At 44.5% G+C, this 72089-nt stretch overlaps 2 long non-coding RNA genes across 8 annotated transcripts; both read left to right on the top strand.

Moving 5' to 3' along the window:
• Nucleotides 1-20619: 20619 nt before the first annotated feature.
• LOC102548329 (uncharacterized) lies at nt 20620-35926 on the top strand. Of its 7 annotated transcripts, XR_010061072.1 has the most exons (4): nt 20714-20908; nt 23441-24817; nt 30931-32496; nt 35630-35926. It is a non-coding gene; the product is annotated as an uncharacterized LOC102548329 (long non-coding RNA). The 7 variants fall into 7 exon arrangements; XR_010061069.1 differs by lacking the exon at nt 35630-35926 and having other exon boundaries at nt 20624-20908; nt 23534-24817; nt 30931-32723; XR_010061067.1 differs by lacking the exon at nt 35630-35926 and having other exon boundaries at nt 20631-20908; nt 30931-32723.
• Nucleotides 35927-52611: 16685 nt separating this feature from the next.
• On the top strand, nt 52612-56399 carry LOC134483895 (uncharacterized). The gene is made up of 3 exons (XR_010061074.1): nt 52612-52894; nt 54591-54760; nt 56064-56399. It is a non-coding gene; the product is annotated as an uncharacterized LOC134483895 (long non-coding RNA).
• The last annotated feature ends 15690 nt before the right edge of the window (nt 56400-72089 follow it).

Below are 72089 nucleotides of genomic sequence, written 5' to 3' on the forward strand. Positions count from 1 at the left end.
GAGACATAGAGAAAGATAGATAGAGACAGACAGAGACGGAGAAGGGAGGAGGGAGGAAGAAAGAATACCAAAATGTCTGGGTTACATAGGGAAGAGCCTCAGGGGGAAAGTTCAGAGTTTGGATCAGGGCATGGCAGGAGGGCCTGAGGGATGCTGGGAGAACCTAAAAGCCAGGTCTACCTTGATCTGTAAAATATGCACCTCAGTCCCTTGTCCAGGGGTCGGAATCAAATAGTGGGGAGGTGAAGAAGCAGAATTCAGGGAGACCTAAGGGTGTCTGCCATTGTCTGAATCCCCAGAACACACAGAGACAACAGTAAACCCCAATTTGATCCTCGATCTTGGGCATAGGTCTGGACCATTCAGGAGAGCCGTGGGAATCACTGTAATCTGTTCTTTATTTTCTTAACCTGAAACTACTTAAAAATAAAAATCGTCGGGGCTGGGGATTTAGCTCAGTGGTAGAGCGCTTACCTAGGAAGCGCAAGGCCCTGGGTTCGGTCCCCAGCTCCGAAAAAAGGAACCAAAAAAAAAAATCGTCTAAAGAACAGAAAGAGGTTCCAACCCCAGGCAAGAGAGACAGACACAGGGGAACTTTCCACCTATGGGTGTTTTAAGATGAAGGGATGCTGTGGCAGCCGCCTTGTAATCTTGAGACAAAACTCAAGGTAAGTGGAGGGGCCTCACTGAGAGGCCTCACTAAGGGGCTGAGCTGCTTAGCCCTTGGACTCTCCACCTTCAGTCAGCCTTGCCCGAGAAATAACAAAACTGGAAATTGTTTCAAAAATTCAGCTCCTTACAGCTGAATGCATTCTGGCTGATTCTGAAAGCTCCCCAGAGATGAGGAGAGCTAAAAAGATGGGGTTTAGACTGTGAGAGAGGAGATGCTAAAAATAAACAATGGGAGAGGGGACCAGACTGGCCTTGTAGCTGATGGGGGAGAGCGTGCCAGGCTGTGGTGGAAAAAAAAGTCAACTGGAGTAATTGTGCCCGTATCTGAGCTCAGTGCTTTTACTCTTTGGGGCTGTGGATTGGTGAATATTTATTTGGACTGTGTGTATGCGTGTGTGTGGTGTCTGTAAGCATATATGTGTGTGTGTGTGTGTGTGTATGCGTGTGTGTATTGAGAGCAAACCCAGAGCCTCACATGTATCAGACCAAAGTTCCAACCCCATCATCCCCCCCTGGGGGAACGAATGCTCTGCTAGGTAGAATAGCTTCTTACCCCCAAGGGACTTTCTGAAGATGCTCCAGCATGGATAGGAGAGAGAAAGACTGCATGAACTGCACAGGAACTCCCTAGAGATGGCCCTCGAGGCACATCAGTAACAGCAAAGAACACTGAGAAGCGTTGAGCTTCACTCTCCGGAAGAGCACTTACCAGAGTTTCAGTGGCTCTGTGGGTTCCCAGGCAAGTGAGTTTTCTCAGCCTTGGCTCTGCTCTAAGATAAAGACCGCCACCCTGGGGACACTGTCACAGTGACCTTGGCTATTTATCAGCACTCCTGGCTCTGCACTGCGAAATGTGAGAATCAAACGACCAAGTTTCAAACATGCCCTTGAGCTCTTACAACCAAAACCCTCTAAGCGATGGCCTGCCCAAAAACCGATGGCCTAGAGCAGTGGTCCTCAACCTTCCTAGTGCTAGAACCCTTTAAGACAGTTCCTCATGTTGTGCTGACCCCCTTAACCATTAACCTATTTTGGTTGCTACTTCGTAACTGTAATATTACTACTGTTATGAATTGTAATGTAAGTATCTGATATGTAGAATATCCCTGATGGTTGATCCCTGCGGGGGCCCCAACCCACAGGTTGAGAACTGCTGGCCTAGCATTTCTTGGAAGAGCATGTGTTCTATGTACTGCAATTACATCTGTGGATCATTCATATTTCTGCCTTTTCACTAAAAAAAAGTTTCAACGGCAGTGTTCTAGACATCATCTGTGTCTTTAGTTCATTCCTTTCTGCTTAATATATTTTTTAAAAAAGTTGTTGTTGTTATTGGTCTCTCTGTGTGTCTATATGTACATGGGGGCCTACAGAGGACCGAAGAGAAAGCTGGATCCCCTGGGGTTGGAATGAGCTACCCGGAGTAGGTGCTGTGAATCATTGGATCCTCTGCAGGGCAATGAGTGTGCAAGCCGTTTCACCAACCCCATGTTCATTCATTTCTCACAGTAAATTCCGGCACACGGAGCTGTCTAAGAAACAGTGGCGTGATTCACAGGGATTGCTTTTGTTTTATTGTAATAGAGTCTGAAAGAAAGATTTTTAAAAAATATTGATCATCTCAAGTAGGACATGTTAGAGTCTTTATTGTTAAGTGTATAATGTGACAGGTTAAAGTCTAGTTTTGTTCATGGTGACTGTTCACTAAACGCTTTTAAGGAACTGGCTATGGCTGTGGCTTGGTGATAAAGCATGAGAGACCCTGGGTCCGATCCATAGCATCTTAGCTAACAAACTTGCTAGTTACTTAAATGACTGTTGCTTGTGAGTTTCTGTCCCGAGCTTTTCTACTAAATAGCTAGGCACGCTGGCACGTGACATTTCACAGCGATTTCTGGGTTCTGAGATATAGCTCAGTGGTAGAATATTTGCATAGCATGCCTGAGACCCCAGCTTCAGTCTCCAGCAACAAAAATACAAAAAATCAACTCCTGTGTGGGTGAGGCCTGGAGGAGGAGCTTACAGTATGGCACTATCTTTTTCTCACCAGTGTTTTTCTAGGTGTGAGCTTGGAAACTATTGCTTCAGCATGTCAGAAACAGCCGGAAGCCTATACTTGGCCCCCAACTGGTGCTACCCTGTGCATCTAAAGACTTCCAAATGATGTTCTGAGCACCGACCTTTGAGAAATCCAGCAGCAGGCCTTACCCGTGAACTGTGGTACTTAGCAGTTTAGATGCTGGTCAGACACTGTATATAAGGGCCCCACGGCATGTGGCCAATGCACACACCATTCAGGAGAAGCTGGCACCATCTAGATACCTATAATCTAATTCCATTTAGTGTCTCAGTCAGTTCGAGAGGCCCCTTCTGTGCTCACACCTTATACTAAGGCCGTCTTCTTGCTTGCTAACCTCCAGCCTGGAAGCCAAAATCGGAGTGTTTAAATGAAGAAGGATGCTCACACATTTGACCTCATTTGCAAGCTTGCTCATTACATACACAGTGCCCTGTCATAGCTGGGCTTGATGTCTACTGTAAGTCATGAGACCTCTGTGAGAAAGAAGAACGGCAAGGTCCCCGGGGCTAATCTGTATGGGCGACTGTGTGCGAGGAACAGAAGGTGGGAGACATCTGGCAAGGCTAAGAGAGCTTTATAAGAGACAACCTCGGGGCGGCCTTGTTATTTCTGGGGTCAGACATGACTTTCCAAGGGAGCAGCTGCAGTCAGCAGGAGCCCTGATGCTTAAACTCATACCTGGTTCCTCACATGCCCTATGGGTCAGAGATAAGTTTCTATGCTAACTGCCGCCCATGTTTGTAACCCCTGGAGCTTACAGAATTCTGTATTTGCGCACATGTATGCAGCTCCACAGTTAGGCCATGACATCTCTAAAAGATGGGGCTCAGGGACTGCAGAGCCCAGTCCCAATGGATGCATATACATATATAAAACAACCCTGCACCTAAGGCTCGGGGAATGCCGGGAAGAGGGGGAGCCAAAGGATCGGGGAGCTTGCTACAAGATCACGTCTCTTATTAATGTCAGAAGCTATACCCAACAAACCCACAAAGTCTTACCAGTATGACTGTCCATAGGAGAGCTGGACAGGGTGACATCAATGGACATGGCAAAGTGAAAGGGGAAAAGCCCATGAGGCCTCAACCTTACACAAAGAACTATAGGCGACTGAGGAAAGCTGGGAGCAAGAGAGGACACCAATTGGCTGTCCAGGACCAAACGGCCAGCTCTGAAAACATGCACATAAGTGACACATAGACTAAGTAGGCTACATCTAGGAATATATATGGGCTGTATCTAGGAACACACACACACACACACACACACACACACACACACACACACATATACATGTGAGCAAGCTATATGTAGGAATATATATAGGTGTATATATAATGTGAGCAAGGTATATCTAGGAATACACACACATATGTGAGCAGGCTATATGTAGGAATATATATAGGTGTATATATAATATAATGTGAGCAAGCTATATCTTAGAATATATATTCTAAGCAGGCTATATCTCTATATTATCTATATCTATCTATAGCCTGCTCAATATGTTTAATATCACTTATATGCATGTTTGTATGTATGTATATGCAATAATAAATAAAGTTGAAAGAGTCCATGAATTTGAAGGAAAGTGTGAAAGATATATAGGAATGTTTGAAGGGGAGAAATGTAATTATAATCTTAAAAATAAAAAATAAAATAAAATTAAAGACTCAATAATTTTTTTATCATGTGCGTGTATGTATGTATGTATGTATGTGTACATGCACATATACATGAATGCAGGTGCACAAGGAGGTCAGAAAGAGATAGATCCCATGGAGTATACATAGGAGACTGTGAATCGCTTGGCACAGACGCTGGCACTCAAATCTGAGACCTGAGGAAGAGTGCCAGGGTCTATTAACCACTGAGTCACCTCTCCAGACCCTTGGAGTGATTTATAAGTGGAGATCATTGCACTTTAAATGCTTATCTACCAGTGTGCCTCCTCATTGGGGTGCTTAGCAAGAACTGGACAGCCCTGCCCATTGACCCACACTCCCAGGGAGACAACCTCAAACCACGAACTGGTACAATCAGCAAAAATTCTTCACCGAGCACAACTGCTGGCCATGCTTTGTCATGGAATTATTGAGACTGAGTGGATAGGCCAAGGGTTGGTTTTCGCATTAAAAGGTCTACATGCTGGGGAGTCCCCGTTGTCTGGACTGTTGCCACAGTAACCTATACTTTAGAGATGGTGGTAGAGTCTATGAGTATCCCTTCAGGCAGCTCTGCAAGATGAGGGAGCCAAGTCAGCCTGAGGCTCTGAGCTGCTTCTCTTCCCAGGAAGCGAATGCGTGGCATAGGAAGACCTCGTTCTTTGTTCATCTTCCAGGCCTGAGGATGGGAAGTGGGAGGGATTCAAGCCTTTAAATGGGCTAGTGTTGGAATAGAATCTCTGCAGTACTGAGCCCAGGCTACCCCAGGATCCTCTGAGACTGTACATGATACCTCCTCTTCGTGGTCCAGCAGGTATTGAGGTCAGGTGTCATGGCGGTATGGCCACTGCCATGAGACCTTCCCTATTCAGCCTTTTGGTTGTATCATCTCTCTAATGCCCAACAGTTCAGACCACTTCCCATTAGAAGTTTACTGAGGACATTCTAGATTTTTGCAATACTTTCCGTACAGAATTTCTGAAGTATTTACTTCCTGAACATTGAAAAGGAGCCCACAGAATGTAGGAAGCACAGACTGGAGAGTTAGAGGTACGTCCTTGATTTAAAGGCAACTGTTCGTGCTGGTGTGTGTGGCCACAAGCAGATTACCAAAACACACTGCCTTTAGTTTCTTATAAACTGGAATGGTGTGGTGGTTTGAATATGCTTGACTCAGGGTGTGATGATATTAGGGGGTGTGGCCTTGTTGGAGTAGGTGTGGCCTTGTTGGAGGAAGTGTGTCACTGTGGCGGGTGGGCTTTGGGAGGCCTTCCTCCTAGCTGCCTAGAAGCCAGTCTTCTTCAGCCTTCAGATGAAGATGTAGAACTCTCAGCTCCCCCTGTACCATGCCTGCCTGGATGCTGCCATGTTCCAGCCTTGATGATAATGGACTGAACCTCTGACCCTGTAAGCCAGCCCCAATTAAATGTTGTCTTTGTCAGAGTTGCCTTGGTCATGGTGTCTGTTCAGAGCAATGCAAACCCTAACTAAGATAGATGGCAAGAATAGTTACTCCACGACTCCCTTTTAAGAACAAGTTAACACAAAATTAATAGTATATGAATCACAGAGCATATGAATGCCCTGCTCATAGTCCAGACAACTGTAGTTAAAAATACTATTTTGACTATTATCATTGTGGATGGAAGACATTTAAAAGAAAGCACCAAGACATACGTCTATCATTTGGTAGCTGCATGGTTACTTCACCTATTGGACACACAATTCCTTTACCTGTCAAGTCATTCCTCGACGGTTATGAGGACTAAAGGAGATAATTAGACAAGTTTTTCCAACAAGACACCCAGTTTTGCTTATCTGATAGTGCTGACACTTGCCCATCCACAGCACATTGATACAGATTTGGCTTTGAATCTAGCAATCCTCACCAGACACCTGTGCATGAGATCTAACAGTGACATCCACGTCTGTACTTGGGGCTGCCATTGCTCATGGTGAGTGCTTAGCATATGCTAGTCTTCAAATTTGGTTTCTATAGATACCTGAAGACTGGCACATCCTCTTCTCCTCCCCTCTCCTTCCCCTCCCCTCCCTTTTCTCTTTTCCTCCCTCTTCTCCCTGCCCTGCCCTTCCCTGTACCAACAGGGTCTTGCTTTGACCTCCTGAGTGCTAGCATTCTAGGCATGTGTCACTGTGCCTGGGTACTGGGAACTCTTTGGAATTTGGGTGACAAGGATTACCACATCAGACTTTCTGAACCTCACAGCTCCTGTGCAGACAAGCATAGCTTTGCTTTGTAAGAAGACATGTTTTCCTGAGAGCCACAGAAACTTTGCCTCTAGGGCAAAGGATTTAGTTGGCTCCTCAAGCTCCCTTTTACCTACCTAGCTTGGCATCTGTTAATGGGAAGAGCTGCCTGGGACGTGCACATGGGTTTGCTACTGCTTGCCTGGTTCAAAGTTGTCCCTTGTGTCTTTTGTCCTTTCCTTCCTCTGCTTGGCCTCATACAATGGGTTTTTTGGGGGGGGAAGTTTTGAGACAGGGCTTCTCTCTGTAGCCCTCGCTGTCTTGGAACTCGATCTGTAGTCCAGGCTGGCCTTGAACTCAGAGACCCACCTGCCTCTGCCTCCCAATGTGCCACTGCCAGCCAGCTATAACATTTTTTAAAAAACAGATCCTTTCCCTGGTTTGACTCCCATATACTCACAAGCAAGCTTCTACCTAGCATCATATGGTCCTTTTGTCTTGTAGTAGCATTTCAGAAGTATTCTTAGACTTGATGTCTCTGTCCCTGACTAGCCAAGCAATGACCTCTCCTGACCTACAAATGGAGCTCCCGATTCCAGGGGAAAGCCATGATGGTCTGGGAGTACCTAGAAACATAAGGGGGCCCCTCCAGTCCTGGGGAAAGGTGCCAATGGAAGAGTATGCTCATCTTTTTTTTTTTTTTTTTTTTTCCGGAGCTGGGGACCAAACCCAGGGCCTTGCGTTTGCTAGGCAAGGGCTCTACCACTGAGCTAAATCCCCAACCCCTGAGTATGCTCATCTTAAACGTCATTTATTCTTCTCACCGTTCTCTGTTTTCCCAAGATGCCCAATAAAGTGATAAAGCATCCCAGGCCGTTTGCTCTAAGCCACATCCCCGGGTTTGAAACATGGACTAGTAGGAAGTGGTGGCGACAATTATCTTTGTATTGTCCAAGTTAGGTTGGCCGCCAATACATGATCCTCCTGTCTCAGCCTCCCAAGCACGGAGGATCACAGGGATGCTGGCGGTTTGCCTAAATGGTCAGCTTCCATTCTGTGACCCCTAAAGGTTCTCATCTCCTCTGGTATGAGTGGCAAGCTCAGTAAAGAACACGGCCATATTGTACTGATAATGTTTCTCACTGCTCTGATAGACAGTTGAGAGGGTGACCTATTGATTTTGACCCATGATTTGAGCCGACGTGGTGCATTATAGGAAGGAAGGCTTAATAGAGTCAAAACCTGCAGAAGCTGTGTCTCTCTGTGGTAGTAGGACTATGAAGTTGCTTGTTCACATCTCAGTAGGTCATGAAGGAGAGAACTTGGGTCAAAAGTAGCCATTAGCTCTCAAGCCCCACATCCAAGACTATTTCTACCAGCTAGGTTCCCTGTCCAAAAGGTCCTACAATCTCTCCAAATAGCACCATCAACTGGTGATGAACTGTTCCAACAGATGAACCTGTCCGTGGGAGACATTTTGCATTCATATTTACCATAGGTGTGAATGGCATTTTCGCCTTCATGTCTGAACATTAACTAGTCACAGGCAATATGTCCGGTCTGTAGAAAACCCTGGGCTAACGCTTGCCCTGTGTTGGGAAAGAGGGGTTTACTGTGTGTGGTGGTTTGAACAGGTGTGGTCCCATAGATTCATGCATTTGAATGTTTGGACCATTGGCACTTTTAGGAGGTGTGGCCTTGTTGGAGTGGGTGTGGCTTTGTTGGAGTGGGTGTGGCCTTGTTGGAGTGGGTGTGGCCTTGTTGGAGTGGGTGTGGCCTTGTTGGAGGAAGTGAGTCACTGTGGGAGTACGCTTTGAGGTATCCTATGCTCAAGCTCTGACCAGTGTGACACACAGTTTCCTGCTGCCTTCTGATCAAGATGCAGAACTCTCAGCTCCTTCTCCAGCACCATGTCTGCCTGGATGCCGCCATGCTTCCCACCATGATGATAATGGGCTGAACCTCAGGACCTGTAAGCCAGCCTTAAGTAAATGTTTGCCTTTGTAAGAGTTGTGTTGGTCATGGTATCTCTTCACAGCAATAAACCCTAAGACACTGTGCATTCAATCTATCAAAGAGGCACATTGAAGGGATGGAATCCTGCTGTGGTGGGCTGAGGTGGGAGGGAAAGAATGGACTCTGGGAATCTAAACACACTGTGATCACTGTGGCTCAGGGGGTAGAAAGCTGAGTGGATGAAGGGAGCAGGAAAACCCTCATCTCCTGGCCCAGCAACCCCTTCTGACTTTGTCACTAAAGACTCCATCCCTGCTCCCCTCATGCATCTTGGATGCTGGTAGTTTCTGTTTTGTACAGCTCAATTAAAAAAATAATCTGTTCTTTAGAAAACACAGAGAATGGACTAGGGTCTGGTTTTCAGAATCCAGGAAGAGAGCAGGGAGGGGTCTTCTAGGTCAAAGAGAGCGTTCCCAAATGTAAACCTTGCCGTATTTGCGTGGGACTCAGAGCTCTCCACTAAGCTGTTCTGACTGGTAGGAAGTGATATCATCTTGGGTTCCATGGTTGCAGGGAAGACCTTGGCAGAGCACAGAGGTTGGACTTGTAAGTGGACTTCCTCCCAAACCTTACCTCTTCCTTATGAAAGTACTGTTTTCTGGAAATATCTAGTGCACACTCTGTTTCCTGGAAATATTTATTGCACATTCTGTTTCTTGGAAATATCTATGGCACACTCTGTTTCCTGGAAATAACTATTGCATACTTTATTTCCTGGAAATAACTATTGCACACTCTACTTTCTGAAAATATCTATTGCACACGCTGTTTTCTAGAAATATCTATTGCACACTCTGTTTCCTGGAAATATCTATTGCCCACCCTGTTTCCTGGAAATATCTATTGTACACTCTGTTTCCTGGAAATAACTACTGCCCACGCTGTTTCATGGAAATATCTATTGTACACTTAGTTTCCTGGAAATAACTATTGCACACCCTGTTTCCTGGAAATATCTACTGTATACTCTGTTTCCTGGAAATATCTACTGTACACTCTGTTTCCTGGAAATATCTATTGCACATCATTTCCTGGAAATATACTGCTTTCAGAATACCTATTAACAAAGTCACTTTTAATCAGATTTCCAGCTTCAGGGTGTACCACACAGAGCTGGGGTGTGGGGACAATTTCATTTAATGCCATTTAACACCAGCTTCTGGCCAGGGCTTCACTGGCTGTTTGCAATTATGTTCGACCATTACATGGGCCTGTACTCACATAACCTTACCGCAATTTGTAAATGGGATGGACTTCTGAGTCCAACATCAGAATCTCAGACCACAGCCAATTAGAGAGGATGTTACATCATGCCTCACAGGCCACGCTCCATGAAACTTCCAAACAAGCCCACAGTGTGATTTATTTGATGTTGTTCTGGTACACGGTCTGCTCAAATGTATTTATAAAACAAGAGACAATTTATTCCAGCACAACAAGTAATAAAGCATATTATTATAGAAAGCAGACACCCTGGGGAAAAAATTCAAAAGGTTTGTTTTCTTTGAATCAAAGCCATCCTTCCCGTGTATGCACTTCAAGCACCATGTGTGACTGGTGCTGGGCTTTCTTTTAAGTGATATATGGGTGATCCAGTACACTCAGAAAGCCTCTTGAAGAATAACCGTCCAAAAGGAAGTTATACCTCGGCACTGGTGACCTGGAATCACTTGGATTGATATATGAAAGATGCTGTCATGGACCATGGTAAGATTACACAATGGGAAAAGAGTAACAATGAATCCTTTGGATCAACACATGCAAGATGCTGTCATGAACGGTGGTAAGATTACACAGTGGGAAAACAGTAAGGAAACAGAGGGTTAGTATGCGAAAAAGGTAACAAGGGCAGTATCCCAAGAGAGTTCCAAAGGGTGTTTCAATAAGGAGATGGCTCAGCGGTTAAGGGCACTGACTGCTCTTCCAGAGGTCCTGAGTTCAAATCCCAGCAACCACATGGTGGCTCACAACCATCTATAATGGGATCCAATGCCCTCTTCTGGTGTGTCTGAAGACAGCGACAGTGTACTCATATACATGAAATAAACACAAATTTGAAAAAAAAAAATGGATCTTGGTCCTCAGCACCAGCACACGGTTACAGATCGTCTCGTCAGAACCTGTTCTGCTTTGATTTTGCCCTTCAGAGTTAATCAACAGTCTGTCCCTTCTCCCAACTATTTATTTGGAGAGATGAGAAGGCAGCTGGACATCGCAAAGAGAGGTTGACCTCTGAAGGAAGAGGTAAAGTGGGGCCGCCATCAGTCACCACAAAGATGTGCTGACTGGAATGATGTAAGATATTCCTGCCCAGCCACTGAGAACAAGAACTTGTCCTCTGCCATCTCATCAGCCATTTCCCAGACATCCCCACGGGTCTGAGAAAACCAACCTGGCCTCCTGTGTCCTCTCCTTCCTTTATCTACACCATAAACTTCCCTTCCTTCTTACCCTCAAGGTCTGGCATGTAAGTGAACTTCAATGTGATTCAGCTCTGGATCCATATTTCTGAGGTCCCTGTGGTGGGATGAGTCTGTCTGATTTGATGTCCGATTCCTCGGTCACTGAATCTCTCCCAAAAGTCTGTGCTGGTCAGAGTGGGCAATGTTGTCACTGAGCGAGAAGGCCTTTCATCAGGAGGAAGTTATCACATCAGGTAAAGCAGCGTGGCTGTCTAGAGGCACCCAACACCCAATGTCTCACATAATTAAACCTGTGTTTAGATTAGAGTGTTAAAGAACAGAGTGGGAGAGAGCTATGGGACACGGTGAGGTACAAAGGAGAGAGAGAGGCAGGGACAGAGACAGAGACAGAGAGCAACTAGGGCTTCCTAATTTGGATTACCAGGGCACAAAAAGGAATTTCCCCCTCAACAGAATGACAGACAGGAAGCCACCACAGGAGCCCTCCCTAGTGTAGACATCTGCAGCTTTGGCAGATGAAAAGTCTTGTCCCAGCAAACCCAAGCCCAATTCACAGAGCTTTCTGGAACTTGATCACTATGACTCCCCTGAAAAGGGGCCTTCCCTCATCTCTCACATAGCAATGTGCAGCTTTATGGGGCCATCTGTCAGACAGGCTGCAGTCTGTCCTGGTAGCCAGTAGCCATGCTGTCTCTCCGAGGTCTTTGAGTCTGTGTTGCTATGTCACCAGAGCCATGCACAGGGGTGTGCCCTACCTAGCATGCCAGTTATTTTCCTGTTGCTGTGATAAAATACCCCAACTAAGGCAACTTAAAGAAGAAAGGGGTTATTTTGGCTTCTGGTTCCAGAGGGATAGAGTCTATTATGGCGGGAAAGGCATGGCAACAGTCAAAGAAAGCAAGGGAAAAAGGAGCTGACCTCTGCCCTCCAGGGTTGGAGGTGAGCAGGTAAGAAACACTGCAGCAAGCTCCTCTGAACATTGTTGTGAGCCCCTTCAATACCCTCCACCATTGGTTTCAAGAAAGCATCTCTTCTAAACAATCGTTCTGATTGGCTGGCATTGTCTGTGGCAGCCTTAGTCTCTCAGGCAGTCTTCAATTAGGTCCTCCTGCAGGAGACCTTGTGGCTGCGCCCTCCCCCTGCCCCCGCATTTACATAGAGGTGGCTGCTGCTATTCCTCCTACACCAACCGATCACATTATACCCACACAGAAGAAGCAGAAGAGAAAAATAACAGGAAGGAAGGCAAGGCTATAACTCTCAAAGCCCCCCGCCCCCCAGTGTCGCACTTCCTCCAGCAAGGCACCACCTCCGGAAACTTCTGTTACCACTCCAAACAGCACCACTAATTGAGGACCAGTGTTCAGAGACATGAGGCTATAAGGGCCATCTCTCAATCAAATTACCCCAACTATTGGATAGCTGCTTTCGTTTGCTGCGCTTAAGAAGCATTTGCCATCCACATTCCAGTGCCAGCCCCTGGCCCCTGCCTCTATAGGACTCTGTGGTAACCAAGTATTTACTACAGCTATGAAGACACAAACCACATGAGACGGGATGGGAAAAGCTATTCCCTGTAAATGGAAACAAGAAGCAAGTGGGAAGGTTGATATCAGATAAAACAAAATCTCAATTAAAGATGGTGAAAGCAATGCCATCGTCATATAATACTGAAGGGATTGTTTCTGCAAAACGTTCTAATAATTATAAATATGTTTGTGCCCAACATTGGAGCTCCCAGCTATATAAAGCATTCATTGTTAGCTGCAAACGGAGTTAAACCTCAAACATAGCACTAGTCTGTTATGGGCTGGTCTGGTGCTGCTGTGTACTCGGATGCTAAACTCTGTACCCCAAGATCTAGCTGCCCCAAGATGAGTGGATTCTCATGGACACCAGCCTCTGTTGGGTAAATCTTGGTCCCCCAACTTAAAACCACTGGTTAAATAACTGGCAATGGCCAGTTACTGGGGAGAACAGAGGTAGTCAAACATGGCTTGGGTGGCCAAACTGGTGGTTGGTCATAAGGAAAGGACCAAGAGGTGGAGGAAAGGAGAGAGGAGGAGGGAGAAGATGGAGGGAATGGAAGGTATTTATTAGATGTGATGGATCAGTGGGATGTGTCTGAGTGAAATGGCCCCCAGGACAGACTGTTGGTGCAGAGATAACCCAGAAACACAAAAACAGCAAATATTTGGACAGTACAAGTAGCCAGTCCGGCATTAGAAAGTTAGATTAGGGGCCATCCCTCAGTCATTGCGCAAAAGCTAAATGGATGAATCATAGTCTGAGTCTCATGCACTTGGAAGCTGGACCGGGATAGCAATAATTAATTCATCTACAAGTCTAACGGATTTAAAAGGCAGCTTACCCGATGGCACATACTGCACAGTTTTACCGTCACATGAAACGTTCCGCAGACCAAATTTTAGACCTTAGTAAAAAATTTTAAAAATCAGGTCAATCCTCAGTGAACTGTAATAAATAAAAATATACCCGTTATCTTCGCTGATGATGAAAGGATAAAACTAGGAATCGACAACAAGAGGAAACTTTACAGTTAGGAACTAAGCGGGCTCCCAAGAGACTGTAGTCAGCCAAGAAGTCAAGGAAGAACAGGAAATAGACACATCAAATGACTGACATACGAGACTGACCCACTCTGCACTGAGAATAAAGGTTAAGGTCTATCTACTGTAAAAGGTGGGAAGATTTCAAATGAACCAACAGTAGACCTCAAAGGTACACTTGAGGTGTTACTATGAATTTCTTGGGATGGACAACTTGACCGAGAAAATGGGCTTCTCTAAGCCGAAGTTTGGAGACTCAAGGGTATGCATAGGGCCAGTGGGGCTCAGTGAGGACCCTGTGGCAGATGGTGGCAGGGATAGAGAGGACTGGGTGAAAGAAACAGAAGGAAGCATGCTGGGAAAGGCAGGCCCATTCTGTCTGGAGTTAGCTCTTCTAGAAACCAACCCGGGTGTTCCACGAGAGCAACACCAGCCCCCACTAAGAGCCGTCCCTTTAACCTCCACCTCTGAACGTCCTCCCCACCCTCACCCTCTCACAATGCCTCCAACACAGCCCTTTAGAGAGACAAATCCCATCAAGACTGGGGCACCTTCATACTGTATTTTGTCGTCGCTGAATGTTACGACTTCGTCTTCTGGCTGTTGCAAGACAGCTTGACTATTGGTCAAAAGGAAGGCAAAGACACAGATTAGAGGAAATTGATTATGTAATGATGGTTAGAGCAGGGGAAAGAGTGGAAAGTTATTCCACAAGAGCAAACAAGTTAGTTTATTAGTTCAGAACTCTTTCTGCACAAGAACCAAAATAGATAAACACTGAAATTAAGGCTGGGAAAAGGATATGCATACTAGTAAGCAGTCACAAAGGGTCATAAAAGGCCACGTGAGAAAGCACCAACCGGTGCACTGAATAGCCAACAAGGAATGGCTAAATTCTCAGACATACATCCGCCAAGGTTAGAGCCACAGAAAACCTGGACTGATCAGTGCTAAAATCAAAGTGACCGAGTGCTTACGTGTGGCAGCTCTGGACCAGGGAGTTCATGTTGTACTCCAACAGGCACACTAAGGCTGTTTCCCTGCCGCTTTTGAGAATGGGAGACATCTTTTAAACATTTCACAGATGGTGAAAAGTAAGAGGTACTCCCCAACTCTTTTTCCTTCCCTAATTGGTTCATTTGGTCTCACCCTGCTCAGGTTAGCCTCAAGCTTTGTGGAGGGTGACCTTAAAATCCTCATCCTCCTGCCTCCACCTTCTGAATGCTGGGATTACAGATGTGTACCACCACCACCACCCCACTCCAGACTCATTTTAGTTGATTATTACTCTGACTCTAACACCAGTCAAGAACGCACACAAAATACAGTTGTAGACCAATCACCGCTGACGAGTAAAATCGCACCTCCCCACGTAAGATACTTAAAAACAGAATTCAACAGTGTATAAAAGGATTGCTCACTCCAGCCAAATGGGATTCAACCCAGGAATGCAAATACGGTTCAACACAGCAATAGCTCAGTAAACCAGATATGTTACACTATGACAAAAGAGGGAGAGGACTGGCCCATGGAGACAGGAAACTATTTGCCAAAATTCAACATCCCCCTGCAATAAATGTTTCCAAAGGCTATGGTAGAGAAGATACATATCTCAACATGATACAGTGTAGTCATGATAAACCCAAATAGACATTATACTGAATTTTGAAAGTCTTTCACCTGAAATCTGAAAGACATTTCAAAGCCTGACCGAGGGAAAACAGAACGGACAGATACGAGCTGGAGAGGTGGAAGTTCTTAAAGTTTCCACGAGTTCAGTGTCTTAACTTTCATGCTGGGAAGTAGCCCCACCCAGAGACACAGGGACACACCGTTCAAACTTACAACAGCCATCACCGAACAAGCAAACCCCACAGCACCACTAAAGCCACAAGCTACTTAAAACAATAAATTCATGAATGTTTAGATTTGGAAGTAGGGAAAAGTGAATTACAAATTTCAGGTTCTTCTGTATAATTTTAAAAACTAACACCTATGGGTTACTTTTAAATCCAATTTAAAATTTAAAAAAAGGTTGTTTGTGTAATACAGGTGACACATGCCATTAGTTAATGTCACAAGCTCATAACTACATTTGCTCTAAAAGTAAGCTGCAACTACATAGCTGAAGATCTCCCAACTCATTCTCAACTAGCTACCCTCAGCCCTTCATTCTGAGGCAACTCTCTAGCCTACGGATTGGTGTCTTAGTTCTGACAAATATTTTGTAGTAAGATAGTAACTGGGGCGAAACTGTAGGTCACATGTGTTTGTGTGTGTGTATGTGTGTGTGTGTGTATACATATATATATATTTTATATGTAATATATAATATAGATGGTTGTTTCTGAAATTTTTCTACAACGTATAGTTTTTAAAAGTTAGAAATTTAAACACCACCCTTGCAGGTTGATATCTTTATGCGGGAAGACAGGTACAGGATAGAACGAGGCCTGTCATTGGACGAGAAGGAAGGATGGGTGGGAGAAAAGTTTTAGAAGGAGGAGAAGGAGCTGGGAGAACATGGCGGCAGATGTTACGATTCTTCTCTGCACATAAATATAGGTTGTTATGACTGTTTTTAATGGGATGGGTGTGTACAGGATTTTGTGCTGTCCAGATGGGCAAATTATATCTTATCAATTGGATCAGAGGATATTGTATGATGTGTTCTTTCATGTGGCGACTTAATTGAGTCCACACTAAGAGAGCCTCGAGATAGGCAGACTCTGTGTGAAACTGGTATTGACAGTGACCCACCTTGGGAACTAGATGGGTAGAGAGATTGCTGCCGGGCTCAGAGAGTAGCCGTTGGCAGTGTGAGATGGGATGGAGCTTAGCGGGTGAGATGCTTTGCTGACTGAGATGAAACTATCCCCCAGATGCCATGTGGCCCCTACAGTGCCAACACTAGCATGGGATAAAAGAAATCACTTTTTTTCTTTTTTACTGCAACACACCACAAACAGCATTAGCACAGATGTGCGATGTAATTTTATAGGATAAAGCTGACGGCGTGAGAAACGTTTTCTTAAGTGATTTGGTTGCATCTACACTTAAGAGCGTCTGTTTTAACCACATTGAAATGTCTGCTCTTTGAACACGTGACTGAAGTCGGGCCTTTGCCTTAAACCATGTAAACAATGCCTTTGTCTGTTCCCCCACAGAGAGCAGTGGAGCATATCAGGATTGGAGAGGAAGCAGAGGACTATGGGACTTTGGCTGTCTTTAGCCTTCACTTCATGGGTCCTTCATGTCAGGGCGGCAGAGATCTCAGGATTCGATCACCACTGTCTGGCAAGTGGAAAACCGAAGTAGATTCCTGGGGCCACTGCTCCGGATTACACAGTCAGCGTCTCATTCCCGTGCCATCTAGTAGGCATCTGATAGGTATTATTATAAAAATGAATACATGGATATTAGAGTCCTGTGGCCCATGCCAGAGATTAGAAAAGATGTTTTTCTTCAAATGTTTTTGTTTTTGTTTTTCACTTTATGCATATGGGTGTGTTGCCTGTATGTATGTCTGTTCACTATGTGCAGTACCTGTGGAGACCATAAGAGGGCACCAGATCCCCTGGGACAGAGACAGATGGTTGTGAGCCACCCTATGGGTATTGGTAATTGATCCTAGAGCCTCTGGAAGAGCAGCCTGTGATCTTAACTGCTCAGTCCTCTCTCCAGCCTTCCATTTTTCATGCCCCCAGTAAAGAAACACACACACACACACACACACACACACACACACACACACACACACACACACACACACATCGCATTGTATAGCAAAGCCCTATGCACACACTGATCATTAGGTGCTGTACTATTACAGAAGGAAGCCTTGCTCCTGAGAGAAGTTTGCTCTTCAACTTTCAAGGGTTCATTGAACTTGGGGTATGGAGCTCTCTGCAGTGTGTCTTAGTTAGGGTTTTACTGCTGTGAACAGACACCATGATCAAGGCAACTCTTATAAGAACAACATTAAATTGGGGCGGGCAGGCATTCAGTCCATTACCACCAAGGTGGGAGCATGGCAGCATCCAGGCAGGCATGGGGCAGGAGGAGCTGAAAGTTCTACATCTTCATCTGAAGGCTGCTAGAAGACTGGCTTCCAGGCAGCTAGGATGAGGACCTTAAAGACCACGCCCACCCACTCCAAGGCCACACCCACTCCAAGGCCACACCTCCTAATAGTGCCACTCCCTGTGCCAAGCATACATAAACAACTACACAGCATAGTTTTCTATGTCAGTGACAGGAAGTTCCCTGAAGCTCAGCAGCTGCTCGCATTGCCCTGGAAATGTCACAGGACATTTTAAATCATCATCTTGGTGGCCAGCCCCACCTTGGCAGATGATATAGCTTTTGTTTCCTGGGCAAGCAAGGAGATGGGAACTTTATCAGAGAACAGAGGAAGTAGTCGGGAACAAATAGTGGCCCTCAGTGCAGGAAGAACCCCTTGGCGTTGGCCGTGTTAGTCCTGGCTTTTGGAAATCCCTGGAATGGATCAGGGGGAAGGAAATGCTCCAAAAGACTTTGTTGAGTGCCTCTCCAAGGAAAATACTTCAGAAAGTTAAGTAAGAGAGAGACTAGCTAAGATTTTTCCATTCCCTGGGCCTTTCTGCTAGTCTGAGCCAAGAGAAACAGGACAGAGACAATGCAGGGCCCTCACAGATAGAAGTACCCGTGGGCCACCATGCCTCAAATTCCAGAGGGCAAAGAAAAATGTGTGAGTGGACGGGATGGGAAATATAACTCAGGGATAAAAGAAGTTGCTGAGGGTGTGTGTTCCTGGTCTGCGGATTGTGCGTCTGCCTTCCAAATCTTGACCACAATGGAAAAACCTGTCATTATCTGGAAAAAACAAATCCCAATAAATACTTTTTATGGGCCAGAAGAAATTTAAATGAAAAATGAAAAGTCGAGAGCCAGCCGGCCTGATGGCAAAGATGGTGGAACCTGGATGGCATAGTTCATAGGGGGCCATTAGGTTCCAGACCAGTCCTATTCGAACCAGGCAGGGCAATCTGACAGGTAGGAGACTTGGATTTCAACGGCTTGACTCAGAAGATCTTGTCTGGCCTTCATTTTGATGGGAATTCGTTATATTTAGGGATCCAGTAAGAGAGCAGTTCTCAACCTTCCTAATACCAAGACCCTTTAATACAGTTGGGACCCCCAACCATAAGATAACTTTTGCTACTTCATGACTGTAATTTTGCTGTTATAAGTGGTAATATAAATCTTTTCAGTGGGGTTGAGCCCCTCGAGTTGAGAACCACTGCAGTCAAAGACCATACGAATCAAAGCCACTCTGAGCCTATGGGTCTATCTTAACCATCAATTAACTTCCAAGCACCCAGGATGCTCCAGGCACCCTGTGAGGTGCCAAGGAGAGCCGAGCAGGCAGGGAAAAGCATCGTCGTCTCCAGAAAGTGACGTCCTGACCTCCCGTGTGGCAGCTGGGTCTTTGTGAATGACCCGGGCTGTGTTTTCATTTCAGCCTGTAGAAAACACAGCTGCACTTCTGAAGTGGTATATGGGGGCTCTGGCGCTAATCGCCAGGGATGGGAAGGAGACTGGTGTGTCCCTCTTGTCTTCACAAAGAATTCGGACATATTGGAGTTGGAAAAATGGTCAGAGCGAAACCTGTTCAACAGAGTCAGTATGACCAGGGCAGCAGGAAGCTGCAGTTTTATTTCATACATCCCTTTTGGACAGAGCCACCATACCCCAAGCGGTGGGAGGTTGTGAAGTTTTACTGCGTCTTGGTTTCTGAGACTATAACATTGAATTAATACAAAACCTGCCTTACAGCGTCATTATGTAAGTACAGTTACGTCTGTATTACCGTGTGTGGTGTGATGTGTGTGTGTGTGTAGCCCAGACATCCTGTTGTTGTAAAAATATAAAAACTAAAACAGTCTTTTATCCCCCACTGGGTCCGGCACTGCAGCGCCCCAGAAGCACACATCCCAATTTCACAGTGGCCCAGTGTGTCTAGCCACACTTTCTTACACTTAAATCGCTACATGAAAGAACACACAACACAATAACCTTTGATCCAATCGATAAGATATAATTGCCCACCTAAACATACAAAGCCCTGTACACATCCACCCCTTAAGAACATTCATAACAACCTGTAAAGGTACAGCGTGAAATCTTAACTTCAGCCTCCATGTTGTCCCTCGGCTACTCTCCTGTCTCCTCCTCTCTCCTCCTCTTCCCTTAAACTTTTCTCCCACCCCATCCTTCCTTCGCGTCCAATGACAGGTCTCGTTCTATCCTGTACTGGCACTCACCAGTATTTTACAAATTCAGTGGGAAGAAGGTTCTGAGGAAGTCACCTGAGTCCTGAGTATGTGACTGGGCAGCAGTCCTTAGGACAGCGGAATTGCATCAAAATACAGGTAACTCTAGGGCAAACCACAACATTTTCCTTAATCACATTTCACTGCATTGTTTGAGACAAGCTCTCTCACTGTACTCAGACCTCACCTATCCAGCCAGATTGGGCAGCAAACCCTGTCTCCATCTTTACAGACATTGGTTGCCACATCTTTCTTCTGACATGGGTGCTGGGGACACTTACACCGCAAGTGATTTTCCCAGGTACAGTCTCAATGCCTAACATGATTGAATTCTCCCCTTGATATTCTAAACAATCAAATGCCAACTGCTGACATACCCTTTTGTCAGAAAATGGCCACACCTGAGGGCTGGGAGGGTGAGCATCTCATTCCTCCTCAGTGAGCAAATCTGTATGCATAGGCTGCACTGGAGTCTCGGATGTGCCTCGTGGCCAAAGCACCAGGCACGGCAGGCACAGTGGCGGTGCCTCCAGGATGCTACCACAGGCAAACCCGCAACAGCTTTGTGGGAGAGCAATTTCAACCTTAGAACAAAACCCCAGCAGTAGAAACTCAAGCAAGTTCAACAGAGTAGTCGTATACAATGTAACATATCAACATACACCCCAGGCATGGAAGAATCCAACTTTTCCCCTAATGAAAACCCACATTTCCTATAAAAGCTTAGGCCATGGAACGTAAGAACTTACCTGGCAGAAGGGATTGTGGGTAACAGTTTGTTTTTACTTTTGAACCCTTGTCACCTAACTGCCTCCCTCCCTCCTGACCTTCCGGCTCCAGCAGGAGTTGTTCACATGTCTCTCCTGCAGGGGGCGCTTGGGCAGGGTTTTACCCTTGTGGCTCATGGATCTAGATTAGGATACATCTCTGAAGTGTAGCGATGCCGAACTCTCCGGACGTGGTGAGAAATAACCAAGGGCAGATGCCTCATTCTCCCTTTACCCTTTCTTTTTCATTTTAGGTTTTAGGGCATAGGGACTTCTTTTAAGTCACGTTTTGGTCTAAGTCCTTGGAGTATTAAGAAATACCGTTAAAATATTTAGTCCAGTTGAATGTGGACTGTGAACGGTCTTTAAATTTTCCCATTAAGCTTGAAAACGATTCTGTCCTGAGGTACCCAATGTGTGAGTTCAGCAAACCAGATGCCAGCCGGGTTCATAACGGGCTGGAGAGACATCCTAGTAAACAAAGGTTCTGGAAGCAGAGACCTTTTTGTTAGGTCAACGGTGGACAGTAAAAATTCCTCTTCAGCTATGAACTCACACAGGCCAAGCAGGTACAAGTTCTCTTTCGTATAGCTAGACCTTCTGGAGCATGCGCTCTGGAGGAGCTATATAGAGAGTTTTGAGGCCAGCCTGGGCTACAGAAACAACTTTTCTTGAGTAGCCAACAGAAGCAGGACTAAAAAAAAAAAAAAAAAAAAAAAAAAAAAAAAAAAAAAAAAAAAAAGTCAGGCCTGTTTACAGTGTCCGCTGGGCTCTATTTGGAGTCCTCAAATACCTAGACTGTTCAGACACTAATTTGCATCCTGGATTCAAACTTTGCATTAAATATTCGCATCCGATTGGAGAAGACAAACCCATACATCAAAAACCTCTCAGCTGTCATCCGAGAAGGGAAGGAGTTCCACTCCAGTGTGTGCTGGGTTAGGGTTGCTGAGATCTTGGCCGTTACTATGGAAATGGCGGGTCTCAAAAAAAATAAAACTGTAATTTCCATCGGTGCCGCCAATGTGACCCCGCAGCATCATGAATGGAGCGGACAATGCCCTGTGATGCAGTGGGAGACACAGGGGCAGCCAGTTCTTCTGCTCTTATTGCTTGGACAGTTTTTGTGGGAGAAGCTGCAGAGCAGCGGCTTAGATAAAAACCCAAGCATAGGTTTTTTTTTTTTTTTTTTTTTTTTTAAATATAGGTTGAAAGCAATCTGTTTTTAAAAAGACTTTACTCATTTATTTTATGTATGTAAGTACACTGTGCTGTCTTCAGACACCAGAAGAGGGCATCGGATCCCCTTACACCCATGGTCATGACCCACCATGTGGGTGTTGGGGAATTGAACTCAGGACTTCCGGAAAAGCAGCCAGTTTTCTTAACCACTGAGCCATCTCTCCAGCCCATGAGCATTGATTTAAGGCCGACCTTTGCTTTACAATTATAATATCAAGGGCTGATCCATTTCCATGGGAAGGTTAAGAAAGTTAAAGAGACATGGTTAGCCGGCCTGATCTGGTAGCACACTACTTAATTTTTATCCCTTAATGAAGAATTATCATTTGTCAGAGGAACTGACAGGAAATCACACACAGTGATCTGCACGTTAGAGGCCCGAGACCCGCCCCTCTGTGCCTGCTAGTGAGCAAGGTCACCAAGGCAAGCATCCAAGGCAAACATCGAGTCAGATCCACCCCAGCCTGTCTGCTGGTGAGCGCCCAGTGCTGTCACAGAGGCATCAGCCTAAGGTGACCCAGGGGAGGTCACATGAAAGCTGGTGACCCTGTTTCCCATGGAAGCTGGTGACTTTTTTTTTTCCAGTGGAAGTTGATAGCTTTGTTCCAGGGCCACATGGCTCTCAACTTTGCTCTCATCCCAGTCACTTCCCCAATTGTTGTAAACCTCTGCCCTGTGTTGTCCCCCAACCCCGCCCTCCTCCCACTTAGCCACTCACTAAATCCCAGGCGAGATTGATAACGCATGTTGCCCTGCATCTAGAGGTTTTACAGAGGACCCAATATTAGGGTCCATGGATTCTTTTCACAGAGATTCATGGATCCATTTATTATGAGAGCACAGGGTAAGAGCCTCTAAAATCTAAGCCAGAGAAGAAAGCATAGAAGGAAGGCTGCCTGGAGGAGGTCAGCGTTGAGCTGAGTCTGGTTGAACTGATAGAAGTGGTCCAGATGAAGTGGGGGAGGCATTTTCAAATGCGAGGGAAGGGCTGGCAATGAGGCAGAGACACATAAGGGAGTGAAGATTGGGGAAAGGAGCAAGGGGATGATGGTGATGATGGTGATGATAGTGATGATGGTGGTGGTGGTGGTGGTGATGATGATGATGATGACAATAGATAAGAAAGAGGAAGAGTTCCTAAACTATGAGACAGCGTTGATGAGGCTCTCAACATGGTTCTGGGACAGGAGACCTTGTCTTGCTCTCAGATCTCTCAGTCCCAGAAAATGGAACAGATGGGGTACCCATACCTTCCTCTCCTATTCCCACACACAATGCTTCTTTTTTTTTTTTTTTTTTTTTTTTTTTGGTTCTTTTTTTTTTTTTCCGGAGCTGGGGACTGAACCCAGGACCTTGCGCTTCCTAGGTAAGCGCTCTACCACTGAGCTAAATCCCCAGCCCCACACACAATGCTTCTTGAAGGGTCAGATGAGCATCTGAGGTTCTGGGTCACTTTAAGGTGAGGCCTAGTCGTCTCTTTGAAGGAGGAGTGAGCCTAACTGGAAGTCGGTCACTGGAGGCAGACCTTGAGGAATACAGCCCACCAGACAACCTCTCTGCTTCCTGTTCCATCACAGTGCGAAGACGTAAGGAGTCTCAGTTTAGGCTCTGGCCCCTACGCATCTTCCCATGACCATCCTTTGCCTAAGGATGGACTGTGCAACCCCAAACTGGGAGCCCAAAGAAATCATCCTTAAAGCTGCTTCTGTCAGGTATGCTGTCACAGAGATGAGAAATGTAACCAATATGTTGGGGACTGAGGTCACACAAACATGTAGACCAAAGGGTCCTCATATCTGGATTTTAGTCCAAGGACATGGCAATCACCTCCCAAGATGACAATAATTGATAAGAGCTTAGAAGCAGTTGAAACTACACTTTAAAAACACCTACACTCCAGATTACTATAGTCCTAAACCCTCCTTATTGTTGGGTTTGAACACTGTGTTCTCTCATGCTCCTCCTAAGGCCCAGGGAATATTTGAGTCGGGACCCTGACCTAGATCAATCCCACATCAATCCTGCGACGGGATAGGTCTTACGTGGACACACCTCTGCATGCCTCCTGACACTCGAAAACAGTTGCTCGATTATTATCTCGAATACAATATGAGGAAAATAACGTTTATTTCTTTGTGTGTAATTCTGCTTGTGAGGAAGGATAAACTGCGGGGTCATTTCAGGCGACAGTGTTAATGTGTCCTCTGTAGCTTTGTTGGTAAGAAGTAATTAGTTCTATATAAAGAGGAGTCCGATGGTTTATCACTCACCTGTAAAAATTAACAATTAGTAACTGGCTCAGACATAGGACCCTGCTCAAGTCGCTAACAGAAAGCCACATGCAGGGTGCGAGGCATCCTACAGGGGGCACTATGCTGGCTGGCTCTGACAATTGATTTCTCCTAAGATTCACAGTAATTCACTGGGTGGTTCTGGTTGTGGGACTCACATAATCCAGCCTAGCAGGAAAGGAACTCTGATTCTTCAAGAGTTACAGAAGAGTCATACTACGCACCAGAAAGCCCAATAAGAAACACACTGACTCGAGTCTGGGGGAACTCCAGTGGACCCAGCCAGAGGATAGTAGGAAACTGACTTACACTTTAATGGCAGAACAGAGGGCTTAGCAGTCAGCTGACCTTGCTATAGGCTCCTCAGGATGCACACAAGGTACAGGGGACCTTGCAAAGGAAGGAGACTAGATCCTGATGGCACCAATGGTAGGGATGTCTAGAACATGTTCGCTACAACCAGTGTTATTGATTGTTCTTTCTAGCCACCAAGGTTCTAGAACCCTGGCTTATGTAGACAGTTGAGTCAGTCCAGCGTGGGCCCTGACGCTGCCTTTTCCTGATTCAAAGGTAAAGCTTTTGGGATGCCTGTTCCTTCATTATTACTGGGGGGTTTTGAAAATCTTGCCTGGCCTCAAAACTGATTGCTATTAAAATAATTCTTCACTTTTGGCCATGGGAGTTTATTCTTGTTATAAGATGATAGAAGATCTAACCCAGAGCTGACTCCTGGTGTCTCCAGGAAGAGTCACTCAATTACCAATTTGTTTATTGTGGTCATTCTCAAACAGAGACCATGACAGAGAAGACAGTCATAGAACAGGGAGGAATCTTGATGCCCCCGCCCCCACCCAAGGACCACACATGCTCAAAGATCATCTTTACCACTGATCTGAATTTCCTAGTTCCCCAACCTCCTTCGGAAATTCTCTTTTTGAGAGCTATTTCATTCAGTTACACAGGCTAATTCGGAATTGATTATATAGTGCAAGCTGACTTTGAAAGCTCCATCCTCCTGCCTCAGACTCTTGAGTGGCTGGAGTTACAGGTATGTGCCGCCCTGACTACTGGACATTTTCTATCCCCACTCTGTGGGAGAAGCACAGAGCAGTTTAGAGGGAAAATAGTTGTCTCAGATCCCCACTGTTGTTGGAGTAGGTGTATCACTGTGAGTGAGGGCTTTAAGACCCTCATCCTAGCTGCCTGGAAGCCTGTATTCTGCCAGCAGCCTTCAGATGAAGATGTAGAACTCTCAGCTCTGTCTGGATGCTGCCATGCTCCCACCTTGATGATAATGGACTGAATCTCTGAACTTGTAAGGCAACCCCAATTAAATGTTGTCCTTATAAGAGTTGCCTTGGTCATGGTGTCTGTTCACAGCAGTAAAACCCTAAGACTCTATCTACCTACCTATCTATCTATCTATCTATCTATCTATCTATCTATCTATCTATCTATCTACCTACCCACCTACCTACCTTCATTTCTTTCTAAACAAAACCAGGCTAGTAGAACACACATACCTTCCAGGCATCTAAAGCCCCTGTTATCAGAAGAGGCACAAACGAGAAAGCACAGCTGACCCCAGCATTTTTCCCCTGTGTCCTCTTTATTCCAGCTCCATTCTGACCAAGTCGGAAGCTGCCACAATTTGAATGCCCCTGCCTTGCCCATGATGAAGTAGAGCAGAGAATCCTTTTTGACATCTCTGTGGCCGAGGTTCTGGCCTATAGTTCCTGGCATCATGTTCTCTGTGGGATGCTGTGGGACACTTTTCAGTCTTGTCATTGTGATGTGTTCATAAAAAGATAAAGGGGGAGGTGTTCTATGGAAATGTAGTGAGGTATGTGAAAGGTACCTCTACAGGCCCATGCTGAGACATCCCTTCTCCTAAGAGACCAGCCACAAGACGGTATAGTATAATCTAGAGTTTATTCAGGGCATGAGGAAGGGGGTTAAGATGGTAATAGGGGCAGAAAAAGGCAGAGAGAGAGAGAGTAGAGAAGTAGAGAAATAGAGGCAGGCCAAGAGTGGGGGTTGTGGGATGGGGAGAGAAGGGGCAAAGTGGGAAGAGGATAAGAGCAAGAGAACAAGAGTGCAAAAGAATGAGGAGGGGGCAAGCAGCCCCTTTTATTGTGTCAGGCATTCCTGGCTGTTGCCAGGTAACTATGGGGCGGAGCATTCTTGGCTGTTGCCAGGTAACTGTGGGGCGGAGCTTAGACAAAAGACATTGCATCATAATCCAGAAGCGATGCTGTTACAAATGTAACCACCAGAAGTGCTTTTGAGGAGTGAAGGGAATCTGGTAAAAACATCAAGGCTCTGGTTACAGGGGTGGGTCCCGGGAGTCTGATTAGCCTGTAGGGCAGATGCTGACATCTTTGGGTGCACCTAAGGTTAGTGGTTAGTCTGAGTGGCAGCTGCAGGATGGGGGAGGGGGTGAGGGAGAGGAGGACAGCTACCTCTTTTGAAGAGATCTATGTTTTCAGCTTCTGGGGTTCAGATGCCCCCCCCCCGCCCCAAGCTTCCTGATGCTTTGGAGAAAGGAGTATCTAGCATATGCAGTCAATGTATATTCTATATCCATTTGCAAGATCAGAGGGAGGGAGGGGACCATGTAACAAGGAAAGGGTCTCATCATCCACAGAGGCAACACAGGAGTGATATAAGCACTGGGCGGGGGGGGGGGTTGGGAGGAATGAGCAGGCACAGCATTAGTCACATATAAGAACCCACCTAAGCTCTACAGTGAGACAATGGAGAGAGGCGTGCATATCCCCCAGCAAAAACAATGTATGGGAGCAGAGGTGGGATGAAGTGTGGCTTCTTGGTCTTCTTGGTGTTTATTATGGTTTTACCTCATAGTTTAAACTTTATGGGAAGTTTTTTGGGGGGAAGCTGTCGAAACAAGGTGTCTCGGTGTAACCCTAGCTGTCCCGGAACTTACTCTGTAGACCAGGCTGCCTGGAACTCAGAGATCTGCCTGCCTCTGCCCTCAGAGTGCTGGGATTAAAGGCATGCACCATCCCCTGCCTGTAAGCTTTGGGTTCTATTCAGTCAAAGTTTGCATGGTGCTTCATGTCCCAACCTTCATAAGGTTCTGATCTCTTCTCTAAGGGGTTCGGCTGATAATCGTAGGTGAGTGGAGCCTCATTTGAGAGTTCTTAGCTTGTCCAACGTTTGGTAGCCACGTCTGTGGATCCAGATCAGGCAGCAACTGCACCTATAGACTCTTTCTCTCAGTTCACTGCGACTGCAGCTCTGTCTTTCAAGCGTTTCTCTTAGCCTTCTCAGGTGCCAGTTAGGACTGAGAGGTCTGATCCGTCCTTTTGAGGGGGTAATAATTATTCATTTAAGAAGTATTCAGCCCCCATGCAAAATTCAATTCTATTAAATTTGAGTAACTACTACAACATTCACAACACAGAAAAGGTGTTTTCTTACTCAGATGCCTGAGGAACATCATTGGGTGTGCTGGGGAAGCATGCTTTACATAAACCTAGACTTGGGATTTCTTCCTAGGAGCTCCATTCTTACCACTCATGTCCTTAGAAAGGGTGTCATGCAGGGCTGAGCCTCCTGGTGCTCAGAGGGGTAGACAGGGAGAATCCTAGTAGAAATTAAGGGAGGTTTATTATTACTGTGCTGGGGGTGCCTCTCCCACCTGCTGGCTCCCTTTTTGTTGCTGTTTGGGGTTAAGTTGGGCTTGTGATGTGGCTGGTGTTTGTCTGCATTAAGCATCCATCCCCTCCCCACCCCCCAACCCCGCCTCACATCTGGCCATTGTCCCCCTCCCAAGTGACATTTCTATAGAAGACAGAGGGGAGGGAGAGATGGGAAGGGATGTGCCCCAGGGGACTCTGATTACTGTAATTTGAGGAACAAGTACAGGGGATAAGATTCCTGTTTTCTACTAAATTAACATTTAGGTTTGTAGTAATTAGTTGGGAACTCTTGTAACTTCCACTGTGAAAGAATGAAGTCCTTGTGTGGTAACGGAGGCTTTACAGGAGATTCTAACAGCTCTGTTTAGGGTTCAAAACAGAAAGGAGTACATTTGGCTGTTCTTTTTTGTTGTTGTTGTTGTTTGTTTGTTTGTTTTTTCTTGGTTTCTTTTTTCTGCTTTGTCTTGTTTTTTTTCTTCTGTTTTGTTTTGTTTTGTTTTTTAAACTATTGTCGCACTGAGCCATAACTCCAGCTCCCGCTTTGCCTCTTTCTCCCTGATGGTTCTTCTGACTTCTCCAAGACCTCCCCCTAGAAGACACCAACCTTGGGTATTTGACCCTCACGTGATTGAGAGCTCCTTGCTAGTGTTTGTGAGCCCTTGGAGGCCCATTTCCTATATTGTATCAAAGATGGTTCTCTCAGAAAGCACTTGGGAAACAGTGCAAGGCCTGAATCAGACCGGAAACGGTCAAAGTGGAATGCTCATTGAGACGCTGCATCTGCAAAGGTGGCATTTTTCAATTTTACCCCCAAAACTAAAAATGTTAGGATAAATGATAGTGCCTAAGAAAAGGTAATTTGGGAAGTTTACCCAGTGTGGGGGAAAAAAAGCAGATCTGGGGAGGGCCTGAGGGCCAGGTTTAGAGGCACAGGATAGAGAAAGGTTGTGAGAAGTTTTGAGTGCTAAATGATGTCAGCAGAGACAATGGAATGAAGAGTTTGATTATTCTTGGTGGCTAAGTCATTTTTCTTTTTTTTTTTTTTTTTTTGGTTCTTTTTTTAGGGGCTGGGGACCGAACCCAGGGCCTTGCGCTTCCTAGGTAAGCGCTCTACCACTGAGCTAAATCCCCAGCCCCGTCATTTTTCTTTGAATACAAAGTAGTAACAAGAGAGCCACGGTAGATCCTCTCAAATACGATCCGAGCTCTGCAAACACCTGTGGTCTGGTTTATTCTGTATCCATCTAATCTGCAATTGATGCTCTCAAGATGTGTCATCATTTCATACGCCTGCCTTTGAGTAAGAGAAAAACACCTCAGATTAATGTTTTAACAAATCGTCGATATAAGACAGATGGGTTTCTGAGCTGTCAAAAGGCAGAACCCCGTGTTTCAGTTCAGACCACAGAAAGTGCTGGAATAAAATGATACGGCGCTGAGAGCGGTTCTCGCTAGCCGACGGGGCCCTGAGCTGCTTTTGTCGTCTCTATACTCTGTCGTCTCTGTACTTTCACATGTTTTATTTCCTCGAGGTCATGAATTGCTTTCCTAATTAAAATGAAAACATGATTCCGATGGTTTGTGTGGAAATTCACCAGGAACCATAGTCTGTGGTTCTGAGAACAGCTTCTTTTGTTGGCCAGAATCCTGTGACTGCCTTGGCTCCCAGAAAACTGAAGCCCAGCAAGAAAGTCTTTGAAGTCACTACAGGCTGTGTTCTTCAGGTTTCTGAGGATCCAGTGAGTGCCCTTGCCCAGAAAATGAACTTAACTTTATTAGGTGTGCGTTTCTTTTATGTACAAAAGCAGGCTTGCCCAATCATGAAAGATGACGTGGCCACGACTTCCAAACAGTATGCACTTCACCTTAAAGTATGACTGAAATTTTAGGTCATTGGTGCTTCTCAGACCTCTGTATCACTTACATTTTCTTTGATTCCTTCGATCATTTATTGGAATCAAAGTCTGAAGATTCTGTAGAGCCTGAGGCTTGACTCTAGCCACAGGCTGGATTTCCAGTTTAAACCAAGCTCTATCACTCAATTTAGATGAATTTTCATAAGAAGTGTTAGCTAAGGCTAGACCAGCTTAGGGAGGGTGAGGACCTCCAAAGATGTCTCCTCTAAAGAAACACCTTTTAATGATTTTTAAGGCTACAATATTTCAGAAGCACTATTAAAGCTTTGTGGAATATCAACCAAATATGGTCAAATAGTCAGATGTAGTCAAATCTCATTGGTGTGTGTGAGCTCCCTTTCTGACTGAAATGTTTCTAGGGCTGGACCCTCAAAATCCAACTCTGATCATCAGCTGGATTTGTATGGGGCCTTGAGGGCTGGTGCACAAAGCCCTGGGCCAGAATAAAGAGGGAGCTAGGTTCTCAAGCCAAGCCAAATGGTTGAAATCAGAGTCCAGAGGTAATTTTGATTACAGCAGTATTTGCTTCTCCATATGTTCCCCAGATGTTCCTTGTAGAGTTGTTTCTAGAAAGACATGACTTAAATAAGGCATTTAAAAAATTATACGAGGTTTACAATAAAAATCTTAGTAAGATCAGTAGAGCAAGATGTGGTTATGCAGCAGAGAGCATCATCAATATAGAGACAGAGAGGACCCTTTAACTTAAGAACGCCTTTGGATCATGTGATGGGCAGACGAACATTTGGACCATAGTGAAAGGCCACGGAGTCTTAATTGACACTTGAACCACATAAACAGTGCCTTGTAGGAAAAGAAAAATTCTGCCTCAGTAGCTTGATCCAAAGTAGAGAATGTTGAGAGGTCTCTGAATAGAACCCAGAGGACAGGCTGCGTGGCAAGCCATACATTCCATAAAGAAGTACAGTTGGGCATCGAGAGGGGTGGTTGGTGGTTAGGGTTCCTTTGAGACCAAGGAGGGAAGACCCAGAGAAATACGCACGGTTATACTTCAGCGATGTGCTATGACCTTAGCATTTGGGTAATCACCTTAAGCTACCCCCTTAACCTGGTACAAAGTGATCCTTTGTTTAATTCCTAGTCATTGAAGCTACAGACTGTGTCCATCAAGTGACCTGGTCCAGAGGATATTCCACAGGGTGCATTCCTGGCCAGTGCCCCTGGTCTAGTAAGTGGAAGCCCGAGAACAGCAAGACTTCATCTTCTACAGAATCCAGGGTGTCCATATTTGCATGCATCCTCTAGCCTTTGGAAGTTCTGAGCCTTCATCTGGTGAACCCTGAAGAGTCCTTGTGACTTCACAATGGGGTTCTCTTTCCGAGCATCACCTAGGACTGTGCAGGAACACTGAAAGGCTTGATAACTGGTTCTGGTTATACATTAGTTTTCCTCAGATGATAACAGAAGCTTGGAAATAGATACAAACAGCATCCTCTGTAAACTCTCCTGTGGATATGACCGACGTATGTGCGTATGTGGATATTACTCCTCACTGACATGTTCCAGAGATATGCCTCCTTCTCTCAGAAAAGATTCCTTTGCCTGAAACCAGTACCAGACATGGACCCAACAGTAATGACAAAAATATAGAACAGTGTCCCTGATGAGCACAGGTGGGAAAGAAATCCTTCATAGAATACTTGCAGATCTGAGAACATATCCAGTCATCCTTCAAGGTGAAGTGCACCTGTACTGTTTGGAAGTTGTGGCCACGTCATCTTTCATGATTGGGCAAGCCTGCTTTTGTACACAAAAGAAACGCACACCTAATAAAGTTAAGTTCATTTTCTGGGCAAAGGCACTCACTAAATCCTCAGAAACCTGAAGAACACAGCCTGTAGTGACTTCAAAGACTTTCTTGCTGGGCTTCAGTTTTCTCGGAGCCAAGGCAGTCACAGGATTCTGGCCAACAAAAGAAGCTGTTCTCAGAACCACAGACTATGGTTCCTGGTGAATTTCCACACAAGGCATTGGAACCATGTTGTTGTGGAAGAAAGGAGTCATTGATGAAGTTCACCAAGGTCTTATGGTAAAAGCCTCTTAAATGAATAATAATAATAAGAAGAAGAAGAAGAAGAAGAAGAAGAAGAAGAAGACGAGGAGGAGGAGGAGGAAGAAGAGGAAGAGAAGGAGGAAGAAGAGAGGAGGAGGAAGAGGAGGAGGAAGAAGAGGAGAGGAGGAGGAAGAGGAGGAAGAGGAAGAAGAAGAGGAGAGGAGGAGGAGGAGGAAGAGAGGAGGAGGAGAGGAGGAGGAAGAGGAGGAGGAGGAGGAGGAGGAAACACACCTCAAGGCAACAAAGGCCTATAAGACTAATCTACAGCCAACATTATACTGACTGTGGAAATATTTGTTTACCAGGAAACTGGGAAAAAGGCCAAGGGTGCCCTCCTCTCTCCATTCTTATTCAATATGGTACTGGAAGTTGTGTGATATTGTAAGGCAAAAGAAAACAATGAATACATGCAAATAGAGAAGCCAAAGGAGTCTTATGCACTCCTGAAGAATCTGTCTGAAAACTCTTCAGGTCTGACAAACTCTTTCAGCAAAGTTGCAGGATATGTAGCAAACACACAAGGGCTGGGAACATGGGTTGAATGGTGGAATGGCTGCATGTCGTGAAAGTTTGATCCTTAACCCGAATAACCAGGTACGTTAGCACATCTGTAATCGCAGCAGTGAAGAAGCAGAGACAAGGAGGGTCAGAAGTTCAAGGTTATCCTTGTCACAGGGCAAGTTTGTGGCCACCTTGGGCTACCCAAGACCCTGTCTTGAAGAAAAAACTAAATTAAAAAAACAAACAAAATAAAAATAAACTCTGCCTGCGAAAACTAAGAGTGAAATAAGCCAGACTCATAAAGACAGCTACCACACAAACAACTCATGTGGATTCTGATTTAAATATGATTATATAGGAATGAGAAAAAAGTAGAATGATTGTGAACATGCCATCTCAAAACCCAGTATTTTGCATGCTAACTTAAAATTTATTTTAAAATATGAAAAAACCCCACAGACACGATAAGGGTGAAAGATAAAGTTTCAGGGGTGAGAAAGGAGAACTCTCATGTTCAGAGGGTGATGGGGGAAGACAGACAAAATATTACATTTACTTTTATAATCTAGATTTAAACATCTGACATTAAAGCAGAAGGGAGTCGGGTCTAGTGGGTTGGCCTGATGCTGCTTTCATTTTAATGCTAATACTGGATCCTCAAGATATACTCCTGCTCCCTCCTCAAGAGAGGGTCATCGTGAACTCAGGTGATGCCATGTGAACTTTCTCCCCAATTTAACTGGTCGATAAAAGCCTAGAGCCATGATTGATCCATGGAGGGACTGAAGGCTTGAGAGGGGGGCAGAGAGAGAGAGAAAGAAAGAGGGGGGAGGGAGGGAGAGGAGAGGGAGAAGGGAAAGGGGCAGGGGGAGAGAGGAAGACAATGGAGGAAGTCATCATGGATCAGAACCACATGGCCAGGAACAACATTAAGTAGGAAGGGTCCTCGTAGCTGGGGAGCAAGTTAGTTTGGCCCTAGATCCACCCAATGAAGCGTATATATGGTTTATCATTAAAATATCTGGATTGTAAAATCCAGCAACACGGTGGAGAGAAAGGAGATGCGTGGAGACAGGAGGGAGATACAGTGTACGCAATGTGAGTGATACGTATGTAAAAAATATCACAGGGAAGCCCGGTATTCTCTATGCTACCCAAAAGCATTTACATTCTCTATAGAGCCCAAGCCCTCTGCTGTTTACAGAGAGTAGGGTAACCCCAAGGCACTGGGTAAGTGAGTGAAACATTGAAGACCAAGAGCAACAGGGTCAGTAGAGAGCAGCGGCTTTCACCCTCCCCAACGCTGTGACACTTTAAAGCAGTTCCTCATGTTGTGGTGACCCCCCCCAACCATAAAATTATTTCGTTCCTACTTCATAACTAATTTAGCTACTGTTATGAATTGCAATGTAAATATCTGATCTGCAACTCTCAAAGGGGTTGTGACCCACAGGTTGAGGTTAAGCATAACTTAGCCCGTGTCACAGTCAGCCAATAGCTGGGGAGGACAGGCAAGATCAGGTGACTCACGCTTCTGCACTCAACTGTCTCACCTTACACTGTTTACAGGCTGTACCGTGACATAACACGCATGTACACACTCATGCCTTTCTTATAACAACACTGTGGTTTCAGATAAGCTCATCTAGGTAAAAAAAAAAAAAAAAAAAAAGTAGGTCAAGTTGCTGTAAAATTATAAAAAATGCTGTCTTTTACCCCCATTAGATCCAGCCCTGCAGTGCCCCAAGGTGTCTGGTAGATATCTTCATCTCAGTCAGCAAAGCCTCTCACCCGCTCTGCTCCATCCCATATCACACTGCCGATGGCTTCTCTCTGAGCCTGGCAACAATCTCTCTACCCATCCAGTTCCCAAGACAGGTTGCCACCATGCCAGAAATAGACATCCCAATTCCGTGGCGGCTTAGCCTCCCAGCCACCACGTACTCTCTTAAACTTAATGTGCCACAAAAACACACAACACAATAACCTCTGATCCAATTGATAAGATATAATTGCCCACCCGAACATACAAAGCCCTGTACACATCTATCCCTTAAGAACATTCATAACAACCTGTAAAGGTACAGAGTGGAATCTTAACATCCACCTCCATGTTCTCTCGGTGGCTTCATCTCCAGTCTCCCCCAGTTCCAGTCTCTTCCTTTTCCCTCAAACTTTTCTCCCGCCCATCCTTCCCTCTCGTCCAATGACAGGCCTCGTTCTATCTTGTACCTGCCTTCAGCTGTATGACATCATCCTACAGGTCAATATATAGAGGTAAATCATTTAGCTTGTAACATGGACTTCGGGATCATCTGACACGCAAGTGACATGTGCACATGTCAGCATACCACGAGTGTGACAGAATGCACACACAAACTATCCCTTCACATACAAACTCAAGAGAGAAAACCTTGCTAATATCCAAGAGCAGCTTCCAGCTTTGAGGATTTAGATGTCCTTTCTCAACTGGCTCATTTTTACAAAAACCAGTTATTAAATACAATTAAACAGGGCCTTGAGTGATCCCAGTTAAGGACACTCAGCTAAGATAAATATTTGAATAGAAGCGATGCCCTTTAGGCCAGTTTCAATTCCAGAATATTCAAAGAATTATGAGAACCAAGAGAATAAGGACTTGGACTGCACTATGGAATAACTTTCTTACAAGCCAGAAGAATTCTGTGAACCAATCAATACTTCACAGACACCTCCTCCACTTTAGAAAGGGCTTTCTGTTGTGCCCTTTAAACATGACTTTGGAAAAGCATTTTAGGTCCTCTGAGTCTTTCAGCACCCGAGTGCTTAGCCTAACCTTTTCCATCACTACTTTCTGGGACTCTTTTTTTTTTTTCCTGACTAATTATCTACAGATCTAACCTAGTAAAAGACAATCTTCCCAGATGAACGTAGATCTCTGGAGGGGTCACCTTGTCAGGGCTTGTCTATGTTCCTCATCTGGGAAGGAAAAGACGGTCTGAGGTTATATAATCTGGACTCTTCTTGGCCTTAGAGATAAAATCTATCAGGGACAACTGCTTGCCTCTTGATTCTGTTCCTTTTAGATTTTGATCTCGACCATCCTGTGTCTGGTTCATCTCAGGGAGTCTGTCTGGGACCAATATTCTAAAACTGATAGAACCATCTGACCAAAAGAGGCAGTGATACAGTACTTTCCATATGCAGCCTTCCCGTTTTTCACTCTTGTTTTTTCTTTTCCTAGCAGGAGCCCATGAGAGACAAAGGAGCCAGGCACGTGGATGTCTCGTGCAAAGACCTTACAGGTGGGAAATTTAGAGACCCAAGGAGAGGCATAGCATGGCTGTGGTGGCAGAAATGCACCGTGCACGTTGGGGGCTTCTTCCCCTGCCAGTGGTTCTGGAAACTCCGGGAGGTGGGACCTATCTAGAGGAAGTACTTCACTGGGGACCGCTTGTTGTCTGCCATGATGGAGGGAAGAGCCACACATCCATGGATCGCGCTGTCTGAAACCAGGATCCCAAATAAATGTTTTTTCTCTTTACGTTGTTTCTGTCTAGTATTTTGTCACAGGGATTAGGTAGGAAGCAACTAAAATAAAGACAAAGGCGGGGGTGGGGTGGGGAGACTCCATTAGAGTGCGAGCCCCATTAGACTTCCACAAACCAAACAAAGGCTTTGGCTTTGAGAGAGATGGAAATCCACTAGGGCGTTTTGAGCTGGCTCAGTCTTTACCTTTCTGGATTATAACTAGAGATTTGTAATACATTCGAATGAATGAATGAATGAATGAATGAAACAATTCCAGGGAAGCAGGGCTATGCTTGTCCCAGGTTAAGGAAGGTTAGTTGGCTGTCTGGATTCTGAATATATTTTGGAAGTAGAACCAGCAGGGTTTAAGTCAGTTTGGGGGTGGGGGGGTACGAGGACTTGAAAGAAAATTTTAAAATGAACTAAGCCTTTTTACATGGAAAATTGGAAGACGGTTATCATGGTATCCGCAACGGGAATGGCAGGATAGGATAAGATTGTGAGCAAGACAGAAGCTTGGTTTCACTGGACAAATCCACTGTAGACTGCCCGAAGAGCATTGCATCTAGATGTCGAGAGACGAACAGTGGAATTCTGGGTCTAAAATTCAAGGGTGTGAATGAGAGACCAGAGCTTTGGGGTTCAGACTCCAGCTTAGAAAACCTGGCCTAAGGTTGGACTCAAGTTAACTAACAAGCCAGCATGTAGCATCAGGTTCCAGGTTCCTCCCCAACAAATCTGCACCTCTAGGTTACAAGCCTGCCCCTGGCAGTTCACTCCCTAACAACCACCAACCAGGAGAAAAGCAGAACTTAAGTTTATGGTTTGGCTCCCAGCACCAGCCAGTTATGTTAAAGGGCAATGATAGTCCATAATGCCCCATCCCCCACAGTAAAATGTGTGCCAGGCTGGAGACCCCTTTGCTTGTTTGCTTGCCCCTTTAAATACTTGCCTGAAACTGGACTCAGGGCTGCCCCAACTTCCTGTCTGACTTCGAGCTTAAATAAAGAGACCCTGATCCGATCATATTGGAGTAGGCTCCTAGTTGGTCTTTGGGGGCTCAAGGACGAAGCATACTCAATATGGAAATTCTTACTCAAATATGGAAATTCTGTTACCTACACAGGGCTTAAGGATGGTTGAATTGGTGAACTTATCAAGAGATCAAAGCTATTAGGGTAGCCCCGCCCAACCGGAACTTTCTGCAGCTGATATTCCAATCTTAAAACTGTGCAATTAGCATGTCTGTCTGTCGTCTGTCAATAGGAAATGCCCAGAAAAATAAACAACCATCCGGGTTTTTCAGTCTTTGTGTTCCCTCACAGAGCGCGCGCGCACACTCGCTGGCAGGGCTCCAGGAACAGGTGTGTTTGTGCGAATCGTTGTTTATAGGCCTTTCTCTCTTTTTTTTAAATGAGGATTTTGAACTGTAACAGATTGACTGGAAAGGCTAATCCAGCAGGCGAAGCAAACAAGTCGGGCTTCACAGGCAGAAATAAATGACTGGCAAATCTGAGAGTAAATGTCGTCCCGAGACACAGACCGTGGGGGGAGGAGGGGTGGTTCTGGTGTTTGTCTCGGTGCCAGAGTGAACACAAGCAGGAACCGCTGCCGCTTGGCCAGATGGAGAAATCATTGTGCCCCTGACAGCGCAGCCTCTATTCCTGGTTGCCTTGGTGACAGAGAACTCATAACATGCAAATGAGGCGGAGAGGAATTAGTGGGAAAACAGGTGGCCCTGCTAACTCCACCTTGGGCAAAGGCAGAGAGGGAAGGCAAGAGAGGCAACCAGGAGCCCACGGTAAGGGAGAGAGGCACGGGGCTGCCTCTTCATAAACATCTTGGCAAAGCCAAACTTTCTACATCTCCTAGTACCTCTACTCGGCCTCAATTTAGATAACCTGTAACTTCTGCACCCAGGTCCCGTCTGACATCAGAGAGAGGGCACAGTAGGTGGATGAGCAAAAAACATAAAACATAAAAAAACATAAAATCATTCTTCTCACACAAAGGGAAGGCTTTCTGAGATGTACCTGGCTCGGCACCGATTTCTACTCAAATCTCTGTCCCTTCCTTCCCTGGGAACGATAGCTACGTGCCAATTGAATATGAAGCAAAAACGTAAACCAAGAAATTTAGCAGAATCCTGAACGTGGTTCTGTCTGTCCAAACCATCCTGATAAATCCAGGTCTCACAAGCCAAAGGGGGTAAGATTTAAGGAGCGAACATTTGATTTGTATTATAGGGAAGCTAGACATAAAAGTGATTCTATTTTTCCCACCTTGAAGCATCGTGGGGGGAAGCCACAGAGGAGCCTGTACCGAGGAAGGAGCACTACCTCCGAGGAAGGAGCACTACCTCCTGGGTCGGAGCTGTGGGAAGCCACGGTGTGACCGCTCTTTTTAAAACCCGATTTCAAATTCAAAATTCAAAATTGGCTTCACTTCCTGGAACCAAGTATTTGGTAAACTGTCATTTGGACATTTCAATGTTGGAATTCCAAATCTCCTAAAAACGTTTCAAGGGTAGGATAGAAGAATTAAAGGGCACCGGGAATGGGAGGAAAACACTTATGTTTTTGGTGTTGATCTTCTGCCTTGAGGACAAAGCATCTGGAGAGAGTGGGGAAGCAGGAAGCATACGGACTGTGGACCAATGGTGTTAGGAAGCCATTGATTGTGTTCTGTGGTTTCCTGGGGGAGAGGAAGAAGGTAAGGCTTCCTGGAAGAACCAGGAAAGAATGCCAGCCCAGAAAGGTGTGCCCGTGAGGGCACTGGCCTTGTCGTTTTCAAGCAAGGGTGGAAGGTCCAGGTGCGAGCCGCGGGACTTTCAGCAGCTGTGCCTGGAAAACAGCACACTCAGCCTTGCAAAGCTGTGATTGGTTTTCAGATTCCCTAGCGTCCTGGGTCCTTCCCCAAATGGCGATTGCCCTGTTAATGTTTGTGCGGAGAAGCCAAAGATACATGAGGTGCTCTGATGGTGCGCTTTAAGAAAAGGGTGTGTCTTAATAGCCTGTCTCTGTCTCTGTCTGCCTGTATCTCTGCGTTTGTCTCTATGTCTGTCTTTCTCTGTCTGTCTGTCTATTTCTCTGTCTCTGACTCTGACTCTGTCTCTGGCTTTCTGTATCTTTGTCTTTCTGTCTGTGTCTCTGTCTATCTGTCTCTGCCTGTCTGTCTCTCTGTCTACCTCTGTTTCTCTAATCTACTTTTTTCCCCTCCCCCAAAGATTGATTTTATTTATTTGTTTGTTTGTTTGTTTGTTTATTTATTTATTTATTTATTTATTGTCTTCAGACACACCAGAAAGAGGGCATCAGATCCCATTACAGATGGTTGTGAATCACCATGTTGGGTGCTGGGAATTGAATTCAGGACCTCTGGAAGAGCAGTCAGTGTTCTTATAATGGCTGAGCCATCTCTCCACCCCCTAACCTACTTTCTTATAAACAGTGTTGATAACCTAAAGATAAAAATCCTTAGAAGCAAACTGTTCAGGGAAATTCATCCTTATTTAGTGATTGTTTTTTCGAGACGGGGCTGGAAAAAGGTTTTGTGTAGCCCCGTCCGTCCTTGAATCCATCCTCTCTCAAACTAAACAGAAGCACTCGGAAACCTCGAGTGGCGTCTTGCTTTCTTTAGCAGAGGCGGAAGGAAGCAGTGTGGACTGAAAGCTTGGTTCCGTCTCTCTCTGCTCTAGGCTCAGGGCCTTGAGCGTCAGCTAGAAATCTGCTCTCATACAATGGTTGTTTCACCTACTTTTCCACTTAGAAATCACTGTAGTTTAGCACTTAGTGTTTCTATAAAACTGTGCATAAATCTTTTTAACTAGCATGCTGATAGTCATTCAAGTTTTTAAATATTTTATATTTCAATGATACTGACTTCCTTTGTGAGTGTATTTATTTGTGGTGTATGTCTATTTATGTGTGTGTATGTGTGTGTATGTGCGCACGCGCGCGCGCGCGCGCACCAGATCATGTATGTGGATGTCAGAGGACAACCGGAACACGTTGGTTTTTTTTCCCTTCCATCATGGTTGTCTGTGACTCACATTCAAGTTATCAAATGTGGTGGCATATGCCTTTACCTGCCGAGCCATCTTGCCCACCCTGCAATTGTTTTATTGCTGAGATCTGTTTCTGTTTTAGAGAACACTGTGATGGCTGGACTGTCAGTTCCTTAACTTTCCTTTCTTGCACATGGACCCTGTCCATGTACATTAGCTTTCACTGTGGCTAAAAATGTCTCCGATATCTGTTACATTTTGAAAATTATCTTTTCTTTAAAAAAAAAAAAAGCTTTGTCTTTTATTTCCTGTATCAATGTTTTTCTTATTTGTTTGGTAAAAAAATATTTTCAATTTTACAAATGCTTCTGTATAAATGTTTTTATTTAAATAAATAAATAATTTTTGTTTGTTTGAAACGGTAGCTTTATACCATCAATAGTCTGTGAATGATCTTTTGATGTTTGCCTTGGTTCCATTGCCTGTCTTATTTGGGGACTGATTCATGCTATGCCATCCCTCAGTGGCTTGCAATCTTAATTTTGGGCCAGAGTCTCATAATTTAAAAAAAAATCTTGTCTGTTCTCTTTTCCAAATATGTTGTATTTTTCTGACTGAGGCTTCAAAGTTACATGTAGACTATGACACAATTAAAATTAACTCTTTCATTTATTTCAAAACATTATATTAGGAAAACTTGAGTTGGCTATTCTTGTCTATGGGCCTCAGTTTCCTAACCTATAAAATGAGAAAACTGGGGAAATTAGCATCTAATTTTGGATCTTACAGGTCAGAACAATTTCTAAAAATAACAGATACACATGAAAGGGTTGTCATAACTTTAGCATCTCTAAAATGACAATACGAGTAAAACAGTCCTTTTATTTTGCAGTAAGAAGAGGTCATTTTGCATAAAGTAGAAAGAGAGCTTTGCCTCGGGCAGTAGTTTCTTATTCCAAATTTCCCCACAGGTCAGTCCTTGAAACAGTGCATCCTAGGTCCGAGGACGGGAGACAGTAATTAATGGCAGTAATTAATTAATAGATTTTCTTTAACAATCCGCACTCCCTGAATTCTAATAGCACCAGTCTTTAGAATTGCTAATGAGCACAACAAAAGACCGAGCCATGATAAGATAGGTGCTTTCAGTATTTTGATGGTTCACAGCATCTATCAGCATTTAGCTCAGGCTAATTCTCCCTGGGCATGGGGGAGCTGTAAACAGACGCCAAAGCTAGGGTGAAGTCTAGTCTGACCCCGTGTTCTGGAGCAGAACTCTTACCTGTATAGTTTTCCTGGGGATTCAAATGGACAGCCAGAGTCAGGACCACCACGACCTCAGGCTGAGATTCACGTCTAACTCCATCACCTCCTGTGTGACTTCAACTAGGTTTGAAATCCTTCTGGCCTCAAGCTTCCTCATCTGCGTAGTAGTACGTATGCATGCATAGGGGAGTAGCATAGGGGAGATCTCTTTAGTAACTAACCAAGGGAAATAGTGAAGGATTAGGCCAGGTTAGATCTTTAGTGTTTGGTAGACCAATTTTGATTTAAAAAATTTTCATTTTCCAACAAGATGTTGAATTTACTCACATATAATTGTAAGTTTTTGCGAGCCTACTATGGACTAAGTACTGGTGCTAAACATTTGCTTTATTTCCTATTCTAAGAGCTCAGCAAAGTAGGTCTTATTATTGTTTTATAATTGCACATGCGTCTGTAATATGGAATCGCCAGCAGAACTAGGATTTGAACCCAGGCCTTTTGGGATCCCTATGTGCTCTTTGTGATTTTTTTTGTGACACCCAGGTGACAGTTCAGTATGGGTTGATCAACAGTTGAAGGACCCTAGGGGCTTTTGCCACCCTTACACCCACCACCTCAGATCAAGATGAGGCCAAGTACCAGCTTCCTGCCTTGGGTCAAGGCTAGCCTAAGTTCCCCTCTCCACCCACAGTTCTTGGGAGGAGCAGGGACATTCTTGAAAAACTGAAGAATGCACTGATAGTCACCTGTCCCTCTGGTCCCAGATAAGAGTTCGAATGTGTGTCATATGCTGCTAGCCAATAGATTCAAAGGTCAATATGCTTAGCCAATAAGTCTAAACTGTAACCTTGCTGATGCAACCTGTACCCCTAAAACATAAAAACTACTTGTTATAGCCATTCAGGTTGCCTTCTAGTCACCTGCCACGAGGGGCTGATTGAGGGTAAACTCCAACACGATGGAAAAATAAGCTTCTTGCATTTGCATCGAACTCCATTCTCCTGCCTCACTGTGGGGGGTCTCTCGGTAGTAAGACTCATTTTGAGCCCTACACAGTCATCTTAAACTTTTATTTTGTAACCAAATTTTAAACTCTTTTTTTTTTCTTTTCTATTTTTCGGAGGTGGGGACGGAACCCAGGGCCTTACGCTTGCTAGGCAAGCGCTCTACCACTGAGCTAAATCCCCAACCCCAATTTTAAACTCTTAAGAGTTTAAAAGTATGATGTTAAGAGATCGAAAAACTATGTCATGCCAAATTATGCACACTATAATGAAGTTATGCTACTTTGGGGGTGACAATGGCCCCCTTAAGAGTCATAGATTATCTAACAGAATCCCAGCTCCAGGCATGAGAAAGTTCTCTTTTACGTTGTTGATCAGGGGATTCCAAGAGACTCCCCAAACAATATAGGCGATTACAATTGCCCTTGGTTGCCCCCAGAGGTTGAAAGTCACCTTTGCTGAAGACACCGTGTAATTTAGACACAGGACTCAGAACATTCCAGCTGTATCCGACGTAAAAGCCTCCCACCTGAGCACTAGATTTCACAATACCAGAGGGTGGTAAGGAACCAGCTAAAGGATAACGACCAGCAGAGGACTAGCAGTGGTGGCAGTTTGAACCACAACATGACAAGCAAGAGATCATGTAGGTGACGGTATCGTTTCCCCAATTGGTTCCTGATTGTGTCAATAAGACAGTGGAAACCAAATGCTGGGAGAAAGGGAAAAGGTGGGACTTCCGGGTCCCGGGAGGATGAGCTGGGGATGAGAGGGAGACTCAGAGCAGGCAGTGGAGCTGAGGGAGCAATAGACGTGTAGGTCTCCGGGCATCGATAGTTTGTAGCCTCCACCACCAGTGGAGGCCAAGGAAGTTGGGGCAGGATATTCTTCGTCCAGCCATTGAGTTATCTGGCTAGTTTAAAAATATTAAGGCTGTCTAGTGTTTTCCATCCTCGGCTACTAAATGGCGGGGGGGGGGGGGGGGGAGAAAACGGTCATTGGTGGCTTGGCAGAGCTAGCCATGGGGTAGTTAGCCAATAGAGAGCGATCACGGCTCCTGGCATTCATGGGAAAAGAGTCAGCTGACGACTGGTGGAACTGCGCGAAGCGGGCTGTGGAACTGAGCGAGGCAGGAGGCTGGCTGCTGATCACAGAGCCTAGTGAGGACTGAGGATAGAGGTCTCGAGAAAGAGCAAGCAAGCATTTAAAATTACACCCACTAATATCCCATAAAGGTGCAGTGGTTGCAGTCATACGTTGCTGATAACCAACGGTTTTCCAATTAAGACTTAAAGCTGGCTAAATAGAAGGGAAATTGTATCTGGAATTGTAAATCTAGTCAACTACCTGGGGCATGTGAGGTCGCGGATCTCAGATGAGAACCTACGACTTCCAGTTCACTAATGACATTATAAACCCTTGGCTCTCACCCCTCACCAAGGAAGCTTCTCTTTGCAACAGACTAACACAACTGGTCACAGTACAGAGAAAACACTCAGCACTGGGTACTTGGCCTCGGTGACTATTTCACTATAAGATGTAAACTTAAGGTTCAGGGAGAATTGCAGAAGAGGTAGCGGGAAGATTTTTTTAAGAGCCAGAGGAGTCGGCCATTCTGTGATACCATGCTTCCTAGAAAAGACGGAGAAACTACAACCACAACTTCAACTTCCTACCTGAACAGCAGCAACAGCAACTGATACAGGGAAACGGGAAATCTCATGGGGCCTCCCAACTGAAACAAAGAATGACTGGCAACTATGGAATGCTGGGAGTAGGAAAAATGGTTTTCCTCAGGGACGAGACACCTATTTGGTTGTTCAATACCAAGTAACCCTAAAATCAAGCAACACTAAATAGACTATCTCTCAAACATATATGTATATATACAGATGTATATGTATGTGTGTATATATATAAATATATGTGTTTGTGTATATATGTGCATGTATGTGTATATATGTATACGTATGTGTATATGTATATATGTGTATGTGTATATGTGCATATGTGTATATATATGATGTGTATATGTGTGTATATATGTGTATATTTATATAAGTATATATGTGTATATACATATGTGTATGCATATATGTATGTGCATGTATGTATATGTATATATGTATATGAATATATGTATACTTATATCCATATATATCCATATAGTAATAATCAAGGAGAAAGGAGGCCATGAACTTGAGAGAGGGTAAGGATATAGAAAAGGTTGGAGAGACAGGATACTGGAGGGGCTGGAGGGAGGAAAGAGAAGAAGATAATGATATAATTATGTTTAAATGAAAATACATAGATTATGAAAAAAAGTTGTTCCTGCTCCATGTGCCCTGGGGTTGGACTTACATGTTTGCTAAGGCCAGAGATTGCAGGGTGGGGTTGCTTTAAAATTATTCTTGTTTCTAAGGATTTCACAGACAACAACGGAACAATTGACAGTGTTCCTCTTCCTGGCGTACTACCACTGAATAGGGGGTTAGCCAAGAGCAAAACACCATTTTGGTTACCTGTCATGAAAATACTTTTGGGGTGGCTGGAGAGATGGCCCACCAGTCAAGAATGCTCATGCAGAGGACCCCTGTCCTAGAGGCCATGTCGGGCAGCTCACAACTGCCTGGCACTCCCACCGCAGGAAATCTGTCATTCCCTTCGGGCCTCTGCAAGGACTGCTCCCACCACATGTATGTAAGACTAAAAATAAATCTTAGAAAGCACCGGTTAAATTAAAATACTTTTCATGTGCAGACTCTAGGGGATCATACACCTGGCACGTGTAAGAAAACACACAGTTTATTCCTATTAATAGTGAAAATATTAAGCTTCTTCAAAGAGACAGACAGATGACAGATAGACAGACAAGTTCAGTGGTGGCCAAGGGCAACCTTGTTGAGGGTTGTCAGAGTTCAGGAACTCTGTCAACAACTGCTTTTTGGTTTTGTTCTATGTAGTGAAAGGAATATTAACAGCCTGTGTGGTTATTTTCTGAGCATAGTTCCGTAAACTTGGACTCTCATTCAGCAGCCAAAAGCGAGATATCTGTGGAATGGGAAGACAGCTAATTTTCAAATAAAAGAACAGAGAAGCGAGGACTTTCCTTTTCCCCTGTGAATGGAACCAGTTGTGTCTAGGCCAGCAGTTGTCAACCTGTGGGTCCGGATCCTTCTGGGAGGAGTTGCATATCCGATATCCCGCATGTTAGATATTTGCAGCAGGATTCATAGCAGTAGCAAAATTAGAGTTATAAAGTAGCAAGGGAAGTCATGTTATGGTTGGGGAATCACCACAAGACGAGGAACTGTATCCAAGGGTCGCGGCGTTAGGAAGGTTGAGGACCTAGACGTTAAGCCGCTGACAGCGATGCATTCCTAACAGGGATGCGCCATTATTAAATGATGGTGGAGGTGACACACCTCAAACATTCTGGCTGTGAAGCTAAAGCAAATGGGGCAGTCACTAAGGTAATGGGTGACTTTCTTTCCTGGGAGATTCGTTGTAGATCAGAACACTTTCCTTCGGCAAAGCAGAAGACCCACAGTGAACGCAGTGGCAGGCCAACAAGATTCTACCTGAGGCACTCGATCTTCCAGCCAGCGGGTGTGTGGCCTGCTGAAGGATAACCGGGATTGTTTGGGAGATTGCTCCAGTCGGCTGTGGCTGTCCAGCCCAGATGACAGTTCATCCGAGGGAAACAGCTTGTGTACCGCCATGGGCCAAAGCAAAGCCTTGACATCCCCTGCCTTCGTTTCTAGAAAGGCTCACCCCACTCTTGGAGATCTCTATAGGGAACTGAGTTAGTGACCCGTGTATCAACAACGCGCCTTTTCTTCTTCCCCACTGTGGTAGTGGGAGTGTGCTTGGCCCAGGGAGTGGCACTATTAGGAGGTGTGGCCTTGTTGGAGTGGGTGTGGCCTTGTTGGAGTGGGTGTGACCTTGGTGAAGTAGGTGTGTCACTGTGGGCATGGGCTTAAGATCCTCATCCTAGCCGCCTGGAAGCCAGTCTTCTCCTAGCAGCCTTCAGAAGAAGATGTAGAACTCTCAGCTCTGCCTGCACCATGCCTGCCTGGATGCTGCCAGGCTCCTGCCTGTTGATAATGGAATGAACCTCTGAACCTGAAAGCCAGCCCTGATTACATGTTGTCATTATGAGTTGCCTTAGTCATGGTGTCTGTTCACAGCAGTAAAACCCTAACCAAGACACCCACCTCTCTAACACCCTCACGAGTAGAATTCCTGAAAGTACTCTTCAAAACTTACCTAGTGAGTAATTCTCAAATTTGGATGTGTATTTCCTGGGAACGTTGATCTGTAAAAGACAGTCTCTAAAATCAGATTTTGAACCTGGGTAACCCACTGGTTGGAGGATAACGGGAATATCAATTCTCAGGGGAGGGTGGCCGCTGGCATTTTGTAAGAATGCACCTGTAACCACCGCTTACCTATATAGAATGGGATGAACTGCTGACAGAAGAATACGCTGACAGAGAAACATTATTTAGGTGAGAGCCAGGGAGGTGTGTGCTCTTTGATACATGATCTCCACTTTTATGTTCTTCTTAGGAGCTGATAACTACATCCTCTGTCCCTGATTTTGTATGAGCAAACTTAGGACAGGAGGCTACAGTGGAAGTAAGCGTACATGAATTCAGAAGATGCGGCATCAAAAGCCATACAGCTTTCCTCCAGAAGTACTGTCATGTCCCCCAAGAAGGGATCGTTATTTATTTTTTCCATTTTAGGTATTTTTTCATGAAAATATAGGAATATTTTCATTGAGTCGTTTACTTTATTGTGTGAGGTATTGAGGGAAAAAAACAGTGCCCCTTGATCAAAACTTTACAGTAGTAAAACATCACAGATCCCTGGCACTTTCAAAGGATTACATTCCTCATGGCTGTGGTCGGGTAAAAAAGTTTAACCTTGAACTTTTCAGTCCCCCATCTAATGGTAACTTTAACCTACAAATCAAGTCAAGTTTCCTCATGGCAGCTGAAGTATTGTTGCTTAGAGACCCCAGTCCACCAATTCTACTTCAAAATAAGTTTTGCACTTGATAGCATCTTTGACAGCATACTGTTCTTTTTCTTTGTACAGACCTACCCCGCCTTTCTCTCTGTTGGCAATTTTCTCCTTCACTCATAACCAGGGACACTTGGCCCCACTGCCTGATAACCTCATTGACCTTACCTTATCGCTCAGAGGTTTAGCGGTTTACATCTTTGACCTTGTTTGAACATTAGCATCACACGTGGTCCTGACCCTGGGGTGTTCTGTCTGTCACCAGCGAGCAGCTTCTCTCTCTGAGGGAAACGTGACCTTATTGACACCCAGTTTCACGGCGCATTTTTATAGACAGGTAGATCCAAAGCTACAGACTCCTGAATTGGTTCCTTGGTTTCACCATCACCAAACTTCATGCTTTCACAGGCTCAGACACTTCCTTTGTTCCTTACAAATCCCTCAAACTGAAGGCATCCATGTGAGCTGCCCTGGTCATGTGTTTACTGGTTTTCTAGTCACCCAATCTTCTGTGATGAACACATTTGAGCTGTGAACCTGAAGGAGCCTGTCCTTGGCAGGTGTCCCACAGTCCACGCCTGCTGCACGGTGGCTCTCTGCCATTTTAGCATCTTCAAACGTATCCTTGATAGCTTAAAGTCTTCTCCTGGCTTTAAGGTTGTGTGTGATGATACCTCTTCGTTGTCAACATGTCAACATTGTCAACCTAGAAACACACTTACTGGCATGTCCGTGATGTAGTTTCTGGAAAGAATTAATTGGCGGGAGGGGAGACACCCTGAAGGGCTAGCACTGTCCCATGTCCTGAGAGAAAGGGAACAATGAGATGAATACCAGCATTCACCGTTATCTGTTTCCTGACTGAGGATCTAATGTGACTAGTCTCCTTATTCCTGCTACCATGACTTCGTGCTCTGGGGGACTGTTTCCCCTCAAACTTCGAGCCCGAAATAAACTGTGTCTTCCTTAAGCTGCTTTTGTCTGATATTTAGTCAAAGCAATGAGAGAAGTAATTAATACATCATGTAAAAATCTGCTGCTTGGGCAGATCATGTTCCCACGATAGCCATAGGCCACCCAATAAAGCCTAGTTCCAGACAGGAGAAGTCCCCATCCGAATTGTCAGTTAGGAGGTCCCAGTGACTCACCAAACAAAAGAGACCATTGCTGTTGTCCGTAGTTGTGAGAAATCAGAACAGGAAGGATGTACCTTGTAAGTTAACCGGAGACCAAACCAGGGAAAACACACCACGCAGGTTAAGGGTTCTGTTTGCAGTTAAGGAATAAATCCCTGTTTGTCCTGTGTTTAATCCTAGTTAAAGACCTAATTCCTATTCGTCCTGTGTTGCATTCTTGCAAGGTTAGGTTTCTATGTGTAATTAATGAATTCCTGTTTCTTAGATCTGATGTAAACTGCCTGCGACCCCATCATATAATGTACATCATACATTCATATAACACATACCATAGGTTCATATAATACACATCATACACTCAATAAATCATATAGTCATATAACACACATCATACACTCAATAAATCATATAATATACATCATACATTCATATAATATATATCATACACTTGTATAACGCACATCATACATTCATATAATGCACATCATACATTCATATAATATACATCATACATTTGTATAATGCACATCATACATTCTTATAACACACATCATACAATCATATAACATACATCATACATTCTTATAACATACATCATACACTCATATAATACATCATACATTCATATAACATACATTCATATAACACACATCACACATTCATATAATGCACATCATACATTCATATAATATACATCATACATTTGTATAATGCATATCATACATTCCTATAACGCACATCAGACATTCATATAACACATCATACATTCATATAACACACATCATACATTCATATAATATATATCATACATTTTTATAATGCACATCATATTCATATAACACACATCATACATTCATATAATATACATCATACACTCAATAAATCATACATTCATATAATATACATCATACATTTGTATAATAATGCACATCATAATTCTTATAACACACATCATACATTCATATAATATACTTGCTCACCTTTGTTCTGTCTCTTTTCGCTGTATCTTTCCAACAGTCTGTACGGGCCAACTCTCTTGCGCCTGTGAACACCTTACCTTTCCTATAAAAGGAACTTCAAGAGGCCAGCAAGGGTTGCTCTCTCAGATCCCGACTTTGCATGACACAGCTGCCTGGCCAGTCCTGGGTGCACCCCGAAATATAGCTTTTGCTATTTGAACAATTGTGAGTTTGTTTCCTTGTCCCCACCTCAGATTTAACAGTTGCTACTCAGAGACTGAAGTTCCTATGGATGAAGAGACATCATACATGCAGGACACAGGGCTTAAACCAACTACAGGTTGTGGACAGGAGGGGCCAGCTGAGCACTACGTGGAGCTCTCTTGGCCCAGGCTGCCAATGTTTGATGGGAGAAACTTTCAGATAAGAGTCACTTATCCTGAGTACTGTTCTCACTCAGACCGGCAGGCTTCGTTTCGAGGCACCTGTCTATAAACCGCAGAGAATTTAGTCATGTTACTGGCCTCCGCCTACAGATCAGCAACAGTCTCTCCCTGCAGTTGTGACAAGCAGAGAAACATCTCTCACATCACCAAGATGTCCTCTGGGGACAAGAATAGTTAGGAGTCATTCTTAGATAAATTCATCTCTCAGCCTCTGGGTAACCCCCAGATATTTGTTATTCCATCTTGTACCCCACATTGTACCACAACATTGTACCACGTTGTAACATGTTGTCAAGTACAGAAATCAACCCGTCCTGCCTGCTGCCTCTGGTCAAAGCTTTTGTCTTGAAAACCTTGTAATTATTCACTAAGACGACACTGCACTGTAACGGCATCTTAAAATGCAGTTCTAGATGTGAAAATAGTAGCTGAAGCAACTGTGGGTTTGAAGAACCTCAGTCAGTACACTGGAGAAAACAATGAAAATGTAATGTGTCTGATGGTTTGAATAAGAAATATCCCCCACAGGCTCTTTCTTGGTCACCAGTGAGTGGTGCTATTTCTCGGGGGCTATGGACCATTTGGAAGGTGGAGTTTTGCTCTGGGAAGTATATCATTGGGGATGGGCCTTGAGGTCTTAAAGCTTGACCCAACTTCCTATCATTCCTCCCTTTTGTTAGGCTGGAATCCCTGTGTGCCCCTGCACAAGCCGGGGGAAACCCCATCTGCTCTCCTTTCCCCGACTCCACCCACACAGAGAAACTCCCCTACCAGCTTGCTATCATCTTCCATGTTTCCCACAGCTCACTCAAAAGTACCCGCACAGGGGCTCAGATTTTGACCATGTATGGACACAATCCCTGTTCCTAGCTGGCACATCATCATTCCTCGCCTAAGCTCTATAAAACCCCCTTGCTTTAGGCCAGATTCTTGACTTCACTGACATCGGTGAACCCACCCCAGAGCTGCCTCCTAATAAACCTGTCTTTATCTACTTTTAATCTGGTCTAACCTGGTCTATATCTGCATCGCTGAGGGGGGAGACTCCCTAACCTTCACTTCTCCCTCTCTCTCTCCCTCCCTCTTCTTTCCGCTTCCGTGTGCAGATAAAATGTGATGAGCCCATTTTCCCTGCTCCTGCCACCATGCCATGCCCTCTCCCCACCGTGAGAGGCTGTATCCTTCTGGAAGTGTAAGCTAAAATAAAATTCTTCCTTCAGTTGCTTTTGATCATGACGTTTAATCACAGCAACAGGAGATAAACGGGCGAGACCTTGGGGAGCTGCAGGTCTTGGCAATGGGGATGGAAACAGTAGGACTTGACAGGACGTGCATGGGGTTGGAGCTGAAAACGCTGAATGATGCAGGGAAGAATGCCACCATTGTAAGACAGTTCACACAGCAGCTTCTTCAGACAGGAGGGGTGTTCTCACCCTCGAAAACATCTGAAGAGACAGTCCGAATACATATGCACAGACCAGTCTTAGGGATCTGAAGGAAATGACTGCAGAAACACACCTGCCTTCCTCAGAGGCACAAGGCACTGAGAGTCACGTGGCCAGGCACACCAGAGGCAATGGAAGCCACAACTGCCTCTTCAGGGTTGCTAAGCACAGAATCTCACACCACCAGGCATATGAGAGGGGATGGGATACTTTCTCTGGGAGAACTCTAAAGACCCTAGATATCAATGAGCTAAGTACTACACCAGACAGTGAGAGACAGAATTGGTGGTCACTTGAAGGTCACTTGAGCTTGGTCACTCTTCCTTCTCTTTGTTGGATGTGGCTAAGGGTGAGAGATAGTATTACAGACTTGGGCTCCATTACAGCGATGAGTTGAGAGAAAAGTAATTTCTGGAGAGTAATTAGTTCATTCTTAGCTTCCATTCAATGTCAGCAATGGAGAATCAACTGCATCAAATGGAATAAAATGTAGCAAATTGTTTCACAAACCATAAAAGGATATTTATAAATGTCCAGGATTGTTATCTATTAAGTTATGAGACCCTATTCAGTTTGTACTGCACTCAAATGTCATGCCTCCTGAAGCGAGAGAGATTTTAATCAATGCACACTGATTAACTGGCTTTGAAAACTGGCTACTTATATGCCTCAAATCTCAGATATATTTATGACATTGTGGAAGTTTGAATGAGAAATATTCTACATAGGTTCATGTATTTGAAAACTTGGTCCCCAGTAGGTGGTACTGTTCTGGAAGGTTATGGAGCAATTGGGAGATGAGCTTCATTGGAGGAAGGATGTCACTGGGGGGGGGGGTTATGAGATTTGAACGTTTATAGTTTCTCTCACCACTTCCTGTTCTCTCTCTCTCTCTCTCTCTCTCTCTCTCTCTCTCTCTCTCTCTCCCTTTCCCTCCCCCCTCCCCCTCCCTCTCTTTCTCCTTCCTGTGTGCTGACAAAATGTCATCATGCCATGCTGTCCCCTCTAAAATGGACTCCATCCCTTTGGAACCGTACGCCAAAATAAATTCCTTGTTCCTGAAGTTGCTTTTGGTCATGCTATTTTATCAAAACAACATCAAAGTAACTAATGCACATGTGAGAAAGGTAAATATATATTAGTAAATTCAAGCAGCACCAGCAATAACTTCACGCAATTACCATTATAGACTTCTAAAGTAAGCATGACCTCCTCTATTCTGCTTTTACGGCCTTGCTCCACCATTGAAGAGGCCTAGACTAACAGCACAACAACAGACAAGCTGCTATTCTAAGTGTCTGCAGTACTGAGACTGGAGACCAAAGTAGATTGGGCTATCCATGGAATCCAGCAAGGAGCAGGACTGAAGTTGTGTCTGGATACAGTTTAGGACCGACAAGGATGATGGGAAAATGGGCGGCACCCTCGTGGAAGCACAGGAAACGGATACATCACGGGAAGACAAGCAACACGAAGGCCGAGAGGTAACAGTAAGCCAGTGACCTTGTGAGCAGAGTGCGACCAGATTCTACCAGACACCCTGGTGCAAACGCCGAGCAGAAAGAAGATCCTAGGATGAGAAAGGTGCAGGGACTGAAAGTTCCTAAGCACTGTGCGTCACCCGACCCTGTCTACGGCTCAGACATTCCCGTTTGTCACGTGACTCCAGTCAGCACTAGGACGATCCAGTGAGTCAAGATTTCTCGCATATTTTTCCTTTATGCTGATGGCTTTGATGATAGCATTCAGCTCCATATAATTAAAGGTTAAAATTAGTATGTTCCCTCCGTTTCTTCTCTGTAAGAAGTAGCTTATCTATGAGGATGCCATAGGAGATGGTGCGTGGCGTCCATCTTTGTCCTGCCTCACGAAATCTCCCTCCCTAGCTGGGTATCTTGCTGTTTATGATGACGAGCAAGCTTCTTTTGGATCCAGCCATCTTTCTCTCTGTCTAAATGTTTTCACTGAAATGTTTTCTGACGTGAAGCACTAAAGGGTGAACCACGATGTAGCATGGTTCGCATCTAGAACGATATTGAGAATTTATTCCATCAGCTAAATTGGATTTTTTTTATCATATGTTGAAAGTATGCGCTTCTATTGAATGAATCCCTTAGGCTCACGTGTTCTGCAGAACCTACGATCTGTGCATAAAAGCTATTCCTTTTAAAATATCTCGCAATGAGATAGGTTTTATATAAAGGAAAAAAAAAATGTGAAATGAGCTAGGAAGGAAAGGGGCAACGGAGGCAGGAACTGTAGGCCAGGAAAGAATCATGTGTGACAGGGATTCCGCCATGATCCTCCTTTTCCTCACAGATAGCTGTGTGATAAACATATTTGGAGAAGCTTTGTACTTTAGAGGTGTAACTAAGAGAAAACCTTGGGAAAGGTGCAGCATAGATTTCGAATTTTCTAGGTAAGAAAAACTTTATTAGTCCTTTCCTTTGCTATAATAAAATACACGGAGCTGGATACTGGATAAAGAAGTGACGTTTACTTGGCTCATAGTTTTAAGCCTAAAAGTTTAAGGTCAAATACCCCAAGGGGTTGGTGTCTGATGAAAGTCTCGAGGCAGACACTATTGTAACAAAGGTAAGACTTACCGCCAAATAGATTGGGTTTAGACTTTTTAAGTGACTCCCCTCTTCTGGGATTCAACTCGAGGATCCTGAAGGAAATACCTAATCCCTACCAAAGACAAACAGACCCACCAGCCTAAGGTCCTGTATGCAGACTCTGCTCTGCAAAGTTTCATCCTCTCTCACACCTCACAATGGGGACAAAGCCCTGACTGGGGAAAACCATCTAAACTAAAATAAGGCAAAGAGTAAGACACCCAAAGTCTACATGTCTGAGCTCAGACATTCGGCTGACAGGAAGGGAGCCCTGTGTCAAAGAAAGGTCAGAAATAGGCAAGGATTGTCATGTTTTCTGATCTCAGTCCATGAGATCTATCTGACTTGCCGGCCATTCGACTCCTTTCCTGGGACGGCTTTAATTGTGTGTGGGTGGCAGAAGAAGTCTTTCATACCCTTTGTTCTGTGTTTCCTTCATGTCCCTAATTCTCCAGTTCAGACCCGTACTTCAATCACGACATCAGCTGGGTCATCCATGAGGGGGTCTGCTAACACGTGTGTTCTCGAGATTGGACTTTTTCCACCCCAGTCTTCTGAGGACTCCAGTTCTGAACGAAAGTATCACCCCAAAGATGGCAGCTTACAGTAGCAGAGCTGGGAGAAGCTGAGTAGTGAAGGCATATGTAGATGGTTCACACATTTTATTTATGGCAAACAGGAGACTGGGAGATCTGGGACTCCCATAGAGAGAGAAGAGTTTCAAATGGTTGTTTCTTCTGCAAGCTAAGTGCTTCTCTCTTTTCAGCTCAGGAGCTTCATCTCCCATGTGGAACCATCCCTGGCAGATTTCCGTGAAAGCATTCACTTCAAAACATTCGTCCCACCAAACACCAAATTCACCCAATGAGTTTTCTACGCAAAATTTCCTGAAAAGGGTCTCGTGCCTTCAGTAACGGGAAGCAATTGGCAAACGAGGTATGAAAAGACCCTCCCTTGTTTGTGCCCACACACATGTTCATCTGGGCCCACATACGCCCACACCTGTGCCCATGTTCACTACAGTCCTTCCTCACAGACAACATAGAATGTGCTTGTTGATCATAGCACACCCAAGACCTAAATTAATATTGTAAAGTTGAGTGTTATTTCAAGTAACCAAAAGGAAAATGGTCACCTAGCTCTTACCATCCCCTGACCGACCTTCCCTTCCAAGCCCACAGTGTGGGTCACTGCCATGTGTGACCCATCGGGTCTCCACTAAAAGCCCCTCTCATGGCAACTTCAGCCTTCACTCGGATGGCTAAACACAGACCTTTAAAGCTATGGTGCTAGTGACAGGAGACAAATGGCCTTTCATCAACTCCGGTCTTGAGGAGGAGCCCTCGTATGATTGCCTTCCTTGTGCACCAGCGGACTTCTTTCTCATTTTGACTTTTAGTCCTGTTAATCTCAAATCACAGTGGTCCAGGTCAACTCTGTCAACACTTCGGTGAATTCCAAATTAAAAGTCAGCAGCCAGATTGGAGGGCTATTAACTGGAATGAACTCTGAGAGCTTGAGGACCAAAGAAACAAAACCAAAGGCCATAGCTCCATTCTAGGCCAGTCTCCTTGATTGAAATACTGTGTGTATATATGTATGTATGTGTGTGTATGCATATGTGTATGCATGTATGTGTATGTATATATGTATGTGTGTGTGCATGTATGTGTGCATGTGTGTATGCATGTGTATGTATAGTATATATGTATGTTTGTGTATACATATATGTATGTGTGTATGTGTGTGTATGCATGTGCATGCATGTAGGTATATGTGTATATATGTACATATGTATGTGTATATATGTGTATATGTATGTGTGTATGTATATTTATATGTGTATATGCATGTGTATGTATATGTGTGTATATGTATGATTATCTATGTGTGTATGTGTGTATGCATGTGCATGCATGTAGGTGTATGTGTGTATATGTACATATGTGTGTATGTATATATGTGTATGTGTATATGTATGTATATATGTATGTGTGTATATGTGTATGATTATATATGCACATGTATGTGTGTGTGCATGTATGTGCCTGTGTGTATGTATATATGTATGTATGTGTGTATTTGTGTGCATGTATGTATGTGTGTATGTGAGAAAGAGCATGTAAGAGTGAGACAGGGTAGGGGGAACCTATGTCCATGTGTGTGTGAGCATATCTGTGTAGTCCCAAGGACGATATCTCGTCTCTCTACCACCTTCTGCTTTATTCTCACTGAATAGGTCTCTCACTGAACCGGGAGCAGGGCTGGCTGTTGAAGCCCTCCTGCCTTCACCTCCCACAGCACCAGGATTAAAGGTGCAGTATGAAGAAGACCAGCTTTCCACCCAGGGGCCAGGATCTAAACCTAGAGCCTCATGCTTGTGCAGTAAGTACTCTTATCCACCGAGCCATCTTCCCAACACCCTTGATTGACATTTACTAGACTGCTTAGCTAAAGACCATTTTGGCTTGGGAAGTAAGAAGACTACCCACATATGATACAGATATTATAAATGGCTCTTTTCTAATACTTTAACACCAGAATAAATTTCTCTGGATTTTACACTTTCTCTGGATCCAGTGTTTACTAACCATTTATTGTGTGTTTCTATAACTACTGAAGATATATATATATATATATATATACATATATATATATATATATATATTTCCTTGTAAAATATGGTCTCTGAAGGGCAGGGAATAAATAACTTACCATTCTACCAGAGATGCCAACTACTAATATTTTGCGTCTTGCATGCACACACAGGACAAGGAAACTGAGCTATACTTGATCATGCTATTTCATGGGAGGACATCCATATACCAAAACCATCGCTGTTTCAAGAACAGGGCCCAACATTCCTAACTCCTGCCCACTGGGAGGCAGCTTCTGGGCTGAAGAGTCCTCTCGTAAACAGTACTGCAGAGGGCAGCTTTGGCTATGCGTCTTGCCTAATGCTTCCTTAGGGTGAGAGTATGCCTGTTGGGTTTCTCAATCAACAGACACATACATTTTAAGGGTTTGGATGTTCCCTGCTGAAATGTCTTCCAAATTATATGCACCAATTCAACTCCTGCCAATAGGAGAGTTCTTTATCACAGTGCAGCCTGAACCCTAGCTGTTTAACACACCTTTTGTAGCTCACTGGAGAGGTGGAAGGAGAATTTCGCTGTTTCCATTCACTTAAACATCAGTAGAACTGACTTTTTTTTTTTCATAGCATATGGGTTAAAACTAACAAGCAAAGACCAACTTCGATACAATCCAGGTCTGAAATTGATTTTATTTAATGGAAATAAACAAGACAATGAGTGCGGTCCTTAGGTTGGCAAAGTGGCAAAAATCAGATGTTTTACTGCTGCACCTCTTATAAGGATTTACCGAGTACTTTTTTTATCCGCTGTATTTTCCTGTATTTGTTGCACGTCGTCTTTATACCACATTGAGCCACAGACAAGATTTTAGTGTTGTTGTCAATGATTAGATAGGGAACAAAGAAGAAATGCCTTACTCCAGTTTCCATGACTACTGAAATGCTGTTTTCACTCATAAAAGAAAGAGGATGGTTTGGTTCTTAGTTCTAGAAGTTCAAGGTCATAGCATGGGCATTAGCCAGACACTGGTGCAGGGCTCATGGTGACAAGATCAGCAACTCCTGTCACAGGAGTGCACAGGGGAAGGAGGCACCAGGGAGTGAGAAGAGAAACAAGGAGAAAGACTGGTCCCTCAGAACATTCACCCCTTCTGAAGGTGCAGCCCAGTTAGCTGAGGATATTGCACTGGTTCCTAATAGAGCTACATTGGGCACCAATTTTCCAAGATATAAAGCCAGGAGTGGGGAATCACATTCAAACCATAACATTACTATCACATATGCATATACACACACAGACACACCTACAGATACACACACACATGTACGCACACACATACACACATATATGCACACATGCATGGACACATACAGACACACACATACACACACTCACACATACATACACAGCCACACACATACACACCACATACTCACACACACCTACCACATACTCACACACACTCACACAGACACACACAGCCACACACATACACACCACATACTCACACACACCTACCACATACACACACTCACACAGACACACAGAGACACACACCACCTTTGTATAAGATTGATAGTTTTGTTTTCTATGCTGCTTGAATTGTTAATAAATATAATCAGTGAAACAGGCTTCTATAATGACATTTTCAGGGGTGATTTAAATTATTTAACCTTAACTCCAAATTCTCATTTAAGTAAATATACTCGATAAGACATTGGTGGTTTGCATTTGGGACTGAATAGCAAGAGGAGCAGGAAGGTGGATCTAAATTTCCACAAATTCAGGTCATTTAGGCTAAATGTCGAACACTTTGCTTTGTAACGACTCTGGAAAGCAAAGCACTTGGGTTTGAACGTGTTGCCTTCGGTCTCCCATTGAGCTGATCCTTTCGTTGTGTGACTCCAGGACTTCTCAAGCTGCTGTGAAGACCTATACATTGTACTCAAGGCTGGGGTTTGGATGGGAATATGTACAAGTTTCTGTGGAAAAAATTCCATGTGCATAAGCCAAGGTGGGTGCGATACATCAGTTGTGAAAAAGCCATTCCCGAGAGTAACTGAAAAGTCAGGGGTGGGGGTGGGGGATGAGTTGATACTGAATTATAAAGATGGTATAAGAAAACCATGAAAATCAGCATTTTGATTTAGAAATCTGATTGGTCAACAAATGCCAGAGAATACTGAATATTTTTCCTAAATTGGTAGGAATAAGGAGACTTAAATTCCAACAGCCAAAGGCTTTTGGACCATTTATGAAAGTTCAGGCCATTCAGGTTTCAATGGGTGCATGAAGTGCTTCCCACACGTAAGGACACCAATCTTTTCTTCGTGTTCCTGCCACCTTTTGCCTGACCTCACTCAGGTTACAATTCACCTAAAGGTAAGGCAGCTCCATCCCTCTATCCTGGTGATGCTACCACTTCTGTTAGCATTCTGTCTAAGCTCTGCCCCACAGTTACCTGGCAACAGCCAGGTGTGCCCGACTCACTATAAAAAGGGCTGCTTGCCCCCTCCTCACTCTCTTGCTCTTCCCTGCTTCCCCCTTTGTCCCTTCTCTCCCCGTTCCCATGGCCGGCCTCTCCTCCTCCTCCCCCTCCTCCCCCTCCTCCTCCTCCTCTTCCTCCTCTTCCTTTTCTTTCTCTCCTCCCCCCCCCTCTCATTCTTCTCCCTTATCTTGTCCTTATATTTAACCTCTCCACTTGGGACCATGTTGGTTGGGCTGGTGTGGTTTGTCCGGTCGAGAGCTGAGCTTTCTACCCCAACAACTTCCTGGCTAGGCATCTTTTCACCAAGATACTTGAAGCTGCATGGGAGAGCCCAGTGTCTTTGCTTTCATAAGAGGAGATGAGTCTATACAGTCAAGAAACACTTGAAACAGACAGGTGTCTTTGCGTTCCTTCTTTTTCTATTAATGTCTTCAGTGTTTATCAACAACAACAACAACAACAACAACAACAAAAAAGGGCACAACAAAAAGGGCATGGCAATAAGAAAACAATAAAAGTAACCGGTACAAAACAACCATCAAGGATACTCTGAAACGGCCACCCTAAAGATACCGAGAGGACTGAGGCAGGCAGACTCCATGACAGACTTCAAACTGGCACTTCAGGAAACTAGGCCTGGATCTCTGTTTCATAGAACTGGGTCAAGTCCAGGCAAGTCGGTTACAGGAAAAACCCCAGGCTGAGTCATCCAATTGGAAGCTGCCCTCCCACCTAGCCTGAGGTAAGAGCAGTGAGTCAGCAACAGTTTCTAGGCTTCTCCAGCAGCAGTTTCTAGCCCCCCTCCTCCCCTAAGTTATGGGTCTGGAATGTTCCCAGAGTCCTAACCAATCCCAAAGACCCCCACACCCTAGAGAACGAGCCAACCAATTAAGATAAAGGTCACCTACTCCTCTCTAGAGTTCCCCTAATGTGCTTTAAATTGGGCCTTTGAGCTCACCTGGGCATCTCCATCTTGGTAAATGGTAGACCCAAGCATGCTGGACTTGTGCAGAATAAGACACTTTTTGCTTTTGTGTACTATTTGAATCAGGGGTGGGGGCTTTCTTCAGTGAATCGTGGACCCTTACAATACCATCAGAAATATCCTAAAACAGCAAACCCACCAATACCATCAGATTATGTTCCTATTATTTCTTTGGGCTCAAAGTAGGTAAGATACAATGACCACAATCTTAAAATTTCATTTTCTATCAGTGCATAGCACACTGGAATTCAAGATAGGAACTTTATAGAAGTTCCGTCCCAGACACTGCAATCACTTCTGAATTCTTTCTCCACGAAAGGAGTCACGCGATGAGAATTTAGTCATTTCAAGCTCTTACTTCACAGGTTAGAGAACTTCCTGCTATGAATGAGTATTAGAAGTAGTCTGCTGCTTTTGTTTTTGAATTGATGGCCACGGAGATCCCTTAGACTCATCCCTATCATCTTACCACAAGGGGATCAACAGCAGGAACCAAGTCAGTAAAGTGAGCAGCTCTGCTCTTTGCAGGCTACTGTCCTGAGCACTTTACTTGGCCTTCAAAACCCTTCTTCAGCAATTAGGAACCAAAAGATGCCTAGGAAGCATTCTGGGAAGATTAGGTTAACCAGCTTGAGTTCCCTCCAACATTCTAGTCCTTATGGTGAGAAGGTTAGGCTGACTCCATGACAGGCTTCAAATCAGCAGTTCAGGAGACTAGAACTAAATCTCTCTTTCCAAGAACTGGGCAAGTCCAGGCCACAGAAGCTGCCCCACCACCAAGCCTCAGGAAAGCACTGTGAGTTAGCAGCAGTTTCCAGACTTCCTCGACAACAGTTTCCAGACATCCCCAGTAAGAGTTTCCAGTTCCCCCAGGTTCTGCAATTCCAGCATTCCATTCTAGCAATGGTTCCAGAATGCCCCTAGAGATTCTGGACCAAGATTAAGATTAAGATAGAGGTCACCAACCCCTCCCCAGAATTTCCCTAATGTGTTTTAAGTAGGGCCTGCCAGCTTACCTCGAGGTTTCTCCGTCTCTGTAGATGGTAGACCACCAACATGCTGGACCTCTACAAAATAAAACTCTCTTTGCGCTCACATACTGTCTGAGTATGGGGTATCAGTCTTCAGTGAACCATGGACCCTTACAGGGGTATGCGTGTCAGGGTCCAGCAGTGGTTCTACCTCGTCATCTTCCTCCCTCTGAGGGTGTCAAGATGCACACTAGGCTGGAAAGATGAAGTGGAGTCTGGAACAGGTGGGGTTCTGCAGGATCCAGTTCTCGCTGGGAGTGAGTGGGGGTGGGGGCGGGGCTTCTACAACTCTTTTTAGACCAAGTCCTCTTCTATTGGCCAGTGATCATAGCTTGGGCACATCTGCAAGCCCACACACGCCGGGGTCTATATGGACCTTGGAGAGTGGGAAGGAGTTCTCAGGGTAAATGAAAACCATGGACTAGAGTTAAAAGTACTGGGTATACCTCATTTGCATGGAGAGGCATTGCGGAAATCCTAAGTACTTGCTAGGTGGGTCTTATTGGGGAAACAGGAAGTTAAACTTGTAGTTTTGCCAATGACTACTCAACTGTCCCCAGGTGAGGGTGTGGGGGGTCAGACTCCACAGACAAAGTCAGAGAAGGGGAAGCCCTTCTGGTACAGAGTCCTCTGTTTTACAAGGGGCTCAGAGGAGCTCTCAGGCATGGTAGACTGTGATCTTAATTTGCAGGGGTTCCCTTCATCTCCTTACCCTGACTGTGGACAGATACCACTTGGAATCAATTCCAAGTTCTGAAAGTCTGGCTGATCCCAGAGATCAGTAATTAGATGACACCTGTGTCCCCAACATGCCCTGGGATAGTGGTCAGCAGAATTCTAGAAAGTGGGATGGGTGGAGGAAGGGAATAAATTCCACCCTATGTGGATATGTGACCAGTGCTGTAGGGATTGCATTCGTGTTGACTTTGCTATGATCTTAGGGAGGTGCTGTTACTATTCTCCTCAGACTAGGAAGCAAACGCTTTGGGGTTGAGTAGCATGCCCATCTAACTAAAGAGTGGATGAGGGTCTGGAGAGATGGCTCAGAGGATAAGAGCACTGACTGCTCTTCCAGAGGTCCTGAGTTCAATTCCCAGCAACCACATGGTGGCTCACAACCATCTGTAATGGGATCTGATGCCCTCTTCTGGTGTGTCTGAAGACAGCTACAGTGGACTCATACATAAAATACATCTTTAAAAAAAAAGTAGATGAACTGGGATTTGAACCTGAGAAGTCCATCACCACTGTGTCATCTCTTTAGTTTTTGTCTATGATTCTAATCCACAAACCAAGCAGATCTATCTATATCCATGGGTTCAACAAATTATGGATCAAAAAGCATTTGGGAAAACGCCTGCAGGATTACAGATAGTGCAGACATGTTTTTTTTTTTATTTTATTTTTTTTTTATTATCTTGAGTATTTCTTATATACATTTCAAGTGTTATTCCCTTTCCCGGTTTCCGGACAGACATCACCCTCCCCCCTCCCCTTCCTTGTGGGTGTTCCCCTCCCAAACCTCCCCCCATTGCCGCCCTCCCCCCCACAGTCTAGTTCACTGGGGGTTCAGTCTTAGCAGGACCCAGGGCTTCCCCTTCCACTGGTGCTCTTACTAGGATATTCATTGCTACCTATGGGGACAGAGTCCAGGGTCAGTCCATGTATAGTCTTTAGGTAGTGGCTTAGTCCCTGGAAGCTCTGGTTGCTTGACATTGTTGTACTTTTGGGGTCTCGAGCACCTTCAAGCTCTTCCAGTTCTTTCTCTGATTCCTTCAACGGGGGACCTATTCTCAGTTCAGTGGTTTGCTGCTGGCATTCGCCTCTGTATTTGCTGTATTCTGGCTGTGTCTCTCAGGAGCGATCTACATCCGGCTCCTGTCGGTCTGCACTTCTTTGCTTCATCCATCTTGTCTAATTGGGTGGCTGTATATGTATGGGCCACCTGTGGGGCAGGCTCTGAATGGGTGTTCCTTCAGTCTCTGTTTTAATCTTTGCCTCTCCCTTCCCTGCCAAGGGTATTCTTTTTCCTCATTTAAAGAAGGAATGAAGCATTCACATTTTGATCATCCGTCTTGAGTTTCCTTTGTTCTAGGGATCTAGGGTAATTCAAGCATTTGGGCTAATAGCCACTTATCAATGAGTGCATACCATGTATGTCTTTCTGTGAGTGGGTTAGCTCACTCAGGATGATATTTTCCAGTTCCAACCATTTGCCTACGAATTTCATAAACTCGTTGTTTTTGATAGCTGAGTAATATTCCATTGTGTAGATGTACCACATTTTCTGTATCCATTCCTCTGTTGAAGGGCATCTGGGTTCTTTCCAGTTTCTGGCTATTATAAATAAGGCTGCGATGAACATAGTGGAGCACGTGTCTCTTTTATATGTTGAGGCATCTTTTGGGTATATGCCCAAGAGAGGTATGGCTGGATCCTCAGGCAGTTCAATGTCCAATTTTCTGAGGAACCTCCAGACTGATTTCCAGAATGGTTTTACCAGTCTGCAATCCCACCAACAATGGAGGAGTGTTCCTCTTTCTCCACATCCTCGCCAGCATCTGCTGTCACCTGAGTTTTTGATCTTAGCCATTCTCACTGGTGTGAGGTGAAATCTCAGGGTTGTTTTGATTTGCATTTCCCTTATGACTAAAGATGTTGAACATTTCTTTAGGTGTTTCTCAGCCATTCGGCATTCCTCAGCTGTGAATTCTTTGTTTAGCTCTGAACCCCATTTTTTAATAGGGTTATTTGTTTCCCTGCGGTCTAACTTCTTGAGTTCTTTGTATATTTTGGATATAAGGCCTCTATCTGTTATAGGATTGGTAAAGATCTTTTCCCAATCTGTTGGTTGTCGTTTTGTCCTAACCACAGTGTCCTTTGCCTTACAGAAGCTTTGCAGTTTTATGAGATCCCATTTGTCGATTCTTGATCTTAGAGCATAAGCCATTGGTGTTTTGTTCAGGAAATTTTTTCCAGTGCCCATGTGTTCCAGATGCTTCCCTAGTTTTTCTTCTATTAGTTTGAGTGTGTCTGGTTTGATGTGGAGGTCCTTGATCCACTTGGACTTAAGCTTTGTACAGGGTGATAAGCATGGATCGATCTGCATTCTTCTACATGTTGCCCTCCAGTTGAACCAGCACCATTTGCTGAAAATGCTATCTTTTTTCCATTGGATGGTTTTGGCTCCTTTGTCAAAAATCAAGTGACCATAGGTGTGTGGGTTCATTTCTGGGTCTTCAATTCTATTCCATTGGTCTATCTGTCTGTCTCTGTACCAATACCATGCAGTTTTTATCACTATTGCTCTGTAATACTGCTTGAGTTCAGGGATAGTGATTCCCCCTGAAGTCCTCTTATTGTTGAGGATAGCTTTAGCTATCCTGGGTTTTTTGTTATTCCAGATGAATTTGCAAATTGTTCTGTCTAACTCTTTGAAGAATTGGATTGGTATTTTGATGGGGATTGCATTGAATCTGTAGATTGCTTTTGGTAAAATGGCCATTTTTACTATATTAATCCTGCCAATCCATGAGCATGGGAGATCTTTCCATCTTCTGAGGTCTTCTTCAATTTCTTTCCTCAGTGTCTTGAAGTTCTTATTGTACAGATCTTTTACTTGCTTGGTTAAAGTCACACCGAGGTACTTTATATTATTTGGGTCTATTATGAAGGGTGTCGTTTCCCTAATTTCTTTCTCGGCTTGTTTCTCTTTTGTATAGAGGAAGGCAACTGATTTATTTGAGTTAATTTTATACCCAGCCACTTTGCTGAAGTTGTTTATCAGCTTTAGTAGTTCTCTGGTGGAACTTTTGAGATCACTTAAATATACTATCATGTCGTCTGCAAATAGTGATATTTTGACCTCTTCTTTTCCGATCTGTATCCCCTTGATCTCCTTTTGTTGTCTGATTGCTCTGGCTAGAACTTCAAGAACTATATTGAATAAGTAGGGAGAGAGTGGGCAGCCTTGTCTAGTCCCTGATTTTAGTGGGATTGCTTCAGGTTTCTCTCCATTTAGTTTAATGTTAGCAACTGGTTTGCTGTATATGGCTTTTACTATGTTTAGGTATGGGCCTTGAATACCTATTCTTTCCAGGACTTTTATCATGAAGGGGTGTTGAATTTTGTCAAATGCTTTCTCAGCATCTAATGAAATGATCATGTGGTTCTGTTCTTTCAGTTTGTTTATATGATGGATCACGTTGATGGTTTTCCTTATATTAAACCATCCCTGCATGCCTGGGATGAAGCCTACTTGATCATGGTGGATGATTGTTTTGATGTGCTCTTGAATTCGGTTTGCCAGAATTTTATTGAGTATTTTTGCGTCGATATTCATAAGGGAAATTGGTCTGAAGTTCTCTTTCTTTGTTGGGTCTTTGTGTGGTTTAGGTATAAGAGTAATTGTGGCTTCATAGAAGGAATTCGGTAGGGCTCCATCTGTTTCAATTTTGTGGAATAGTTTGGATAATATTGGTATAAGGTCTTCTATGAAGGTTTGATAGAATTCTGCACTAAACCCGTCTGGACCTGGGCTCTTTTTGGTTGGGAGACCTTTAATGACTGCTTCTATTTCCTTAGGAGTTATGGGGTTGTTTAACTGGTTTATCTGTTCCTGATTTAACTTCGATACCTGGTATCTGTCTAGGAAATTGTCCATTTCCTGAAGATTTTCAAGTTTTGTTGAATATAGGTTTTTATAGTAAGATCTGATGATTTTTTGAATTTCCTCTGAATCTGTAGTTATGTCTCCCTTTTCATTTCTGATTTTGTTAATTTGGACGCACTCTCTGTGTCCTCTCGTTAGTCTGGCTAAGGGTTTATCTATCTTGTTGATTTTCTCAAAGAACCAACTTTTGGTTCTGTTGATTCTTTCTATGGTCCTTTTTGTTTCTACTTGGTTGATTTCAGCTCTGAGTTTGATTATTTCCTGCCTTCTACTCCTCCTGGGTGTATTTGCTTCTTTTTGTTCTAGAGCTTTTAGGTGTGCTGTCAAGCTGCTGACATATACTCTTTCCTGTTTCTTTCTGCAGGCACTCAGCGCTATGAGTTTTCCTCTTAGCACAGCTTTCATTGTGTCCCATAAGTTTGGGTATGTTGTACCTTCATTTTCATTAAATTCTAAAAAGTTTTTAATTTCTTTCTTTATTTCTTCCTTGACCAGGTTATCATTGAGTAGAGCATTGTTCAATTTCCACGTATATGTGGGCATTCTTCCCTTATTGTTATTGAAGACCAGTTTTAGGCCGTGGTGGTCCGATAGCACGCATGGGATTATTTCTATCTTTCTGTACTTGTTGAGGCCCGTTTTTTGACCAATTATATGGTCAATTTTGGAGAAAGTACCATGAGGAGCTGAGAAGAAGGTATATCCTTTTGCTTTAGGATAGAATGTTCTATAAATATCCGTTAAGTCCATTTGGCTCATGACTTCTCTTAGTCTGTCTACATCTCTGTTTAATTTCTGTTTCCATGATCTGTCCATTGATGAGAGTGGGGTGTTGAAATCTCCCACTATTATTGTGTGAGGTGCAATGTGTGTTTTGAGCTTTAGTAAGGTTTCTTTTACATATGTAGGTGCCCTTGTATTTGGGGCATAGATATTTAGGATTGAGAGTTCATCTTGGTGGATTTTTCCTTTGATGAATATGAAGTGTCCTTCCTTATCTTTTTTGATGACTTTTAGTTGAAAATTGATTTTATTTGATATTAGAATGGCTACTCCAGCTTGCTTCTTCTGACCATTTGCTTGGAAAATTGTTTTCCAGCCTTTCACTCTGAGGTAATGTCTGTCTTTGTCTCTGAGGTGTGTTTCCTGTAGGCAGCAGAATGCAGGGTCCTCGTTGCGTATCCAGTTTGTTAATCTATGTCTTTTTATTGGGGAGTTGAGGCCATTGATATTGAGAGATATTAAGGAATAGTGATTATTGCTTCCCGTTATATTCATATTTGGAAGTGAGGTTATGTTTGTGTGCTTTCATTCTCTTTGTTTTGTTGCCAAGATGATTAGTTTCTTGCTTCTAGGGTATAGCTTGCCTCCTTATGTTGGGCTTTACCCTTTATTATCCTTTGTAGTGCTGGACTTGTAGAAAGATATTGTGTAAATTTGGTTTTGTCATGGAATATCTTGGTTTCTCCATCTATGTTAATTGAGAGTTTTGCAGGATACAGTAACCTGGGCTGGCATTTGTGTTCTCTTAGGGTCTGTATGACATCTGTCCATGATCTTCTGGCCTTCATAGTTTCTGGCGAAAAGTCTGGTGTGATTCTGATAGGTCTGCCTTTATATGTTACTTGACCTTTTTCCCTTACTGCTTTTAATATTCTTTCTTTATTTTGTGCGTTTGGTGTTTTGACAATTATGTGACGGGAGGTGTTTCTTTTCTGGTCCAATCTATTTGGAGTTCTGTAGGCTTCTTGTATGCCTATGGGTATCTCTTTTTTTAGGTTAGGGAAGTTTTCTTCTATGATTTTGTTGAAGATATTTACTGGTCCTTTGACCTGGGAGTCTTCACTCTCTTCTATACCTATTATCCTTAGGTTTGATCTTCTCATTGAGTCCTGGATTTCCTGTATGTTTTGGACCAGTAGCTTTTTCCGCTTTACATTATCTTTGACAGTTGAGTCAATGATTTCTATGGAATCTTCTGCTCCCGAGATTCTCTCTTCCATCTCTTGAATTCTCTTGGTGAAGCTTGTATCTACAGCTCCTTGTCTTTTCTTTTGATTTTCTATGTCCAGGGTTGTTTCCATGTGTTCTTTCTTGATTGCTTCTATTTCCATTTTTAATTCCTTCAACTGTTTGATTGTGTTTTCCTGGAATTCTTTCAGGGATTTTTGCGATTCCTCTCTGTAGGCTTCTACTTGTTCTCTAAGGGAGTTCTTTATGTCTTTCTTGAAGTCCTCCAGCATCATGATCAAATATGATTTTGAAACTAGGTCTTGCTTTTCTGGTGTGTTTGGATATTCCGTGTTTGCTTTGGTGGGAGAATTGGGCTCCGATGATGCCATGTAGTCTTGGTTTCTGTTGCTTGGGTTCCTGCGCTTGCCTCTCGCCATCAGATTATCTCTAGTGTTACTTTGTTCTGCTATTTCTGACAGTGGCTAGACTGTCCTATAACCTGTGTGTCAGGAGTGCTGTAGACCTGTTTTCCTGTTTTCTTTCAGCCAGTTATGGGGACAGAGTGTTCTGCTTTCGGGCGTGTAGTTTTTCCTCTCTACAGGTCTTCAGCTGTTCCTGTGGGCCTGTGTCTTGAGTTCACCAGGCAGGTTTCTTGCAGGGGAAAAGTTGGTCCTACCTGTGGTTCCAAGGCTCAAGTTTGCTCGTGGGGTACTGCCTAAGTCCTCTCCGCTGTGGCAGCAACCGGGAAAATCTGTGCCGCTCCTTCCGGGAGCCTCCGTGCACCAGGGTTTCAGATGACGTTTGGTGTTTTCCTCTGGCGCCTGGATGTGCACAGAGTGCAGTCTCTTCTGGTTTCCCAGGCGTGTCCGCCTCTCTGAAGGTTCAGCTCTCCCTCCCACGGGATTTGGTTGCAGAGAACTGTTTGTCCGGTCTGTTTCCTTCAGGTTCCGGCAGTGTCTCAGACGCAGGGGTCCTGCCGCTCCCGGGCCCTCCCCTATGGGAACCCAGAGGCCTTATACAGTTGCCTCTTGGGCCAGGGATGTGGGCAGGGGTGGGCAGTGTTGGTGGTCTCCTCCGCTCTGCAGCCTCAGGAGTGCCCACCTGATCAGGCGGTGAGGTCTCTCTCCCACGGGGTTTGGGAGCAGAGAGCTGCTGCGGTCCGGGATCCGCCGGTGTGGGACTTCCGGTAAACACAGGAAGTGCCCGGCCTTAGAGGAATTTTGCCTCTGTGTGTCCTGAGTTCACCAGGCAGGTTTCTTGCAGGGGAAAAGTTGGTCCTACCTGCAGTTCCAAGGCTCAAGTTTGCTCGTGGGGTACTGCCTAAGTCCTCTCCGCTGTGGCAGCAACCGGGAAGATCTGCGCCGCTCTTTCCAGGAGCCTCCGTGCACCAGGGTTCCAGATGGCGTTTGGTGTTTTCCTCTGGCGCCTGGATGTGCACAGAGTGCAGTCTCTTCTGGTTTCCCAGGCGTGTCCGCCTCTCTGAAGGTTCAGCTCTCCCTCCCACGGGATTTGGGTGCAGAGAACTGTTTATCCGGTCTGTTTCCTTCAGGTTCCGGCAGTGTCTCAGGCGCAGGGGTCTTGCCGCTCCCGGGCCCTCCCCTACAGGAACCCAGAGGCCTTATACAGTTGCCTCTTGGGCCAGGGATGTGGGCAGGGGTGGGCAGTGTTGGTGGTCTCCTCCGCTCTGCAGCCTCAGGAGTGCCCACTTGATCAGGCGGTGAGGTCTCTCTCCCACGGGGTTTGGGAGCAGAGAGCTGCTGCCCAGACATGTTTTTCATGTTCTTGTTGCCTAATCCATGAAGCATGAGGATTACACAGTGTGTACTTTGTATCAGTGATTATGAGTAAACCAGAAGGTAGGGGTGTGTGTGTGTGCGCGCGCACACGCTCGCGCACATCTTAAACTCAGGTTGTATGCTCTGTTACATCAGGGCCTTGACTATTTGCAAATCTGGGCATCCCAGGGGTTCCTGCAAACCATTCCCATGATGTAATTCTACTTACCCTTCTTTAAAACAGATCATTTTATTTTACATGTTTTTCCTACATGCTCATGTGTGCTTAATACTTAGTACTTAATACTTAGTCCAGAGGAGAGTGTTGGATTCCTTGCAACTGGATTGAGCTGCCATGTGTGTGCTGGGAACCAAACCCAGTCCTGTGCAAGAGCAGCTAGTGCTCTTAAGCACCGAGCCATCTCTCCAGGTCCATATGAACCCTTTTTGTGGATTGTAACCCAGGACCAACCTATCCACGTTCTTCAAATGTTTTTATGAGGCTGGGGGAATTTTAGGATTTTTAGAAAGAAAAGAGGGAGGCATGACCACCTTGATAACACTTGCATCTCAACAGGATTTCTGAGGGGCTAGCTTGGTGAAGACTGAGGAGGCCTTAAAAGCCAGCCTGTAGTTGGGAGAGAGCCCCAGACTGGTGGGGCTGAAGTGACACGGTCAGACCCATCAACATTCCCCTATGTGGCAGGCCTAGCAAGGGCCTGAAATGCCAACCAGGTGATTAATGGGCAGTGAAACCAGACTCTTTTCCTTTCTTTGCCCAAAAATACAAAATGAAATTACTTTGCCATTTGCTTGTTTTTTTGTGTTTTCGTTTTTTCCCTCATACCCTCTTGCCAGCATGGCCTTCTTTCTTTCTATTCCTTTCCTGCTGTTATCAAGATGAATAAAGCTACATATTCCAAGGCTTTCCGTTGACCTTTGGGACTTAAAAGTCTCCCCCGACAGAAAGAAAATGTCTCTGAAATGAGTGCGGATCCACAAAAGTACTTCTGGCATGTGGAGGGAACAAATGACGGAGTTCTTTCCAATTCACAGCACCCAGCAGGCAGAAAAGCAGCAATTTGAGATTTCGAAGTGGCTGAGAGTCTTATAAGATAACGCTGACGGTTGGCACTCAAAGGTACCAGTTAAGCATTAGTTCTGTGAGTCTGAGGTGCCCTGGCTCCCCAGGGCTTCAAAACGAAGGGCAGGCACCACTTCATTACAATCAGGCTGCAGTGATATTCTCTAAAGAGCATGGCAGAATTTTCCTTAGTTTGTTTTGGCAAAGAGAACGGTTTTTCACATGTATTCGCAAGTTCTAGAGAATTCTATTTAAACAAAGTAATGGCACCTCCCACAGCAAAGAGCAATGGCTTGGTAGAAAGACAGTTCTCTGTGTGACAAACCACACCGACAATTTGCCCTTCTTTTTAAAACTAACTGCCTTTTATTATATATGTTGACTGCATTTTATTTGTGTGTGTGTGTGTGTGTGTGTGTGTGTGTGTGTGTGTGTGTGTAAGTGCACCTGTGTGCATGTGTTTATGTGGGTAAACATGTAATGTGCAGAAGAGAACTTGTAAGAGCCAGTTCTCAGCCCTTCGCAGGTGTGACAACAGGGACCTGTACTCATGGAGCTTCTTGGGACAGTCAACAGTATCACCATTAGACTTGGGTTAGCACAGACGACTCCTGATCCATTTCCCTCCATCTAGAAGTCCTGACTCTTACTCATGACTTACTTGCTCTTAAATCAATATGAAATCCTCACTAAGGCGTATGAATCTGCAGCTCTTGTCTGACACTCCTGCCTACTCTTCCTCTCCCTTATTCTACTGCAACCACACTGTCTCTCTCCTCCTTTCTGTCTACCTAGCATAAATCTCTCCGGGGGGGTATGGGCTCTCCATTTTGTTTGCCTGGAATTACCCCCTTGGCTTGCAACATTCAGCAGTCGAGCAGACTTCCTAGACTGGTTATCTTAAAAAGTACCATTTATCTTCCTTACTTCCCCTTAGTTTATTTTTCCCCTAAGGCCCCATTTGCATCTGATGTTGAATTGGTTTCCATGGTAGCCAGTCTCTTTCCACTGTAGAGTAAACTATATGAGATCCCGTCCCCTCTGTAATGTTCACTATCCTAGTCCCCACCCTCAGTACCCTAGCATCCTGTACATAAAAGGCATGCAATGGTTACTGACTGGATGGTTCTTGTTTTCTTCATCTTTATTTATATACATGAGTACACTGTAGCTGTCTTCAGACACACCAGAAGAGGGCATCAGATCCCATTACAGATGGTTGTGAGCCACCATGTGGTTGCTGGGATTTGAACTCAGGACCCCTGGAAGAGCAGTCAGTGCTCTTAACCTCTGAGCCATCTCTCCAGCTGTTTTCTTCATCTTTAAGTGGACTAAAGAAGGGGGCCCACTTGTGGTATTTGTAAATATTATGAATAACCTATTAAAGAGAATCCGCAAATCCCCTGGCATTGTCTGTAGCATAAACTCTGCTGGGTTGCCAACTGTCATTGTGTGTTGATCTTTGTTTTCACACAGCATGCTGCCATTTAGGAACACTTGGAAGGACAGACCAGAAACCCTGATATCCAGAGACTCTCGGGTATTAGTGTACATGCACTCATCTTCTGATCTCTCAAAATAATGATGAAAACTGTATTTGTGCCATCTTCTCTGGAGCTTCTCTGTGGGATAAGACCTATCCAGTCACAGTGGCAGCTACCCAGATAGCTCATCCATTAC

This window comes from Rattus norvegicus, chromosome 20, assembly GCF_036323735.1.
Source record: "Rattus norvegicus strain BN/NHsdMcwi chromosome 20, GRCr8, whole genome shotgun sequence".
Taxonomy (NCBI): Eukaryota; Metazoa; Chordata; class Mammalia; order Rodentia; family Muridae; genus Rattus; species Rattus norvegicus.